The sequence below is a fragment of the Schistocerca cancellata genome, chromosome 6 (assembly GCF_023864275.1).
Source record: "Schistocerca cancellata isolate TAMUIC-IGC-003103 chromosome 6, iqSchCanc2.1, whole genome shotgun sequence".
Lineage (NCBI taxonomy): Eukaryota > Metazoa > Arthropoda > Insecta > Orthoptera > Acrididae > Schistocerca > Schistocerca cancellata.
The window spans coordinates 707,800,667-707,872,755 of NC_064631.1; positions in this window are offsets into that span (position 1 = coordinate 707,800,667).

The following is a 72,089-nucleotide window of genomic DNA, read 5'->3' on the forward strand; positions in this document are numbered from 1 at the left end:
AACTTGAAATTAACGGTCCAATTTGAATTCCCACTGTATCCTGACAATTACTAGTTGATTTACTCCCTTTGTTCAACGCACTATAGCCTGATTAAAATTACTTGGTATTTGAAATTTCACACGATGGAGCTTTCTTCCTCCAAGAGCAATCAACGTCACGTCCAAACTGTTCGCTGTTGACAAGCTGCCGGCCAGAGTGGCCGTGCGGTTCTAGGCGCTACAGTCTGGAACCGCGCGACCGCTACGGTCGCAGGTTCGAATCCTGCCTCGGGCATGGATGTGCGTGATGTCCTTAGGTTAGTTAGGTTTAAGTAGTTCTAAGTTCTAGGGGACTGATGACCATAGATGTTAAGTCCCATAGTGCTCAGAGCCATTTGAACCATTTTAGTTAAGTGCCATAGTGCTCAGAGCCATTTTGTTGACAAGCTGTCGCTTATGGACTGTTCCACTATTTGGCTACTGTTGTGTAAGGAGCATGCATATTTCGTAACAGTCGTGTGTGTGTGTGTGTTTTCGTGAAATCTGAAGAAAAATGTTCAAATGTATGTAAAGTCTTCCTTTGGTCGTCCTCCTTCCTCATTCATTTCAACTGGAAACTTCCCTTGTTGTAAAGGCGATGGAGAAACTGCAGCCTTCTTCAATGATCCTGACTTCAGCCACCGATCCACGTTAGAAGTAATAAACTGGTCAAAAATCGACTTATGAAACAGGTAGTGCACTGACAAGGCAAGTTTAACATTTAATGGTGCCTGGGGCCGCATACGTGCCAGCGAGTGCTGTGATTGGTCGACAAAGCTCGCTCAGCGCATCTAGCGCCGTGAGCCGGCGCACAAACGACCCCGTATTGTTGCTAAACAGTCGAGCAGAGAAGCCGCATTCCCCGGCACTAAACTGTGTATGCGTTCTGACTTAGGGACCGCAAACGCTGCTTGGGGATACGACCTGAAGTAATAGTACACACGAAAAAAACAATAGTGATGAATTTGATTTTCACATTTTTATTCAATAATGTTACTCATTATTTTACACGATTTGGTGGAAGGCGGCCACGGACCCCCTAGAAAGAGCCGGCGGACCCCTAAGGGGTCTGCGGAGCACAGGTTGGGAAGCCCTGAACTGGACAATGCTAACGACAGTGACTGTAAAATTACAGGGGCGAATCACGCGTCGGCACACACAGCCAATGCATAAGCGATCGCTGGCCAAATACACGTCTTCCAGCAAGACAACCGACCGACAATCAACCAAAGTCGTACCCACTCCAATCATGTGTGTCGGCAACCGTCGGGCGAGTCACGGCGGTCCGGACCTCACTGCTGCCGCGCCCCGACAGAACTTGTGCGGCGTGCCAACTCAAACACTGCCAGGTGTAGGCGACCCGGTGGTCCTGGTCGCCTTCGGTGGACTGGAAGTCGACTGATGACCTCTCCAGTTGACAGGATGCTAGGAAATGACAGTGGACGCGTCAGAAAAGCCGAAGAAACATTATTATTATTTATTATTATTTATTTTATGGCCTTCATTGGACGACTGTAGTCAAAAATACAAAGTTCTAAACAGGTTGTTACAAATGGATACAATTTGGTTCGAAAATAACTTAATATATTTAGGTAATATAATTATTAGAGGCTATTCTTATATAAAAGGTGTTTTGCTCTTCTGTCTGCCCAATATTTCTTCATTCTTTCAGATATTTTCTTTCTTTCTTCATCTGAGACAACTCTTCCTGTTCTCCTTTTATTGATTTTCATGTGTAGTCTGGTTTGCGGGTCTTGCAGTATTCTGGTTTTCTCTGTCTTGTTTTTTAGGTCATCTACTGTAATTTGAAGTTCTTTTATATCGTCCTTAATTTCTGTGATCCATTTAATGTCGCTCTTGCTATTCCACAATTTTTGTATTATTTTTTTACTAATTCTGTTTTCTGGAGATCTCATCAGATGTCCAAAGAATGAGATGCGTTTCTTCCTGATTGTGCTCATGACTGGTTCTATTTTCTTATATACTGTTTCATTTGATGCTATTCTCCAATGTCCATTTATTTTATACTGTTTATTTATACATGTCCTAATTATTCTTCTTTCTATTTTTAGTATTCTGTCAATTTCTGCTGTATTAGTTGTTTTGAAGATAGTTTCAGCTGCATACGTTATTTCTGGTTGTGTAACTGTTTTATAGTGTTTTACTTTTGCATCTATAGATAGGCTTTTTTTGTTGTATGTAGTTTTGGTAATGTAATTTGTATAGTTCAGTTTTTTTATTCTATTTTGCCATGATGGCTTCTCATTTAGATTGTATGTTATTATTTCGCCTAAATACTTAAATTTATCAACAATTTTGATTTCCTGTTCTCCTATTGTAATTTTGTTTGCAAGTGGTGGATCAGTTAGCATAATCTCCGTTTTTTCTAATGATATTCTAAGGCCTACTTTCTCTGCTATTTCTTGTATTGATTTCACTTGTTGCCTGGCTTCTTGAACGGTGTTGGCTAGGAGAGCAAGATCATCAGCGAATCCCAAGCAGTTTAAGCTAATATCATCTTTTGCACTTCCAATTCATATCCTCTTTGGATTGTCCTTGTACCATTCTCTCATTATGTATTCCAGTGCACAGTTGAAAAGTAATGGTACAGGCAGTCACCTTGTCTTAAGCCTGTTTTTATGAGGAATGGTTCCGAAATTTCTCCTCTAAACTTCACTTTTGATTTGGTGTTGGTTAGAGTGAGTTGTATTATTTTAATTAATTTTGGATGGAGTCCTAGATTTCTTAAAATTTTTAATACTGAAGGTCTGTGGAGACAGTCATATGCCTTCTTAAAATCTACAAATGTTATTGCCAGAGGTTTGTTCCGTTTCTTCTAGTATGCCATAATCAATTTTAAACTAATTATCTGCTCTGCACAGCTTCTCCATGGTCTGAAACCTCCCTGATATTCCCCTAACTCCTGTTCTAATTGCTCCTTGATTCTTTCATATAGGATCTTGGATAGAATTTTATATGTGCAATCTAGGAGAGAGATTCCTCTGTAGTTATCTGGGTTGCTCTTATCTCCCTTTTTGTGTAGTGGGTGGATGATAGCTGTGGTCCAATGTTCGGGAAATAGTTCTGTTACCCAAATTTTTGTTAGAGCCATGTGTAAGGAGGTCTTGACTGTGTCACTTGCATATTTCCACATTTCAACAAAAACCTGATCTTCTCCACATGCCTTATAATTTTTTTGTTCTTTAAGAATTTCTTCTACTTCTTGGAAAGTTGGATGGTCTAGTTTGTTAGGTTTCGTTTTTATTGGGGTATTTATGTTGATTTGTAAGGGTTCTTTGGGTTCCTCGCAATTCAGAAGTTTGTAAAATGCTTTTGCCATGATTTCTGCATTTTCCTTGTTACTGTGTGTCATTCTTCCATCTTCATCTTTCAGTATTAGTGTAGGGGCCTCATATTGTTGTAGTTGTTTCCCAAAGATTTTGTAGTAGTTCCTGGAGTTGGTTTTATGATAATTACCTTCTATAGACTTTATAATATCTTTATGAAATCCTCTCTTGATTCTTCTAATATTTTGAGTGAATTTTTTTCTTTCATTTTTTAGGTTGATGGCATTTTCTTCAGTTTTATGTGTTTGAAACTTTAACCATGCTTGGTGTCTATCTTCATGGAGTTTGTCACATTCTGATGTCCACCATGCATGTTTCCTACGTGGGTTCAAGGGAGCTAGATTCTCTGCTTCTTTTTTAAGATTAGGGACTAGTTGTTCTAGATGATCTGTTAATTTGATGGTTTGTGTTATTTGTTGGTACTTGTTATTTTTAATGAGCTATTGTGGGTTAAACCTCCTTTTTATTTTATTAGTTTTTCCGGTCCTCTTCTTTAACGGTGTGAATTTGATTTTAATTTTAACCATATAATGGTTGTGGATCTCCTTATGAAAATTTTTGTCCATACAGACATGGTCTAGCTGCCACTCGCCCTTCCTCCAGTCTGGATGTTTCCATGTTTTAAGTTTACTTGGCTTCCTCTTAAAGTATGTTGATTTAGATATAAGGTTGTGTTCTCTGCAGAGTTCTACAAGTCTTTGACCGTTTTTGTATGTAATTTTATGTGGACTCCATTTTCCTTTTTTCCATATCTTTATATTTCCTTTCTTTTCCCAACTGAGCATTGAAATCTCCCAATAAGATTTTTACATTCTTTTTATTTACTCTGTTCACAGTTTGTTCTAGAAGGTCCCAAAATTTGTCTACCTCTTCCTTTGTTTTTGTTAGACAATTTTTTTCATTTGTTGGGGCATGAGCATTTATTATTGTATAGGTTTTATTCATTGTTTTAAAGCTTAGAGTCGCAATTCTTGGTGATACTGCTTGGAAATCCGTTACTGAATCTATTATTTTTATGTTTACTAAAAACCCTGTTCCAAACTGGGGACATTGTTTCATTGCCCTCGGTCCTGGTTTCCCATTATAAATTCTGTATACTTGTGATTCGAACGGGTCCTCTGTGGTGTTTCTCATTTCTTGGATCCATGTTATTGAAATTTTTTGTTTATTTAGTTCATCTGTGAGCTCCTTGAGTTTTACGGTCTGAAGTAGTGAGTTTATGTTGTGTGTTGCTATATAATTTATTTGCTCATGTTTAATCTTCTTTTTGTGTTTTAGTGTGCATTTGGATGGTTGCAAACGCTCCGATTCGTTGCTATCTTCTAGTTGACTACCCACCGAATCCGATGTAGCCTTTTCCTGCCTTTTTGAGCAGGACGGTGGAAATTTTTTCCTAAAAGACCTTTCCATTTTTGACTGTCGAAGGTTGTCAACCTTAGATGGAGCAAGCTCCGATTTACAACTCCGGTTGTTAACCGCAGAGGGTGTGTTTGGTCCGCGAGAGCTATTTTATTTCACTCAAGTCCGCCAGTAAACCGGTGAGGACTTCCCTATCCGCTACCTGGGACGCGCCACGTAGGAGTATCACCTCTCCTCCTACTATGACAGCATAGTAGGTTCGTGGGAAGAAACATTATTAATTCATGACACCTTTATTCCTGCCGAGTACAATGTGGCCCGCGTAACACAGGCTGGCTGAGCTTGGTGATATCAACGACCTTCCCCGAGTCCTCGCAGACTCGGAGCGACGACACCAGCTCCGGGCTGCACAGTCTTGCTAGTGCAGCGCCGCGTGCTGTGACGTAGCGGTGGAATGTTCTCACTTCGTACTTCGGCCGCACGTGGCTGGTGGCGCCCAGCTGAGCTGCCGGCTCAGCAGTGGACAGCAGGCCGCTTGCGCGTTGGAGGCTCCGGGTTGTAGACTGGGCACTGTCGGCACGTGGGGCGTTCTCGTAGTGCGGGGTGTACTCTATCCCACCCCGTCTTCTTCCCTGCTCCTCCTGGTGGCTCGTCCGCGGTGGACGGGCGGAACAGCCTGCAGTCCCCCAGCGTCGTCGGCTCGCCCGGTTGTGACGGCGGATGCACAGGGCCTAGGCCTCACACGATCTCGACGACGGCTCACTAATGTGGTCAGCATTGGCGGCGAGCGAGTCTGCTGCGATGTCTGCTAATCCTGGGCTGATGATTGACAGCGGCAGCAGAGAGGACCGGAGCTGGTACTGTCCCCTCACGTCTGCTGCTGGATGGGCCGCCCTTACTACAACATCTCCTTAATACAGATTAACTTGTCGATCACCGAGCTGAGCGCTACGCAGCGACCCAGTACACATCTAACTGCAAGTGCCTTGTTGCTATCAAAGCTGGCGTATTTAAAGGAAGCACGAGCGATGTCCTGACGTCATGCTCGTTTGTAATGAACGCATTCGTTCCACTTATACTGCTGATTTATCTGTCGTACTCACCCCTTAGGTGTTCTTGCGACATAGTTACGTGTTGTTCCTGCAGACTTACGCGAAGTTGTGAAATGCAGTACAGCTGACACTATACCTCTGTCTTACACTGTACGAATGTCTCCGTCTAACACAAACCCGAGTGCTAAGCGATTCTCTCTCGCCTGTTGTGTGTAACCAGGCCACTGCCCCTGCGTGACGACACATTCCGATACGTGTGCAATCCCCTTACATCTTGGCTAACCTACTGCCTCTGGGTCTCGGCATAGGCAACGAAACTTTCACAATGTTCCACGTTTCGAACTCTTTACTATTCCGCGACACTACACAGGCCCGAACTAACTGCTGGCACGTTCCAACTGAACTCGACACACGACGACCGGGATGTAATAGCAGCCCGGCAAAGATAATACGGCGGGATTAATATCGATAAGCGCTGCTGCTACTGCTGACAGGCAGCCAAAACAGCAACTCAGTGATACAAGTAATTGAAACTAACATAACGACGTGGCAGTACGGGAAAAAACAGGATGTTAAATAAGAGATGGCACGAACACAAGCCACGCACAGCTCACACTGATTTTCATTTACCCGTTTGGCCATCCCGCTTTAGATTTTTTGCGGTTTCCCTAAATCGTTTAAGGCAAATGCTGGGATGTTTACTTCGAAAAGAGCGTGGCTAATATCCTTCCATATCCTTGCTCGGTTCGAACCTGTGCTCCATCTCTTACGACCTGGTTGTTGATGGGTTACTGGACTTCAAAATGGCTCTGAGCACTACGGGACTTAAACTCTGAGGTCATCAGTCCCCTAGAACTTAGAACTACTTAAACCTAACTAACCTAAGGACATCACACACATCCATGCCCGAGGCAGGATTCGAACCTGCGACCGTAGCGGTCGCGCGGTTCCAGACTGTAGCGCCTAGAACAGCTCGGCCACCCCGACCGGCCACTGGACTTCAACTCTGTCCGTGTGGCAATGGTATCTGGACAGTAACATTCTAGAAATGGACTCGTATGCCTAAAAACGTGAGCTGAACCCAACGGATTACCTTGGGGATTAGGTAGAACGTCGACTTCCCTCTAGACTCCAGCGTCCATTTTTACATTAACTGGTTTCTGCTGTTGAGGAAGAATGGGCTACGGTTCCTCCACAGAAATTCAGTCACCTAATTGAAAGTGTCATCAGCAGAGTTGAAGGCATATACAGGCGAAGGATCACACACACACACACACACACACACACACACACACACTGTATTGATCTCCGCTTGTGGATGTTCAAATGGCTCTGAGCACTATGGGACTTAACATATGAGGTCATCAGTCCCCTAGAACTTAGAACTACTTAAACCTAACTAACCTAAGGACATCACACACATCCGTGCCCGAGGCTGCATTCGAACCTGCGACCGTAGCGGTCGAGCGGTACCAGTCTGAAGCGCCCAGAAGCGCTCGGCCATAGAGCTTGTGGATGTCCAGGTATTTTTAATCACACAGCGAATATTACAAATTGTTCCCCTAACACGCATTACATACCTGATTAGTTTCTTAGAGTCTTAGATGCGGGATGATCTCTTAACTCACTGTCTTTATGTTAAAACAAATAACAGTTTTACTGTAGCGCAGTTAAATATCTAGTATTGTAGGAATTCTCTTAATAAATATGACTTCAGTCAGAGCATTCAACATATTCGTCCATTTCATACTAGTTCGAGCACAAGAATCTGCAAGATACCAGTGATATCGCAAAAGCACAGTTCGCCTATAAAGGGGAGGTTTACTATCTTTGTCCCGAAAGAAGCATGTTTTGTGAGAGTTTTTTCTCGGGTAGTGTTATAGATATCAATGTCAAATTTGGTCAAAATGTTTATTTATATTTCCTCTTCAAACTGGAATTTTCTCGAACGAAATGTCGAAGCGCAAATGCGGAAGTGCCGTCGGAAGGAAACAAAATTTCGATGTAGACCTCCACGCGCGGTATGTCACAGGTCAACCGGCTCGTCTGAAATCAAAATTGAGTTGACGTTAGCGAAGTCTATAAAATTCTTTAGGAATTGTACCTCGCTTAAGTTATTTGGACCATAGGAGACAAAATGGCGGCCATTTGAAAAAAAATGTTTTTTTTTCATCGATTTTTCGACTTCGTCGGCCAAGTAAAAATATTGATAGTTGATGGATCGGAATGAAAGTGGTATAACTCCTAGACAATTTCCTTCGTCGGAAACAAAGAATAATGCGAATCGGTTCTGCAGATTTGAAGTTACCATACCGCGCGATAAAAAAAAGTCATTTCGAGGAAAACGCGTTTGAAGTTTTGACTACATATAAATGCAGCATTATGCAACTTACGTTTGATCTGCTACTCCGGGTCCATAAACTAGTCCTTCCTCTTCCTCGTAGAGGGCGTTCTGCTCGATCTGGGCCATCCTGCGCTGCTCCAGAGCCGCTCTCGTACGGCCGGTGACAAGCGGTTTTCGGCCGCTTGAATCCGGTGGTCGTCCGAATGCTTGGCGAACTGCGTCGAATAGAGTCCCAGGATGACGTCCATCGTTGTCATGGTCTTCAGAATTGCTGAATACCCTTCGCTGAAGCTGCTCACTGCCAGGAAACTCGCAATCTTCGCAGTCTTCGCAGCAGAATGCAACTTGCAAACACACGCGTTCAAACTTTCATTTGAATTTTGTATTTTTCCTCTCAAGCACCGGTACAATAACTCGTCCTCCGAAAGAAAAAAAAACTGGTGCGTGAAAAAGGCCGATTTCAGGCAGATGGATTTTTTTGTTCAACCTCGAATATCAAACATTTCCGTTCCGTATTCGGAAAAACCGTTTCAGGGGTGGATTCTAAACACTTTCATGGATCCAAAAATGCATTTTAAAAAAATCAATTTTTTGAACCAAAAGATAGTAAACCTCTCCTTAATCTCTGTGGAGCGACTCTGCGTCTTTATTCAACTGGGTCAAGCTGTCACTCGCGTTGACGTAATTTAAAAGCGTTACAGCCTGGCATACAATTTTCACTTGTCATGTGTAATTAACGCAGCGTTCATCCTACTAAAAGTGACAGAACTGAAACGTAGTTAAAAATATTGGCCAGTTTGAAGCGTAAAGTAAAAACCCTCTGTCAATTTGTACATAGTTACCTGAGAACGAAAATGTAGTCAGAGAGCCGCGTGGAATTAGCCGAGCAGTCTAATTAAAAAAAAAAAAAAAAAAAAAAAAGCGGTCTAGGCGCTGCAGTCATGCACTGTGCGGCTGGTCCCGGCGGAGGTTCGAGTCCTCCCTCGGGCATGGGTGTGTGTGTTTGTCCTTAGGATAATTTAGGTTAAGTAGTGTGTAAGCTTAGGGACTGATGACCTTAGCAGTTAAGTCCCATAAGATTTCACACACATTTTTTGTTGTTGTCAGAGAGGCAGTAAATAGTTATTTACACTCAGGTAAACGTCTTGCATTTGCGGTACTTAGATCCTAGAGCGCCCTCAGTTTTCCACAAGCAAGTTGTTCCGAACTGTGGTGCTTCGCACCACGAACTTATTAATTTGATGCGCACTTTGAAAGGGAGGAATTCCGCAGAAAACTACGGTACTCCCCCGGTGTCCTGCGGGGAAAGAAGCAGATTCGGTCCCCACGGCGGCTCTTCTGAATTCCTCGCGCAGCGAAAGGAGCAGCCGCGAGCGTGGAAGGGAGGAAGTTACCAGCAGTTGATGAGTCCCGCCAGGGAACGGACCGGCTAGCGCCGGCGTATTAATGCGCAACCATATTTCCAGCAGCGGCTCCTGAAGGAACTTCGAAGTAATTACGGCATTTGCATAGTCTTAAAGCTGAGCTTTATGCAAAGCTGAACCGGCTGAATATTTTGAGTGAGATATTTAATGCAGTTTCAAAAGCACATAATCTCCAAGTATTTCTCAAAGAGAAAACAGCTTCATTATATATATATATATATATATATATATATATATGTATATATATAAATTTTATTTGCTTCCACATTGATTTATCAGTTTTCTAGTTCTTCAGGATTAATTTTAGTTTGACACTCTTTATGATCCTTTGTAACTTGACAGGTAGCATTTCAGAAAAGAAATTAGAATGGAAAAAATCCGGATAAGTGCGAATAGGGCTCGCGTACCAAGAATTCCGTACGAACTTAATTATGTACACAGGTAGTTCATCCATCCCGATAATCGAGAATCTTGACGATTTCTGCCTGTTATCGACATCGATACAGGCAAGATACACGTCTACCCATTTGTGAGACAAGTGGGTCTTAGAAGAACGACAGACAAATAGTCGTAAAACAAATGACAAGAAAAAAAATTCTTTCGCGTAAACTAACGGTTTTCGGATTTTTTTCCTTTTCTTGTACTATGAAACAGTGCTTCTTGCCAAATATTATGACTCAAGGTCAATGGGAAGTATCCTATAAGATTTGATGAATGAAAGTGCAAATATACAGATATGTGACATAAATGGCCGTATCTTCTGATTGCATTGACTTAGAAACTTATATTTATTACACCGCCAAGGGAATGTAGACCTTAGCATGTGACATAAATTTAAACTTGATACGACAAACTGGTTGTGAAAAAAGGAGGTCTTAAAAGAAGGGTAGGAAAACAGTTAATATTTCTTTCGTGTGGTAATAGTTACAGATTAACAATTTTCGGATTTTTTCCTTTAGTTGTACTGTGAAACCTTGCTTCTTGCCAAATTTCAGAACTCTAGGTCGACAGGAAGAACGATATAAATTTCAGTTAGTGAGTCTGCGAATATCAAAATATGTGATGTAAATGGGCACCTCTTTCGATTGGACTAACTTAGAAGCTTCAATTTTTGCACTCCCACTGGACAGTAGACCTCAGTATGTGACAAAAATTTCAACTTGATACGTCTTCAACCTCATGGGGAAAAGGGTTTTTAATACTCGGAGGACAGACAGACAGATAGACAACAAAGTGATCATGTAAGGGTTCCGTATTTACCAATTGAAGTACGGATCCCCAAAAATAGCTTAATACACTGTTGGCTATTGAAAGTGTGGCTCCAGGAAGGACGACGAGTAATGAAAATTTACCTGTTCTGAGTCTACAATATAGCAGGAAGACTAAAGGATTAATTATGTAGGTATTTTGGGGGTGTACGGGACGTCAAGTTCATTGCATAGATGTGTCATTCTAGCAGAAATAGAGACTTTCACTGGTATCGAGTCGAAATGAGCTCAGATGACAGACTTGCCAAAGTTGATCAGTTTGATAAGTCGTAGTGGTTGGCGGATGGTGGCGTACAACCCATGATCAGATGTTTTCAATGGACATGCGCTGCCCAGGGCAGCAGGCAATCAAACTCTGCATATAATGTGATGTCATGCTTATGTGGGCGAGTTATTCGGCCACCTAGAATTGATAGGAAAATTTGTTTTGTACGAGTGTACGCTAAACCAGCGGGTCTAGGGCTGGGAACATGGCGCGATTGGGCTAAAAGATGCTTCTATAAAGCGGACATAATTGTTTAAACAATATTTAACGATATTTTGTTGTCAGGTAACATGAGAGGACTTGCCCAAGAATACTAGCTTATTTTTGTGCGAAACTATTATAGTCATTGTAAATGGACTGAGTGTAACAGAATGTTTATAACATTTCTTTACTTCAATATTGTTGTAACAGATTAGTGTCGAAAGTGGTAGAGTCAAAACCAAGTCTGTATAAAAAAGACTGATGTATTTTTTAGTGGGAATGGCCTTTAGGCAATGGAGCAGAAATCACTGACGGAACACTAGTAGAGTCAAGTGGAGAAGGACACTTTTTTCGAGTGTTGTGCTCGAGGGAGCGATTTAGGACACTTTACTTTGAGATCTCGAAGATGATACTTTTACATAAGTTCTGAAAGAAGGCAGCACTGTCTGTGAAAACGTGGGTTATTTGATCAGGTTGGTCATTGATTGTGGGTGGTGAGCAGCCGCTACAGTACTTCTGAAGTGACTCTAACTCTGGTAAATTCTGAACGTGCTCCTTTTGGATTTTGGCAGTGAGAATAGAGTATGAATTACTACTTGTTATCGCATATGTGTTAATTTGTAAATCATCATGTTGAACTCTGAACTATTTTGAACTGGAGAATATTTCATGTCTGTGATAATGAAATAGACTTAGTTTCTGTGTCACTTGGATGACTGTTTAGTTTGGGGAGCTTCCTACCATTCTCGTAATACTCTCAATGCAACTTGAATTTCATAAGATTATTTATATCTGCATTACAGCTGGTTATTGTAGGACCACTTTCTGTTTAATTGAAATAGGGGTTTATGAATAAACATTATTCATCAGAATTTTCTGGCGTCATCTACATCAATTACAGATGTTAGGATAGAACTTTTATTAATTATTCATTTATCTTTTAATTAATTTTCTGTGTGTTTTATTAATTTGCAGTTCTAACCAATGCAGGTACTATATGACCGGAGGATCACAGGTACACGTTATTATTTACAGCGATTTACGTCTACGTCTTCATCTACATCCATTCTCCGCAAGCCACCTGACGGTGTGTGACGGAGGGTACCTTGAGTACCTCTATCGGTTTTCCCTTCTATTCCAGTCTCGTATTGTTCTTGGAAAGAAGGATTGTCGGTATGCCTCTGTGTGGGCTCTAATCTCTCTTATTTTATCCTCATGGTCTCTTTGCGGGATATACGTAGGAGGGAGCAATATAATGCTTGAGTCCTCGGTCAAGGTATCTTCTCGAAACTTCAACAAAAGTCCGTACCGAGCTACTGAGCGTCTCTCTTGCAGAGTCTTCCACTGGAGTTTATCATCTCCGAAACGCTTTCGCGGGTACTAAATGATCCTGTAACGAAGCGCGCTGCTCTCCGTTGGATCTTCTCTATCTCTTCTATCAACCCTGTCTGGTACGGATCCCACACCGGAGAACAGTATTCGAGCAGTGGGCGAACACGTGTACTGTAACCTACTTCCTTTTTTTTTCCGGGCTGCATTTTCTTAGGATTCTTCCAATGAATCTCAGTCTGGCATCTGCTTTACCGACGATCAACATTATATGATCATTCCATTTTAAATCACTCCTAATGCGTACCCCAAGATAATTTATGGTATTAACTGCTTCCAGTTGCTGACCTGCTATATTGTAGCTAAATGACAGAGGATCTTTCTTTCTATGTATTCGCAGCACATTACACTTGTCTACATTGAGATTCGATTGCCATTCACTGCACCATGCGTCGATTCGTTGCAGATCCTCCTGCATTTCAGTACAAGTTGCCATTGTTACAACATCTCGGTATACTACAGAATCATCCGCAAAAAACCTCAGTGAACTTCCGATGTTATTCACAAGGTCATTTATATATATTGTGAATAGTAACGGTCCTACGACACTCCCCTACGGCACATCTGAAATCACTTTTACTTTGGAAGATTTCTCTCCATTGAGAATGATATGCTGCGTTCTTTTATCTAGGAACTCTTCAATCCAGTCACACAATTGGTCTGATAGTCCCTATTCTCTTACTATGTTCATTAAATGACTGTGGGGAACTGTATCAATCGCCTTGCGGAAGTCAAGAAACACGGCATCTACCTGGGAACCCGTGTCTATGGCCCTCTGTCGTGGACGAATAGCGTGAGCTGGGTTTCACGCGATCGTATTTATCGAAACCCATGCTGATTCCTATAGAGTAGTCATTATACTCGAACATAATACGTGTTCCAAAATTCTACAACTGATCGACGTTAGACATATAGGTCTATAGTTCTGCACATCTCTTCGACGTCCCTTCTTGAAAACGGGGATGACCTGTGCCCTTTTCCAATCTTTTGGAACGCTACGCTCTTCTAGAGACGTACGGTACACCGCTGCAAGAAGGGGGGCAAGTTCCTTCGCGTACTCTGTGTAAAATCGAACTGGTATCCCGTCAGGTCCAGAGGCCTTTCTTTTTCAGAGCGATTTTAATTGTTTTTCTATCCATCTGTCATCTGTTTCGATACCTACCATTTTGTCATTTGTGCGACAATTTAGGGAAGGAACTACAGTGCAGTCTTCCTCTATGAAACAGCTTTGAAAAAAGACATTTAGTATTTCGGACTTTAGTCTGTCATCCTCTGTTTCAGTACTATTTTGGTCACAGAGTGTCTGCACATTTTGTTTTGACACACCTACCGCTTTGACATAAGAACAAAATTTCTTAGGATTTTCTGCCAAGTCAGTACATAGAACTTTACTTTCGATTTCGTTGAACGCCTCTGGCATAGCCCTCCTCACACTACATTTCGCTTCGCGTAATTTTTGTTCGTCTGCAAGGTTTTGGCTATGTTTATGTTTGCTGTGAAGTTCCCTTTGCTTCCGCAGCAGTTTTCTAACTCGGTTGCTGGGCGTGAAAGCAGGCATGTGCAGCTGGATCCTGCGACAATATCGAGCTATTCTTTTTTAACAGATCTGTGCACAGCCCAATTACCTAAAGTGAGATTAACGACAGGTAAAGTCTTAGTCGGCTTGCTCATATGGGATGCTGGTTAGAGAGCAACTACCCACCAGCAGAATATACACCAGGTAACATTGCAAGGGGATGACCACGATAGCACAGGCAACATGCAGTGGTGCATTGTCTTATTGGAAATATTTGTCGGAGGCATCGATGTTAGGGCACAGCCAGCGACTTCGCACATCAGAAAGGTAGTGCCTGCTGTTCAAATTACCGGCTATGCGAAGCAGACCTGTCAGTGTTGTGTACCATGTAACATCGGCCTGTTGCTGGATCAATGTGACGATGACGAATGCAAACTGGCAAGGTGTATTCTTCTCAGGGCCTACAGACAAGGTTTAGAGCGTCAGTTGTCGTAGGAACATAGCTCTAGGACGCACAATTCCAAATTCTGGTGCCCCACAGAATGGAGGACCACCCCAAATGATCACTCAGATAAGGAAAACCTCTAATTTAAATGATTAGTAATGGGCTGGCCCAATTAAGCATGAAAGAAATGGGTACTACCCCACTCACATAGACATATTAATGGGAGGAAGGATTTTCTACCCATAAATGGAAACAAATGGACACTACTACAAATATATTTATTGACTTCGTAACGTTGTTGCTTTAATTTGAGGTGTAAGCGGAACTGATCGACAATAAAAACGGATTAAAAGCTGTGAGCTGTCTGGGGACGTTAACCTTGCATTACTGAGCAACTGTTTCACGAGGTATCCAGTCTAGCTTACCAAATTCCCAACCAGACTAACATTAATTATAATCTTGTAATAGTCATACGACAACCGGTGATATATATATAAAAGAGAATTTAAATAAAAAGAAATAAATCAGTTTATATTTGGAAATTTATTTTAACATTGATCATTGAAATTTCAGCATATTAAACTTGATTCCTAACTAAACTGGTGCCTTATTTAGGATTGTGAAAATGTGAGATTGTAATCTTACGGAACACATCAAATATGGAGCCAAGATTGGGAGACTGCATACAACACTGCATTCCTAAAACAACACACGAAGAACGTTGAAACATATGCAAGAGAAAACTAACCACTACCAACCGATTCAATTTTCACCCAAAGACGTTACGTTCGTAGCACAATCCTGTCCGTCATGTAATTACCACACACTGGTATACTAAATTCATATTAACTCTTTGTGAAATCTTCCCGAAAAGAATAGCTGAGTGCCACTTTGATGATTACACCACATGCTTCACGTGGTCAACTTGGTTTACACAAAGAGTGTAACTCCACAATAATTTTGAAAATTAAAATAAATTAGATCGAAAAGCAATTTACAAAAGAAAAACCTCGAACTGGTTACTATCGTCTTACTATTAACCTGGTGGGTCAAACAATTGTATAAGCACGTGGTACTGGTTTCACAAAGTACACCCCACGTGGGTTGAACATAAAGAAAAGCTGCTATATTGAAAAATATTGTAAAGACGAGACGTTATAATCTCACGCACATTCGCATTTAAGATTGATGAACTTAGTTAGAGTTACTGATCAGCACGTGGTTCCACTTTACTCACAAAGTAGTGACAAAGCAACTACCGGAATATATTCTGAACTTCACACGAGCATTACACTGCGCTGCAATTTAAGATAACATTAGATATTTTAGAGCTAAACCTGAAATAAAGGTGATTAAATTTTCAGTTACGCTGAACTTAAGAAATCCATTGTCCTACGGACGTAGCATACACGAGCTTAGCCAGAGATCTTACCACTTCAGACGCTCGCCACGGACAGACTTAATTGGTCCCTTCCTGAGGGTGGCTCCCCACTACAAACGGAAGGGGCCAGAGGGGCAGCTTCCTATACCAACATGACAAGGGTCGGACAGGACCATACTAAGGATAGAAACCTCTTTGCTTTTAGAAAGCGTAGCTACCTGTTCCGACGTTGGTCCTACTGTTCTCTAGCAGACGGGCTTGTCTGCTACCCTCAAGCATGCAACTAGAAATACATTTGCTCATTCATCCTCTCACACAGAAGGGAAGGGGGATGACAGTATCTTATCATATACAGTATATAAAAGAAAGCGGATGTAGGTTCCGTATGAGACTGTGTGACATGAATTACATATAAACTGTGTTTTAAAGTGTAGTAGTGTGACAGATCGTTCTTGTTTGTGTGTAAAAGTAACACGTTCCACTACTCAGTCTCCTCCCAGATAGTCAGAAACGCCACACTAAATTTAGAAGAGGAATTATGCCGTAAATGACAACAGATTTAAGAAATTAACATGAAAGGAATCCATCAGAGACCTTTCAACTTTGAAGATGAAACTTACCTACTGACGCCTTACAAAGAACCATTAACAGTGGGACAAGGTAATGCAGCTGAAAGTATAACCTTACCGCAGTTGGGTGCTGAGGATGAAACACAAATTATGTTCGTAATTCGTGGGCATGGCCAGTCACTACGAAAGCTGTTAGTTAAAAATAGTAAATACGTGGATAGATAGCAGCCAACACCATAGGATTCCCAAGAATGCACTTTGACAGCAACAAGCCGGATGTGTGAGTTTAAGATCAATTACTCGGCTCGTGAACGGAGCGAATCAATTTCGCGTCTGAGGAAAGTTGACGGGTGCGACGGTGGTTTATCTTACGGGAGTAGGCGGCTTGATAATATGACTTGCGTCCTCTCTGAGTGCTTGGTGCTTAAGTACTGACATCGTTCCATCGGCGGTCAGGCTCATCATTCATCTCCCCTGTCCTGAACTGGTTCACTCTACAAAAGCCTAAAGATAAGTCTTTACTATTCAACTGCCTGAAAAGAGGTGTGTACGTGAAGAGCCATCTAAACCTTGGCTGTCTTGCTGCCAGAACGGGAAATCGCCACCTATGAGCGTAGAGATTGCTAGTTTCCGACGAATGAGAAATACATATCAGCGTTAAATAATCTCCTGCTCCTTTGTCCCTCATTATTGTAAGTAGGCTGTTTATGTTTTCTTTATGTAAGTAGGCTGTTTAGATTTTTATATTGTAACGCCGCCGCCACGATGTAAGTAGGCTGTTTATGTTTTCTTTATGTAAGTAGGCTGTTTAGATTTTTATATTGGTAACGTCGCCGCCACGTAGCGGTCTCTGTATGAAAATGAAATCACTGGCTGTGCTGTGTGCAGTCTGTGGCTAGTTTGCATTGTTGTCTGCCATTGTAGAGGGGCAGCTGAATGTTAACAGCGCGTAGCGTTGTGCAGTTGGAGGTGAGCCGCCAGCAGTGGTGGATGTCGGGAGAGAGATGGCGGAGTTTTGATAATTTGTAATACTGGATGTCAATTATGAATATTAAGGTAAATACATTGTTTGTTCTCTATTAATATCTTTCATTTGCTAACTATCCCTATCAGTAGTTAGTGCCTTTAGTAGTTTGAATCTTTTATTTAGCTGGCAGTAGTGGCGCTCGCTGTATTGCAGTAGTTCGAGTAATGAAGATTTTTGTGAGGTAAGTGATTTCTGAAAGGTATAGTTTAATGTTACTCAGGGCCATTCTTTTGCAGGGATTTTTGATAGTCAGATTGCGTTGCGCTAAAATTATTGTGTGTCAGGTTAAGCACAGTCGTGTACAATTGTTCTAAGGGGACGTTTCATTATATTTCAGCCAATCGTCCATAAGCAGCCAGCCGGAGTCAAGAGACTTTTCCCACTGCATTACACGATTCTGAAACTGCACGTAGGCACATCACGCAATAATAGAATCAGAAGGCTGCATTCTAAAAGTAACCGACCATTACTCGCGACTTCGTAATGAACATTAACACGCCTTGAGGGAATCCGCATCTGCCTGGACATCTCTTATCTGGCTAAAAGGCCTCTGCGAGGAAGTCCACGTTCCTTTAGAGGAGTACGTGATCCGTAACTCCCCTGGGTAGCGAGCCGTGGGAAAGAGGACAGGCCCTTACCTGCGGCCTCTTTATAATAGTTTTGTAGTAGTAGATTCGCCTTAAAAGGACCCATTATCTCGCGCATCTGAGTTGTTGGCTTTTTCGCCGGCCGCGGTGGTCTAGCGGTTCTGGCGCTGCAGTCCGGAACCGCGGGACTGCTACGGTCGCAGGTTCGAATCCTGCCTCGGGCATGGGTGTGTGTGATGTCCTTAGGTTAGTTAGGTTTAAGTAGTTCTAAGTTCTAGGGGACTTATGACCTAAGATGTTGAGTCCCATAGTGCTCAGAGCCATTTGAACCATTTGTTGGCTTTCATTTCCTCGAAAACTCCACAAACTGCATAAGAAAGGCACAAAAACAAACTGTCAAGTGAACACATTCACTGGCAATGCTAATTCCGATTTTCAATTACAGACAAGTGTAGCTGAATGACTATTTGATCAAGGGAATTTTCATATCATCCTCTGAAATACACTCCTGGAAATTGAAATATGAACACCGTGAATTCATTGTCCCAGGAAGGGGAAACTTTATTGACACATTCCTGGGGTCAGATACATCACATGATCACACTGACAGAACCACAGGCACATAGACACAGGCAACAGAGCATGCACAATGTCGGCACTAGTACAGTGTATATCCACCTTTCGCAGCAATGCAGGCTGCTATTCTCCCATGGAGACGATCGTAGAAATGCTGGATGTAGTCCTGTGGAACGGCTTGCCATGCCATTCCCACCTGGCGCCTCAGTTGGACCAGCGTTCGTGATGGGCGTGCAGACCGCGTGAGACGACGCTTCATCCAGTCCCAAACATGCTCAATGGGGGACAGATGCGGAGATCTTGCTGGCCAGGGTAGTTGACTTACACCTTCTAGAGCACGTTGGGTGGCACGGGATACATGTGGACGTGCATTGTCCTGTTGGAACAGCAAGTTCCCTTGCCGGTCTAGGAATGGTAGAACGATGGGTTCGATGACGGTTTGGATGTACCGTGCACTATTCAGTGTCCCCTCGACGATCACCAGTGGTGTACGGCCAGTGTAGGAGATCGCTCCCCACACCATGATGCCGGGTGTTGGCCCTGTGTGCCTCGGTCGTATGCAGTCCTGATTGTGGCGCACACCTGCACGGCGCCAAACACGCATACGACCATCATTGGCACCAAGGCAGAAGCGACTCTCATCGCTGAAGACGACACGTCTCCATTCGTCCCTCCATTCACGCCTGTCGCGACACCACTGGAGGCGGGCTGCACGATGTTGGGACGTGAGCGGAAGACGGCCCAACGGTGTGCGGGACCGTAGCCCAGCTTCATGGAGACGGTTGCGAATGGTCCTCGCCGATACCCCAGGAGCAACAGTGTCCCTAATTTGCTGGGAAGTGGCGGTGCGGTCCCCTACGGCACTGCGTAGGATCCTACGGTCTTGGCGTGCATCCGTGCGTCGCTGCGGTCCGGTCCCAGGTCGACGGGCACGTGCACCTTCCGCCGACCACTGGCGACAACATCGATGTACTGTGGAGACCTCACGCCCCACGTGTTGAGCAATTCGGCGGTACGTCCACCCGGCCTCCCGCATGCCCACTATACGCCCTCGCTCAAAGTCCGTCAACTGCACATACGGTTCACGTCCACGCTGTCGCGGCATGCTACCAGTGTTAAAGACTGCGATGGAGCTCCGTATGCCACGGCAAACTGGCTGACACTGACGGCGGCGGTGCACAAATGCTGCGCAGCTAGCGCCATTCGACGGCCAACACCGCGGTTCCTGGTGTGTCCGCTGTGCCGTGCGTGTGATCATTGCTTGTACAGCCCTCTCGCAGTGTCCGGAGCAAGTGTGGTGGGTCTGACACACCGGTGTCAATGTGTTCTTTTTTCCATTTCCAGGAGTGTATGTTAGTGGCAGTTTCAGAGGAAAGCGGCCGTGTTACAGCGTGATTATGTGCGCAGAACAGGGACTTATCTGATATAAAGATGTGGTACGACCCGCGTGTCCAGTGTAGTTTTAAGGTGCAGCCCCGTCGGCGCACCCCTTTCTGCTGCCGTGTCAAGGGAAGCTGCAAAAATGGCCGGCTTGCTCACTCCGGACGTCGCTGCGCCGTCTGTGTGTAAACGTGTCTTGCTGCACGCAAGCCCGCTCCCTGACTCGAGGTATGTGCTACAGCTGCACGAACCTGAACGACCGAGTTCCGATCTTACGGTGTAATGTTGATGCATTAATTTGTTCTGAAAGCGGTGCTGATATTCAAGACGATAAAAACGGGTTAAAAGCTGTGAGCTATCTGGGGAAGTTAACCTTGCATTACTGAGCAACTGTTTCACCAGGTATCCAGTCTAGCTTACCAAATTCCCAATCAGACTAACATTAATTATAATCTTTTAGTAGTCATACGACAACCGGTGATATATATATATAAAAGAGAATTTAAATAAAAAGAAATAAATCAGTTTATATTTGGAAATTTGTTTTAACATTGATCATTGAAAATTCAGCATATTAAACTTGAAACTTAACTAAGCTGGTGCCTTATTTAGGATTGTGAAAATGTGAGTTTGTAATCTTACGGAACACATCAAATATGGAGCCAAGATTGGGAGACTGCATACAACACTGCATTCATAAAATAACACACGAAGAACGTTGAAACATATGCAAGAGAAAACTAACCACTACCAACCGATTCAATTTTCACCCAGAGACGTTACGTTCGTAGCACAATCCTGTCCGTCATGTAATTACCACACACTGGTATACTAAATTCATATTAACTCTTTGTGATATCTTCCCGAAAAGAATAGCTGAGGGCTACTTTGATGATTAACCCACATGCTTCACGTGGTCAACTTGGTTTACACAAAGAGTGTAACTCCACAGAAATTTTGATAATTAAAATAAATTAGATCGAAACGCAAATTACAAAAGAAAAACCTCGAACTGGTTACTTTCGTCTTACTATTAACCTGATGGGTCAAACAATTGTATAAGCACGTGGTACTGGTCTCACAAAGTACACCCCACGTGGGTCGAACATAAAGAAAAGTTGCTATATTGAAAAATATTGTAAAGACGAGACGTTATAATCTCACGCAGATTCGCATTTAAGTGCGATGATATTAGTTAGAGTTACGGGTCATCAACACGTGGTTCCACTTTACTCACAAAGTAGTGACAAAGCAACTACTGGAAGATATTCTGAACTTCACACTCGAATTACACTGCGTTGCAATTTAAGATAACATTAGATATTTTAGAGCTAAACCTGAAATAAAGGTGATTAAATTTTCAGTTAGGCTGAACTTAAGAAATCCATTGTCCTACGGACTTAGCAGACACGCGCTTAGCCGGAGATCTTACCACTTCAGGCGCTCGCCGCGGACAGACTGCCGTGGGCCCCTACCGAGGGTGCTTCACAGATACAAACGGAAGTGACCAGAGGGGCAGCTTCCTATACCAACATGACAAGGGACGGACAGGACCGTACTAAGAATAGAAACCTCTCTGCTTTTGGAAAGCGTAGCTACCTGGTCCGACGTTGGTGCTACTGTTCTCTGGCAGACTGGCTTGTCTGCTACCATCAAGCACGCAACTAGGAATACATTTGCTCATTCATCCTCTCACACAGAAGGGAAGGGGGATGACAGTATCCTATCATATACAGTATATAAAAGAAAGCGGATGTAGGTTCCGTATGAGACTGTGTGACATGAATTACATATAAACTGTGTTTCAAAATGTAGTAGTGTGACAGATCGTTCTTGTTTATGTGTAAAAGTAACACGTTCCACTGCTCAGTCTCCTCCCAGATAGTCAGAAACGCCACAGTAAATTTAGAAGAGGAATTTATGCCGTAAATGACAACAGTCGGGCTCCTCAGTCATCTCGCCTGTCCTAACCTGGTTTACTGTACAGAAGCCTGTCTACTCGGCCATCATTCGCGCGGGATCAGATGGTTCAAATGGATCTGAACACAATGGGACTTAACTTCTGAGGTCATCAGTCACCTAGAACTGAGAACTACTTAAACCTAACTAACCTAAGGACATCACAGACATCCATGCCCGAGGCAGGATTCGAACGTGCGACCGTAGCGGTCGCGCGGTTCCAGACTGAAGCGCCTAGAACCGCTCGGCCCACCGAGCGAGGTGGCGCAGTGGTTAGCACACTGGACTCGCATTCGGGAGGACGACTGTTCAATCCCGTCTCCGGCCATCCTGATTTAGGTTTTCCGTGATTTCCCTAAATCGCTTCAGGCAAATGCCGGGATGGTTCCTTTGAAAGGGCACGGCCGATTTCCTTTCCCATCATTCCCTCACCCGAGCTTGCGCTCCGTCTCTAATGACCTCGTTGTCGACGGGGCGTTAAACACTAATCTCCTCCTCCTGCTCCTCCGCTGGGCCACAACGGCCGGCCCCAGCACTTGTTCGTAGATGGTTCAAATGGCTCTGAGCACTATGGGACTTAACATCTATGGTCATCAGTCCCCTAGAACTTAGAACTACTTAAACCTAACTAACCTAAGGCAGCACTCAACACCCAGCCATCACGAGGTAGAGAAAATCCCTGACCCCGCCGGGAATCGAACCCGGGAACCCGGGCGTGGGAAGCGAGAACGCTACCGCACGACCACGAGATGCGGGCTTGTTCGTAGACTTTCTACTTACTACTTACCAATACTTATGTCGTATTGGATGTAAACGGGGTTTGTAAGTTAAGTAAGACCACCTTACAACGTGTTGGTCTTGGTGGAGGGAATATGCTACGATAATAGTAAACGAGGTACTTTGCGGTGTTGAATGAAACAAATCGGACAGTTACTAAATGAAGGAACATGTAGCAGCCCCGCATCAGTTAAAAAATTGAGATGTGTTTGATTTACACTTCTATCGCAGAGGCTTCTCCATTGTCTGCGCACGCCTCACATTAGCGCTGCAAATCTCCCATAGACTTTGAAAAAAAAATCTTGGAAATTACAAACACTCTGGTTTTAAACGCAGTCCGTCTTTGGTCGTATTTTGAAAAGCACGTATCAGTTTTCGCACCCCGCATTTCAAAGCAGAATCGTAATTGGCCCCAAATTTTTATAACCGGCGCTCGGATCGACGTCGGTCGTCGGCAGCCCTTTTACTGACGCGGGGGCGCCACTCGCTTTTTTTAGAATCCGGCAGCGAACGTGTCGGCTGCGGCAGGGGTAGGTGCACGGAGGGGGGGAAAGAGGAAAAGAGAAATTGCCTTATCGTGTAAGGCACTTCGCGTTTTGAAAACGGCGCCGCCAGCACGCGCCGTACATCACTCAAAGGAGATTGCGGCCGCTCGTGCCGCTGACAAGCCCTTTCGCTTTTCCCTCGGCGGCGGTGCTGGCAGAGCGCTGGCTCCCGCGATTGATGCCCCGTCTGCCGGGGGGCGGCACAGAGGACCCGGTGTCGCTGCCTCCCCTCAGCCCCCCTCCCTCTGCCCTCACCGCCCCCCCCCCTCTGCCTCCCTTAACCGCCCCCGCCGGCACTTCAGTGGCTGCCGGAACAATGTGTCGCAGGCCGCGCTTGTGTGTGCGCCGGAATTTTAATTAACTAATTAATGAGATCCATATTAATTGAACACAGTAAATAAGGTTTACAAAAGGTGCGCGGCCGGCAGCCCGGTCTCTCTCTCTTCCTCTGTGCTGCGCCGCGCCGCACGCCCTCAGCGCTAATCCGCCTCGGCGCTACAGCAGGGGGGCGGAGATAAGTCGGAGCGTAGATTACGGGTAATCTTCGCGCTGCGGCGGTAGCCGTGCCGGTCCCGCGCGGCCATTGTTCCCGATTTTCTCGCCACTTTACTCCGGCCCGACCTGGCCGTGATTACCGCCTTTTTCGCGACGGCTTTGTTCTCTTCGCCGTCGGCGGCGGAGGCGGCGGAGGCGGTGGCGGCGGCGGCGGCTCTGTCATGTATATAAGGCTTTTGTTGCCGCGATGGAGTGCTCGGTAAACACGACGTTGTTTGGACAGTGTGTAAGATACTGGGAATACCTTACTTCATCTTCTAGAGCTGCTACTTCTTACTGGCAAATAATAAACTGAGTAGCCGACAAGCAATTTTTGTATAATTTGGTGCCATTTAACATTCAAGTTACCTAATTATACACAGTAATTTCAAATGAATTACCTATCCAGCTGTAGAAATCGCTATGTCAATAGTAACTCGTCTACAAAACTTTAATTATTTTGAAGCATATTTGTTAGGTATTATTACTATTATTATTATCATTATTATTGAAACTTCCTGGCAGATCAAAACTGTGTGCCGGACGCAGTGCATGAACCTAATTATACACAGTAATTTCAAATGAATTACCTATCCAGCTGTAGAAATCGCTATGTCAATAGTAACTCGTCTACAAAACTTTAATTATTTTGAAGCATATTTGTTAGGTATTATTATTATTATTATTATTATTATTACTGAAACTTCCTGGCAGATTAAAACTGTGTGCCGGACCGAGACTCGAACTCGGGACCTTTGCCTTTCGGGGGTAAGTGCTCTACCAACTTTTTTTATTGAACAAACGGAGAGTACATATATATATACACACAAAGCAACAGTTCTTCAAGGTACCAGTTAAACATATACAAATGAGTGTTAGGTAAACAAATTGTTAGAATAACATTAAATGCAACAAAATACAACACATCCTGTTTACTTTTTTTTTTAATAATTTGTATTGAACAAACTAAAAGTACATATATATTCACTATGCAAGAGTTCCTCAAGGTACCATTTAAACATATACAAATGACTGTTAGTTAAACAAAAAAAAAAATTCAAAAGAAAAACATTAAATACAACAAAATATAACATATTCTGTCTTCTTCCTTTTTGTTTTGTTTTGTTTTGTTTTGTTTGGTCAATGCATGAGAACGTGGATAAGGGTGTTGCATCATGTGACAGGTAGGCATGGTACACCCCAACTTTGAGGGGGGTCAAGGAAGACGCTGCGGAGGTAACCGGCAAAAGTTTGTCGGTAAGATGGTTTTCGGGTGAGGGTGTTATGTGCGATCACAACTTTGTACCAGAAGTCAAGGACTGTATGCGGACCACTCTGAAAGAGGTATTCTAAAGCCTGTCCTCGAAACCAGATGAGGGCATGGTGCTTAGCAAGAGCGTAGTGAAATGTCTGGGGCAACAACAGGAAATCCGGGGTTACCGTCGTTGGCGGGGCACGGAGGTAAAAGCCCACGATTCGTTGGATGAGGAGCCATACGTTTTGTTTCAGGGGGCACGTAAGACGGTGCTCGTAGGTGTCTTCGAGCTGACAGTCAGGGCAGAGTGGGGAGGTGGCCAGTCCTATGCGATAAAGTCGACTATTAGTCGGGAATTTTCCATAGACTAAAATATACCAGAGTGCAGACACAGACGACGGTAAAAAGGGTGCATGCACACACCCCCAAACCGTGCGCCAATGAATGTTAGGATGCTGTAGCACCATGGGGTCGCAAGGGTTGGACAGCATAAACAAACGATAATAATCTTTTGTACGGGGAGGACGGGTGACTGGAACATCGGACCGAACGTAGCTGAGTTCTATGAAACAATTGGCGACGTGGTACAATAATGGAGAAATAGGTGCCACATTGATCGGTGGATCGAGAGAAGCTGGTCGGAGGATATCTAAGAGACTGCGTGTTAAGGACGGGACCGGCCCCTGCCAGTGTCGCAACAGAGTGTGGACAAAGAGTGCAGAAGATCGTGCTCGCACGTTGACGAGTCCGAGGCCACCTTTTGCAGGAGGCAGTGTTAGAGTGTTGTAGCGGACTTTGAAAAGTGCCCCTGCTGACACGAAATATCCAAAGGCTGATTGGATACGGCGGCCAAGGAGTAACGGCATTGGGAGGATCTGGGCAACGTGTACCAGTTTAGGGGCGACATACATGTTGACATAGGACACACGTTGAAGTTGGTTTAAGTTACGGTGCACTTGACCGCGGACATGGTGCCGAATCGACTGCAAAAGCCGCCGGTAAGCCAGGGCCACTGTGCGGTGTGTGTAGCTCGTAAATTCGATACCCAAGTAACGAAGGGTGGCACTGACTGGGAGTGGGGTCGGCACCATAGCCGGGAGGCCGCGCCCAATGTGCATCATAGTCAATTTACGGACATTAAGAATGCTACCAGAAAGACGTCCATACTAGTGGATCCATTGGATGGCGTCATTGAGTTCCGTGGAGGAGCAGGTGAGAAAGAGGAGACCGTCCGCATAAGCCCTACAGTGAAAGGTGTAGTCACGCAAAGTGAGGCCCTGCAGTCTAGAGGTAAGTCCAGTGATGAGGGGCTCAAGTGCAATGGCATATAGTAAAGTAGACATAGGGCATCCTTGACGCACAGAACCAACTGAGCTACGCAAGCACGACTCACGCCCGGTACTCACAGCTTTACTTCTGCCAGTACCTCGTCTCCTACTTTTCAAACTTTACAGAAGCTTTCTTGCGAACCTTACAGAACTAGCACTCCTGGTTAGAGCACTTGCCCGCGAAATGCAAAGCCCCGAGTTCGAGTCTCGGTCGGGCACACAGTTTTAATCTGCCAGGAAGTTTCATATCAGCGCACACTCCGCTGCAAAGTGAAAATCTCATTCTGGAAACATCCCCCAGGCTGTGGCTAAGCCATGTCTCCGCAGTATCCTTTCTTTCAGGAGTGCTAGTTCTGCAAGTTTCGCAGGAGAGCTTCTTTAAAGTATGGAAGGTAGGAGGCGAGGTACTGGCAGAAGTAAAGCTGTGAGGACTGGGTTTGAGTCGTGCTTTGGTAGTTCAGTTGGTAGAGCACTTTCCCGCAAAAGGCGAAGGTCCCGAGTTCGAGTCTCGGTGCGGCACACAGTTTTTATCTGCCAGGAAGTTTCATATCAGCGCACACTCCGCTGCAGAGTGGAAATCTCATTCTGATTATTATTATTTATTATTATTATTATTATTTATTTATTTTTAGTTATTCAAATAAACGTTTTGGAGAGTACGATAAATCATCTTTCATTTTCCTTCTTTGTACCTAATTTTCGTTGCTCACAGTCTTCCTTCATTCTTTGGGAGTGTCGTTCGTTTCCTTCCTGCATCCACTTTCTTCCTTATGCAGACCTCTTCGTTTCCTGAAATTATGCCTTTTGTGCTGCTTCTCTAAAATGTATTCTGTTATCTATTACGTCCAATCTAATTCCTGTGTTTTTCATATCTTTGCCAATTTCGGTAAACAATGTGGGTTTGGTTTCGTAGCTGTTTAGTAAATTGAAGATCTGCTCTGTTAGTCTGTTATTATCCATTCGATATAGATGGCCATAAAACTGTAGTCTTCTTTTCCTCATTACATCAGTTAGGTTTTCCATTTTCGAATAGAGATCTCCGTTTGATCTTAATTTGTATTCAACATTAGTATTGCTTTTACGTCTCAGTATGTTCCATAAAACCCTTATTTTAACTTTTTCAATTTTTGAAGATCCCTAAATCTTGTTAGATCCCTAAATCTTGTTAGCGTTTCTGGTGTATAAAGTAATTCAGGCCTTACCACTACTTGGTTTTGTGTTACAGGACAAAGCTTTTTTTGTTATATATGCTTATTATCATGTGGAATGCCCTTTCCATTTTACGTACTCTATTTTCCATGATTATCGTTTCTTATGTGTTCTTGTTAATCATTCTCCTAGCTATTTCATACAGTTTGTTTTAGATATTGTATTGTTATGAATTTTAAGATTTGGAGGGGCTTCACTGATACTTTCCATGAAATGCGTTTTTTCAGATGATATTTATAGTCTTACTTTGTCTGTTTTTTTCTGTAGCTCTGTTATTCGTTCTTTGGCAGTGAGTCAGTAATTAATGCCGTATTATTCGCAAAAGCTACATAAACTGTGGTGATTTTATTTGGGTTCTTCCTAGTTCAATACCCTTAGTACTCATGGATTTTCCCCATTCTCTCACGCCCTTCCCAAATGCGCAGTTAAAAAGTAGAGGTGATAAACAGTCTCCCTGTCTTATTCCTGATTTTATTTCAAAATGTTTTAATCATTTCCTCATAAATTTTACATTTGATGCTATGTTTGTTAAAGTTCCTTCAATTATTTCCGTTGTTTTAATGTCGAATCCGAATTCCTTTGAAATGTTGATCAGTGCCTTTCTATTAATTGAGTCATATGCTTTTTTAAATCTACAGAATTTATTTCTTATTTCAGATTTCTGATTTTTTCATTTCTATTATGCTTTTCAGATTTAGTATTTGCTCTGCACAAGATTTTCTCTTCCTAGATCTTGCTTGATACTCACCTAATTGTGGGTCTAGTATTCTTTCAGCTCTCTTTAAAAGTGTTATGGACAAGAACTCATATGTCTCTGGTAAGTCAGGATCAGTTTTCTTTCCTTTTTTATGTAGCGGATGTATTAATGCCGATGTCCTAAATTTCACCAATGATTTCTGTCAGACATAGAAAAATGTTGTCACTACAGTGTTTCCACAATTTAGCAACTACATTGTCCTCTCATGATGTTTTGTCATTTTTAAGTTGTTTTATGATTTCTTTGATCACCTCTGTTGTTGGTGGCGTTGAGTCTGGTTGTATTTGGTTTACATTAGCAAAATGAAATTTTCCGTTCGGTGGATCCCAGTTGTGTAATTTATTCTTTAAAGTAGTCCGCGAGCATTCTGCAATTCTCTGTGTTCTTTTATGCAATGTTTTGTGTTTTTTGGATCTATAAACAGTTTACTTGGTGGTGCATACTTCTTTAGACTATTTTTAAATACTTTATGAAAGTTCCTTGCGTTGTTCTGCTTAAAGTGTGTCTCAGTCTATTTTAGTTCATCTTTTTAAGATCTTTTCATGCGTGTCCCTTGCTTCTGTAAACAAGTTTCCTGTTCTTGTCATTTTTATTTGCGTTCCAGATATTCGAAGCTCGTTGTCTCATTATAATTGACTTATCATAATCATCGTTCCACCTTGCATCTTTCCATTTCTTTTTAAGAAGGATAGTTTCTTCTACAGTCTCAACAACGTCTTTTTGAAGTTGTTTCCAACATTTAGATATCCTTTTTTCCAACTGCATTTTGTAATCAGTTTTCCTAGATAACTTCATTATGTCAAACTTTCTGGTTTGGTATTGGTTGTTTTTTCTAAATATTGGTCTAACCTAGAATTTACTGTTAAATAGGTAGTTAAGTACATCCATTGCACAATGTCTGCTTATAGGAAGGTGATCGAGTTATTTTTTTACCACAAATCGGATTTGGCGATACCCGTGTAGTTTGTTTTCTAGGAAGTTTTCTTTTAAAGAACGTAGATTTTAGTACTACATTATGCTGCCTGTATAGGCTTAAGAGTCTTTCTTCGTTTGCGTTGGTTCTTTTTATATGCAGGGCATTTTCCTACAATTTATTTGTGCTGACTTTCTTTGCAAGTTCTGCATTAAAATCTCTAAGATGTAATACTGTGTTTTTTGATGGAGTGTGATCTAGGGCGTTTGAAACAATTGGCCAAAAAATTTTTGTGTACTCTTTTTGTGTTCTGTTTTTTGCATTTGATGGTGCATGTACATTTAAAATAGCGTAAACTTTGCTTGATGATTCAAGTTTTAGCGTGGAAAGTCTTTCATTAATTGATTTAAATTGTATTATTGAGTTTAATATGATTCTGTTTACAATGAAACCTGTTCCAAATTCGGGTACCTTTTTCATAACTTTTTTTTCCTGGTTTTCCCTTAAATATTCTGAGTCCTTCTGTATCGAAAGGATGTCCACCAGTAAATTTTATTTCTTGCAGTGCTATTATCAATAATTTTTTTGCTTTAGAAAGTTTATTAAAGTTTGAAGTTTTGCTGTTTTTAAAAGTGAATTTACATTAAAAGTGTCTAGGTAATTTTTGTTTAAGTGTTTGTTGTTTAAAGCAGGGTTCAGAATGCTCCGACTCATTCTTAGCACGAAGTAGTAGGTCCCCAGAATCCGAAAGTCTACTTTTCATTTCCTTGGAAATGGGAGAGTTTGTGCTCGTGGGGTAAAATCTCTTACAAAGTGGATCTCCATTGTTGATTGCATCTGTGGTTAGGGAAACAAGTCCCTTAAGATACTGATCAGAGTCGTTAGCTCTGAGTAACATGGTTCCAGCCACCCCTATTATTATTATTATGATTATTGCATTAGTATGCTTGCGGCCCACTCGTTCGACCAGTACTTCAATGTTGCATCTCAGTAATGGATCCATAGCAGACGGGACTGACAGAGCAAACAGAGAAGATCCAAAGAAGAGCAGCACGTTTCGTTACATGTTCATATAGCGAACGCGAAAGCGTCGCGCAGATACTCAGGCAACTCCAGCGCCAGACTCTGCAAGAGAGGCGTCCTGCATCATGTTATTATCGTCCACTGTCAAAGTGCGAAAGCAAACATTCCTAGAAGAGTCAACTACTATATTGTTTCCACCTACCTGTGTCTCGCAAAAAGAACGTGAGCATAAAATTACAGAGATTCGGACCCACACGGATGTCTACCAGCAATTGCTCTTTCCGCGAACCATATGCGAGTGCAACAGGGAAAGGGGAAGTGACACCGTTGCACGAAGTATCCTCCGCCAGACACTGCAAGGTGGCTTCGGAGTATGGATGTGGACGTAGATGCAGTTAGCAAGACTAGAAACAACTTTACCCGTGTCCATATTTTTTCATTTGTCCGCAGTTCTCTATGACCACACAACCGCCGAAGTACCATTCAAAAGACTATACCTGACATTACGATAATGAAACTAAGGCCATCATTCTGTGAGTTCTCGTAATCTGTCTCTCCAGATAAAAGCATAAACAGTGGGAGAGGCTTCTAAATTAGTCTGAAAACCGGTTTTTGTACGTTCCGTGATCTGTGACCACTTTTACAATTAGAATTCAACCTCTCAGCGAAAAATATGGCAAGTTAGGGTTTTTTCCCATTTCTGTACACTATTTTATAGTTAACTATGTTCACCCTATCTGCCCCTCCATTCAAAACAAGTGTGCGCGCGCACGCACACAGAAACACACGCACACACACGCACACGCACACACACACACACACACACACACACACACACACACACACACACACCATACTACTTCACCTTGAGAAATCCTTCTGTGACGTAAAAGTTGTCAAGCACAGGTGATTCTAAATTTGTCGTTAACTGACATTGTCAGCAGGAGAAAGATTTGAAAGAATGTACTCTTCTTATTACAGAAGTTTCATTTCCCAGACCATAATATATATAGACAGAAAACTGGTTAAAGTGCCGAAACTAGTTGTCCACATAAGTATTTATTGCGGTCTGGGCAAATGAAACATCTGTAGTAAGTAGATTACATTTTTCTCATTTACGTTTGTGTCTGATGTTAATCTTATTATTCACAAAATTCCTTTCATAGCTCGCTGGGCGTTCAAAGATTTGCACAGCTGAATATTTCACTGTTCTCTGTGCCATGTGCCACACACTAAGGGTGAGTGACCGACGGTGTAAATGATTTCTCCTTCTACTGTTTTTAAATATTACTGCTGTTTCCGAACTGCTGTTGATCGTTGACAACAACTTCATAAGGGAGTGAATTTACTGTGACCGTATTGGCAGTATACGCAGCTTTTTAAACAGTTGTCTGCAAGAGGTTCTAGGGTGGACACCACATACTGTCCTCATTACACGCTACTAGGGCAACAAACAGTTTTGTTCCTCAGTGACGAATTACTCCAGAATTTGATTCCATAAGACATAAGCGAACGAAAAGAGGAAAGTAGGTCAACTTACTGGCATTCTCATCTCCTAACTCTGATATTATACGTAATGCAAAAGTTGCAGAGTTTAGACGTTTGGTAAGATTTCCAACACGTGACTTTCACTTCAAGTTCTTATCAACACATTCACCACTTGGCACTTACGTGTTTACCTGTTACATACATTTTCTTAATTGCAGGTTTTTCACTGTCAGATTTTTTACTTACTGTTTCTTTTTAAGTCATATTACTTAGCATCAAAAAATCTTTTCAGTTATTTCTTCATGTTACTCTGAAATCAGACTTTTGTAATACAATTCTTTACTTTTCTCAGAATTTGTTGTAGCTCACTTACCATTTGTAAATAAGCGAAGCAACACACCTCGACTAATAGTAATCTCTCTCTGTGCGTCCTCAGGCAGAGACGATGTAAAAACATAACCAAACATGGCGAATCAACATCGCTTGCTCTCAGATATGTGCATACAAGAAACATAAATGAATGCGTAAGACAGAAACTGGAAGCTGATGGCTACTCTCTGTTTATTTGTCGGCTGTTTGTTTTGCATATCATTAGACCCGCACATCATTCAGTGTTAGTACTTACAGAATGCAAATTGCAATTTATGAGTAGCAAAAATTAGTTGATCACATAACTTCGAGCGTTCTTTTGTAACCAAATGATTTGCTTTTGATGTAAGTGAATTTTACATGCATTAACACAAAAGATTTACATAATTCTTGTTGTTAATGTGTACTCAACAGAACGTTCCTCGTTGTGATCAAAGTCAAGACTTTGTTATTATTACTGATAAATGCGAAGTATTGAAACGCTGTTTGATATATTTTTGTTTTGTGGGTTTTCTTGATTTTACCTTTTTTTAGGAAATTGTGTTTCCTAGCTCAGTATGATAAATCTCTTTTTTAATTTTTAGTACACCATCTTTCTGTTTCACGTTACAGATCAGAAATTTTCAAATAAAAACTGAATTAAACATTGGAAATTGCAATTTTGCGATAAATGCTGTTTGTTTTTAATAAAAGATTGGAGGATAACTGTGTCGAATAAAAATGTTCCATAGGTTATGCAGCTCTTTATATATCCTCATTCGGTTTGTAAATGGTTCACCATTTCCCGTTTCTAAGGGAATTCAATAAGACACTGATCACATCGTAAACAAAGCGATCGATTTGAGGTAACGCCCAACAGATATGCATCACGCGTGACATACAGGTAATACAGTTACAGCCTTACTGATGACGTATACTAAGGAATCTACCGCAATCTGTGGTAACCTGTGGTAGCCTATGGTAGTTTCACAAGTACTATTGCAAGTTGTTGTCAGTGATTTCTCCAACATCAGTGCAAAGCATGCATAAATACAGTACAATAGATCTATTCGATACTATGATTTTCCTGTTTTGTAGGGAGCACATTGTGCTCATGTGGGAGCGATCTAGATGCTTGTAAAACAATAAACTGGTAGCAAAGATCTCAGGAATTCTTTTTATCCCATGATTACTGTTTTCGGCGAAACTAAAGCCGCCATCATCGGTCTTAGGACACATACAGGTTACAACATCAAGGCAAACAAGCGTGATATTAATAGTTGCCTATAACACGCAGGCCTTACAAAATTGTCGTAAGTATCACATAGGCGTCCAAGAGAGATGACATTATAAATGTTCAGCATGTCCATCACGTACAAGCGCAAGCTAGGTACTACCGCAACTCCGGCTCTGTTCTTACAATACAGGCCGCTTCGCGAGATTGCGCTATGTATGTTCGTATCTTATTACGTATAGGACCAGACAGATGTACACTTTTGTAACTCTGCAGTTCTCATGAAAATTTGCATTTGCTTTTCGGTATGTCGTATATGTGACCAGGCAGATGTGCAGTTGTGTAGGTCTCCAGCTTTCATAAGTTTTGTATACAGGGTGATTCAAAAGGAATACCACAACTTTAGGAATTTAAAACTCTGCAACGACAAAAGGCAGAGCTGAGCACTATCTGTCGGCGAATTAAGGGAGCTATAAAGTTTCATTTAGTTGTACATTTGTTCGCTTGAGGCGCTGTTGACTAGGCGTCAGCGTCAGTTGATGCTAAGATGGCGACCGCTCAACAGAAAGCTTTTTGTGTTATCGAGTACGGCAGAAGTGAATCGACGACAGTTGTTCAGCGTGCATTTCGAACGAAGTATGGTGTTAAACCTCCTGATAGGTGGTGTATTAAACGTTGGTATAAACAGTTTACAGAGAATGGGTGTTTGTGCAAAGGGAAAAGTTCTGGACGGCCGAGAACGAATGATGAAAATGTAGCACGCATCCAGCAAGCATTTGTTCGCAGCCCAGGAAAACCGACTCGCAGAGCTAGCAGAGAGCTGCAAATTCCACAATCAAATGTATGGAGAGTCCTACGAAAAAGGTTAGTTATGAAACCTTATCGTCTGAAATTGGTTCAAGCACTGTCTACGATTTCTGTGATTTTATCCTTGCTCAAATGGAAACAGATGAATCTTTCGTTTCAAAGATTGTGTTTAGTGATGAAGCAACTTTCCACACAAACGGGAAAGTCAACCGTCACAATGTCTGTATATGGGTCACTAAGAATCCGCGGGGAACAACTCAGTATGAACGTGACTCGCCTAAGGTGAACGTTTTCTGTGCCATTTCAGCCAATAAAGTTTTTGGTCCCTTTTTCTTCGAAGGTGCTACTGTAACTGGACTACAGTATCTGGAGATGTTAGAGAATTGGCTGTTCCCTCAGCTCGAACAAGAAGCACAACAATTCATATTTCAGCAGGATGGAGCGCCACCACATTGCCACTTATCTGTCCGTAACTACCTGAACGTCAACTACCCGAGGCGATGTATCGGCCGCCAGGCAGCCCGTGACAGAGCACTTCATCACTGGCCTCCAAGAAGCCCTGATCTTACCCCTGCGATTTTTTCTTATGGGGGTATGTTAAGGATATGGTCTTTCGGCCACCTCTCCCAGCCACCGTTGATGATTTGAAACGAGAAATAATAGCAGCTATCCAAACTGTTACGCCTGATATGCTACAGAGAGTGTGGAACGAGTTGGAGTATCGGGTTGATATTGCTCGAGTGTCTGGAGGGGGCCATATTGAACATCTCTGAACTTGTTTTTGAGTAAAAAAAACCTTTTTAAATACTCTTTGTAATGATGTATAACAGAAGGTTATATTATGTTTGTTTCATTAAATACACATTTTTAAAGTTGTGGTATTCTTTTTGAACCACCCTGTGTGTTTACGTGGTACAGTAATCTCTAGAATTATGTACAAGCCATAATGACGTAGTGTTACCACAAACGCAGAGCCTGTTATGACGCGAGCTGTGACATTCATTGGCGCCTCTTCTGCTAGCGCCACCTCGCGACGCGGCTTGTAGTATAAGAACAGAGCCGGAGTTGCGGTAGAACGTAGCTTGCGCTGGTACGTGATGGAGACTTAACATATATAATGTCATCTCTCTTGGACGCCTATGTGATAACGACAATTTTGTAAGGCCTGCGCGTTATAGGCAACTATTAATATCACCATTATTTACCTTGATGTTGTAACCTGTATTTGTCCTAAGGTCCGATTATGGCGGCTTTAGTTTCGCCGAAACCGGTAATCACGGAATAAAAAGAATTCCTGCGATCTTGGCTACCAGTTTATTGTTTTATGATTTTCCTGTTTCCATCTCCTGTCTTCAATCTGTTTTCACAAGTACATGGTCACTTACCCTCTTGTCACTACTTGGTTTATCAGTATTATAGACGTCGGGAGTGAATGCCCTCTACGCGGGTGGTGGATCTGGGCAGCTAACGTTCAGGAAAACCTTTGGCTCTCCACACTGTGCGTGGTTACAGCTGCATCGGGGTAGATGCCGGGTGGCCGTCCGATGACCACTCATAAAAACAGCGATTCCATATGCTTGTTTATTCCGTGCCAGTACGCAACAGTCGAAGTGGTTCTAGAGGCGGTCGGCTCCCCCGAGGCGTAAGCGAGTCTCGGTCGGTGAAACGTGTGGCGTTGAGTCAGGTCCCGAGGTAGTGGCGTATGCGGCTGCCGGAGACAGCGACAGAACCGACTGGTGCTGGTACACAACTTAGTGCGGGCTGCACCGGAGTATGCAGAACCAAGTTGTGGGCGCCAGAATGAACAGCAGCGGTTCCCAGTCGTGAAGCGTGTCCCCAGGAAGGCAGCAAATAGCAGCGACGTTTGCTCACACACGGCGGCATACACGAGCGGAGTTTGTCCGCCCAGGTGGTGACAGGTGGGCGGCTGAGTGGCCCAGGCGCGGCCTGCAGACACCCCAAGTAGGAGGAGGCTAGCCAGCAGGTGGCCCGCCGGCTGGACGGCAGAAAGTCAGCTGGATAGCGGACCCGCAGCTGTTGATGACAGCGAGTATCAGCGAAAACTTGATGACCCATTTCCTAGTGACGTCTGGTGTAGTCTTCCCGTCCTAGCCGGCTGCAGACTGATACTGCATGTCTAAAATTCACTGTATATACAGGGTGGCCCAGTTATCTTGACCACTCTAAATAACTGTTTGTCCAGATGCAAATTACAAAATGTTTCAAGCAAATGTTCTTTAGCCGTCAGGGCCACATCAATCAGCATGATTGCCTCCGTTGTAGCTTTGTTTTTTGCATAGATATGAACAGCGGTATGACTTTTTAAAATGGCACCCTGTATTTTTTATTCGGTAATTCATTTCCTCTCCTAAAGACCTATTCATAAATGTATCACGGTGTACCATTCACTGAAACACAACGTTATTAAAGACATAACACAACATTGATGTTGACGCTCCCAGTGCTTAGTGCAGCTACTCGGGGTAATGGAACACATCCACGTGCTGACGTTGACAGAGGACAAATGTAAACGTAAGTAGAATGCACACCCGCCATTCCGTCAACCATCGTCAGTTACAGAGTGTGCGGGTGGAATGTACACCAACGAAGAGAAAGTAGAAATGCTACTCATCTGTGGGGGTGTGATATAGCAGAATAGTAATTGCAATACTGTTTTCTTATTACGGGTACATTTAATACAGTAGTTTAGTCCTTTTAGATACTGTTGTGTTGAATAGGCATATAGTAAAGGCTGTCCTTCCTACAAACTGCATCGACATAACGTTTCTTTTATTGTTGTTGTTGTTGAAGGTGGGCGAAATGCTTCGCAGGCAGCGGAACTGTACATTGAGCGATATCCTGTCAAGAACCCACCTCCCCCACGGATGTTTTCTCGTCTTGTTTCGACGCTTCAGAAAACTAGAAGTTTCGTCCCACGACAACGCAATCGTCGTAGCACTCGCACAGACGAAGCTGACGAAGTTGGTGTTCTCGCTTCCGTTGCTATGAATCCACGACAGCTTGAACACGAGATTGGCATTCCTAAAACCAGTGTACGTCGTATTCTTACACGTCACCGGTTCCATGCTTAACATGTACACCTACATCAAGAACTGCATGGGGATGATTTCCAGAATCATGTACAGTGTCGTGTCCCACTGACGTGTCCTGAGAGGGAGTGGAAGGACTGCGTTGGTGCGCGTCAGAGAACTTACCTGGCATGAGGTCTCGGTGGTGTGGGCCGCCAACTCCTCACTGCTCCGTAGTAGAGAAGGCTGCAAGGTGAGCCAGAGTACGGAACTCGGATAGGATCTTAGGGAAGCTTTCATGTATGAACACTCGATGTATAGAACGATTATACTGGAAGTACCCCTGGCACTTGTGATTTAAATAAGATTCTATATACAGTCTCCAATGATTGTCTATCTGGCTATGCAGTTGCCATTCCTAACTTTCCAAACCTAAGTCCTAATACAGCAGAGGCGAGCGCACCAGACTAAGTGTCAGCTGTGTCGATTCAGCCTAAGTCCCTACTTGTTGCTGTGCTCACTACTCTCCTGCAACTCTTGCAGCATCCCGACGCAGACTGGCGTGGACCGGCGTCCTAAGTACCTCACTCCATCACTGTCCTTCGATCTAGCGGCTATCCGCTTTTATAGGGGGTAGTGCACCCGGCACCACTTGTTCTAGAAGGTTCTAGCAGGTTCTAGCACCCCCGAACTTTGAGCCCTGAGTAGGCTAGTCACGCGGCAGCATGTGATGCCTACGTGATGAACTAGCCATTCTTCACTGATTGCTGTGTCCAAGGGTTGCCACTAACTGTGCTTGAGCCTCGTGATACTGCATACTCCGCTCTTGTTAGTCGAGTACACATTACACATTACACACGAGATAGTCTGGTCACGTCCGCCTCGCTTGATCTGTAGCAATAATTTTCCAGCCTACAGCCTACATGATTTTAATTCTATCTTCTACTATTCGCGACAACAGTTCTGCCAGTGGACACAGCAGCAAATCCTCGCCAACCCGAACTTCTTCTCCAATGTTCTATTTACCGATGAATGTACCTTCTCAAACAGAGGACAGGTAAATACGAGGAATATACACTCCTGGAAATTGAAATAAGAACACCGTGAATTCATTGTCCCAGGAACGGGAAACTTTATTGACACATTCCTGGGGTCAACTACTGAAACGTCCCCTTTGAACAATTTTACATGTGAAACGTCCACTTAGAACAATTATACAAGCCTGTGCTTAACCTGACACACAATATTATTTAGCGCAACGCAATCTGACTTTCAATAACCCCTACAAAACAATGGCCCTGACTAACTTTAACCTATACCTTTTACAAATCACTTACCTCACAAAAATCTTCGCTACTCAAGCTACTGCAAAACAGCGAGCGCCACTACTGCCAGCTAAATAAAAGATTCAAACCACTGAAGGTACTAACTACTGATAGGGATAGTTAGCAAATGAAAGATATTAATAGAGAACAAACAATGTATTTACCTTAATATTCATAATTGACATTCAGTCTTACAGATTATTAAAACTCCGCCATCTCTCTCCTCACGTCCACCACTGCTGGCGGCTCACCTCCAACTGCCCAGCGCTATGCGCTGTTCGCATCCAGCTATAGCAGTTCATGACAACAATGGCAGACAACAATTCAAACTAGCCACATACTGCACACAGCACAGCCAGTGATTTTCATATAGAGAGTGCTACGTAACGTTGCCAATAAAAAACATAAACAGCAAACTTACATAAAGAAAACATAAACAGCCTACTTACATAGCCCCCATGCTCCCCACAAAAAATTTTACAAATGTTTTTGGCCAGTGGCCAATAATGATTTGATAAAATTTTTCATAATTACAATAACAAAGATATCAAATGCACACACTTATTGATACAATGTTGGTCAACAGCTAAAATTTTTTTCACAGTCAATAAAGACAGTCCAGATTGTTCATCATAATAGTAATTACAGTTTTTGTTTTTCACAAAGTCTCATTAGTAAAAGAAATTGCACATAGAAGTAGTGGATTTCCATGCAGTCTTGAAGAAGTAGTGTTGTCCTTCCAACGGAAAGACAGTGCTGACTCTTGAAATGCTGACAGGTAATGGGCCACAATGGAGCAAACCCACAGCAGAGTCATTCCAAGTTCTGACGAATATTGGTAGGTAGGTCATCACTGAGCAGACCCACTGCAGTCCTGGTAGAGAGTATGGTATTGATGGGCCACCAGAGATGCAGACCCACAGTAGTCCTTGTAGAAAGTGTGGACAGGCCCACTGTAGTCCTGGTAGAGATTGTGGTATTGGTGGGCCACCAGAGGTGTAGACCCACTGTAGTCCTTGTAGAGATGGCCAGCAGCCATCTGTTGCGACTGTGCAGGTGCACAATCACCATTGAAGAGTCTTGCGGATAATAGAGCAAGTCCATAACCACCACTTGTGCATTCACAAAGTTTTTGGGAATTGTCCTTAGAACCAGCAATGCTGTTATCCAGTCCCTTGCTGAATTATTAACACACGTGCCTTAATATTCATAATTGACATTCAGTCTTACAGATTATCAAAACTCCGCCATCTCTCTCCCCACGTCCACCACTGCTGGCGGCTCACCTCCAACTGCCCAGCGCTATCTGCTGTTCACATCCAGCTATAGCAGTTCATGACAACAATGGCAGGCAACAATGCAAACTAGCCACATACTGCACACAGCACAGCCAGTGATTTTCATACAGAGAGCGCTACGTAACGTTGCCAATAAGAAAACATAAACAGCAAACTTACATAAAGAAAACATAAACAGCCTACTTACATAGCCCCCATGCTCCCCACAAAAAATTTTACAAATCATTATTGGCCACTGGCCAAAAACATTTGTAAAATTTTTTGTGGGGAGCATGGGGGCTATGTAAGTAGGCTGTTTATGTTTTCTTTATGTAAGTTTGCTGTTTATGTTTTCTTATTGGCAACGTTACGTAGCGCTCTCTGTATGAAAATCACTGGCTGTGCTGTGTGCAGTATGTGGCTAGTTTGCATTGTTGCCTGCCATTGTTGTCATGAACTGCTATAGCTGGATGTGAACAGCAGATAGCGCTGGGCAGTTGGAGGTGAGCCGCCAGCAGTGGTGGACGTGGGGAGAGAGATGGCGGAGTTTTGATAATCTGTAAGACTGAATGTCAATTATGAATATTAAGGTAAATACATTGTTTGTTCTCTATTAATATCTTTCATTTGCTAACTATCCCTATCAGTAGTTAGTACCTTCAGTGGTTTGAATCTTTTATTTAGCTGGCAGTAGTGGCGCTCGCTGTTTTGCAGTAGCTTGAGTAGCGAAGATTTTTGTGAGGTAAGTGATTTGTAAAAGGTATAGGTTAAAGTTAGTCAGGGCCATTGTTTTGTAGGGGTTATTGAAAGTCAGATTGCGTTGCGCTAAATAATATTGTGTGTCAGGTTAAGCACAGGCTTGTATAATTGTTCTAAGTGGACGTTTCACATGTAAAATTGTTCAAAGGGGACGTTTCAATACATCACATGATCACACTGACAGAACCACCGGCACATAGACACAGGCAACAGAGCATGCACAATGTCGGCACTAGTACAGTGTATATCCACCTTTCGCAGCAATGCAGGCTGCTATTCTCCTATGGAGACGATCGTAGAGATGCTGGATGTAGTCCTGTGGAACGGCTTGCCATGCCATTTCCACCTGGCGCCTCAGTTGGACCAGCGTTCGTGCTGGACGTGCAGACCGCGTGAGACGACGCTTCATCCAGTCCCAAACATGCTCAATGGGGGACAGATCCGGAGATCTTGCTGGCCAGGGTAGTTGACTTACACCTTCTAGAGCACGTTGGGTGGCACGGGATACATGCGGACGTGCATTGTCCTGTTGGAACAGCAAGTTCCCTTGCCGGTCTAGGAATGGTAGAACGATGTGTTCGATGACGGTTTGGATGTACCGTGCAGTATTCAGTGTCCCCTCGACGATCACCAGTGGTGTACGGCCAGTGTAGGAGATCGCTCCCCACACCATGATGCCGGGTGTTGGCCCTGTGTGCCTCGGTCGTATGCAGTCCTGATTGTGGCGCTCACCTGCACGGCGCCAAACACGCATACGACCATCATTTGCACCAAGGCAGAAGCGACTCTCATCGCTGAAGACGACACGTCTCCATTCGTCCCTCCATTCACGCCTGTCGCGACACCACTGGAGGCGGGCTGCACGATGTTGGGGCGTGAGCGGAAGACGGCCTAACGGTGTGCGGGTCCGTAGCCCAGCTTCATGGAGACGGTTGCGAATGGTCCTCGCCGATACCCGAGGAGCAACAGTGTCCCTAATTTGCTGGGAAGTGGCGGTGCGGTCCCCTACGGCACTGCGTAGGATCCTACGGTCTTGGCGTGCATCCGTGCGTCGCTGCGGTCCGGTCCCAGGTCGACGGGCACGTGCACCTTCCGCCGACTACTGGCGACAACATCGATGTACTGTGGAGACGTCACGCCCCACGTGTTGAGCAATTCGGCGGTACGTCCACCCGGCCTCCCGCATGCCCACTATACGCCCTCGCTCAAAGTCCGTCAACTGCACATACGGTTCACGTCCACGCTGTCGCGGCATGCTACCAGTGTTAAAGACTGCGATGGAGCTCCGTATGCCACGGCAAACTGGCTGACACTGACGGCGGCGGTGCACAAATGCTGCGCAGCTAGCGCCATTCGACGGCCAACACCGCGGTTCCTGGTGTGTCCGCTGTGCCGTGCGTGTGATCATTGCTTGTACAGCCCTCTCGCAGTGTCCGGAGCAAGTATGGTGGGTCTGACACACCGGTGTCAATGTGTTCTTTTTTCCATTTCCAGGAGTGTAGATTATTGGTCCAGCGACAACCCACGATGGCTTAGACAGGTGGAACATCAGCGTCAATGGTGAGTAGACGTCTGATGTGAGATGCTTGGCACTACAATTATTGGCCCTTATTTCATCAATGGTACTCTAAACGGCGCAGCGTATGCCAACTTCCTGAGACGAATTCATCCTCCTCTTCTGGATGAATTGCCGCTAAGAGCCAGAAAGCTTACGTGGCATCAACGCGATGGCTGTGCAGCACATAATACCTTGCGTGCACGTCGTGTTCTGAACCGAAGGTATCCTGCCAGATGAATTGGTCGAGGAGAAACAGTTACTTGGCCTGCTAGGTCTCCTGATTTAAATCCGCTGGACTTTTTTTCTTTGCCTTAAAGACGTTGTGTATTGCGATATTCCAACAACTCCAGAGGACATGGAGGAACGTATCGTGTTTGCTTGTAATTCTCTTCAGCAGGCAACACTGGAAGCAGTAAGTAATTCTTTCATTCAACGAGTGCACCAGTGTATCGGTGTCCAGGGTCACCACTTTGAGCACCTTCGAATGTTCTACTCCTGGGCAGTGGTACAGGAGGGTCAGAGTCAATTTTGTGTTATGGTTTTACTTGGTTTTCATTTGTTTTCTAACATCTCCAACAAGTGGACGAGTTTGTGATCCCCGCTTCAAAGTCATTGTTGTGTTATTTAATTAATAACGTTGTGTTTCAGCGAATGGTACACTGTCATACATTTTTGAATAGGTCTTTAGGAGAGGAAATGAATTACCCAATAAAAAATACAGGGTGCCATTTTAAAAAGTAATACCGCTGTTAATGTCTTTGTAAAAAAACAAAGCTACAACGAAGGCAATCATGCTGGATGATGACCCCCTGACGGCTAAAGAACATTTGCTTGAAACATTTTGGAATTTGCATCTGGACAAACAGTTATTTAGGTTGGTCAAGATAAATCGGACATTTTGTATACTGAGGTGAGAAAATCCACGGGATAGGGATACGCAGATATACAGACGGCGGTAGCATCGCGTACACAAGGTTGAAAGGTCTCTGTTGGATTCCTTTCATGTTAATTTTTTAATTCTGTTGTCATTTACGGCATAAATTCCTCTTCTAAATTTACTGTGGCGTTTCTGACTATCTGGGAGGAGACTGAGTAGTGGAAAGTGTTACTTTTACACATAAACAAGAACGATCTATCACACTACTACACTTTAAAACACAGTTTATATGTAATTCATATCACACAGTCTCATACGGAATCTACATCCGTTTTCTTTTATATACTGTATATGATAAGATACTGTCAACCCCCTTCCCTTCTGTGTGAGAGGATGAATGAGCAAATGTATTTCTAGTTGCATGCCTCAGGGTAGCAGACAAGCCTGTCTGCTAGAGAACAGTAGGACCAACGTCGGAACAGGTAGCTATGCTTTCTAAAAGCAAAGAGGTTTCTATCCTTAGTATGGTCCTGTCTGTCCCTTGTCATGTTGGTATAGGAAGCTGCCCCTCTGGCCACTTCCGTTTGCAGTGGGGAGCCACCCTCAAGGAAGGGACCAAGTCAGTCTGTCCGTGGCGAGCGTCTGAAGTGGTAAGATCTCAAGCTAAGCGCGTGTCTGCTAAGTCCGTAGGACAATGGATTTCTTAAGTTCAGCTTAAATGAAAACTTAATCACCGTTATTTCAGGATTAGCTCTAAAATATCTAAAGTTATCTTAAATTGCAGCGCAGTGTAATTCTCGTGTGAAGTTCAGAATATATTCCGGTAGTTGCTTTGTCACTACTTTACGAGTAAAGTGGAACCACGTGTTGATCAGTAACTCTAACTAAGATCATCAATCTTAAATGCGAATGTGCGTGAGATTATAACGTCTCGTCTTGACAATAATTTTCAATATAGCAACTTTTCTTTATGTTCAACCCACGTGGGGTGTACTTTGTGAAACCAGTACCACGTGCTTATACAATTGTTTGACCCATCAGGTTAATAGCAAGACGATAGTAACCAGTTCGAGGTTTTTCTTTTGTAAATTGCTTTTCGATCTAATTTATTTTAATTATCAAAATTACTGTGGAGTTACACTCTTTGTGTAAACCAAGTTGACCACGTGAAGCATGTGGTGTAATCATTAAAGTAGCCCTCAGCTATCCTTTTCGGGAAGATTTCACAGAGAGTTAGTATGAATTTAGTATACCAGTGTGTGGTAATTACATGACGGACAGGATTGTGCTACGAACGTAATTTCTTCGGGTGAAAATTGAGTCGGTTGGTAGTGGTTAATTTTCTCTTGCATATGTTTCAACGTTCTTTGTGTGTTGTTTTATGAATGCAGTGTTGTATGCAGTCTCCCAATCTTGGCTCCATATTTGATGTGTTCCGTAAGATTACAAACTCACAATTTCACAATCCTAAATAAGGCACCAGCTTAGTTACGACTCAAGTTTAATATGCTGAAATATGTATAACGTTGTTGCTTTATTATGGTGTAAGCGGAACTGCTAGCCAATAAAAGCCGGGTTAAAAGCTGTGAGCTGTCTGGGGAAGTTAACCTTGCATTACTGCGCAACTGTTTCACCAGGTGTCCAGTCTAGCTCACCAAATTCCCAACCAGACTAACATTAATTATAATCTTTTAATAGTCATACGACAACCGGTGATATATATATATATATATATATATATATATATATATATATATATATATATATATATAAGAGAATTTAAATAAAAATAAATAAATCAGTTTATATTTGGAAATTTATTTTAACATTGATCATTGAAATTTCAGCATATTAAACTTGAGTCGTAACTAAGCTGGTGCCTTATTTAGGATTGTGAAAATGTGAGTTTGTAATCTTACGGAACACATCAAATATGGAGCCAAGATTGGGAGACTGCATACAACACTGCATTCATAAAACAACACACAAAGAACGTTGAAACATATGCAAGAGAAAATTAACCACTACCAACCGACTCAATTTTCACCCGAAGAAATTACGTTCGTAGCACAATCCTGTCCGTCATGTAATTACCACACACTGGTATACTAAATTCATACTAACTCTCTGTGAAATCTTCCCGAAAAGGATAGCTGAGGGCTATTTTGATGATTACACCACATGCTTCACGTGGTCAACTTGGTTTACACAAAGAGTGTAACTCCACAGTAATTTTGATAATTAAAATAAATTAGATCGAAAAGCAATTTACAAAAGAAAAACCTCGAACTGGTTACTATCGTCTTGCTATTAACCTGATGGGTCAAACAATTGTATAAGCACGTGGTACTGGTTTCACAAAGTACACCCCACGTGGGTTGAACATAAAGAAAAGTTGCTATATTGAAAATTATTGTCAAGACGAGACGTTATAATCTCACGCACATTCGCATTTAAGATTGATGATCTTAGTTAGAGTTACTGATCAACACATGGTTCCACTTTACTCGTAAAGTAGTGACAAAGCAACTACCGGAATATATTCTGAACTTCACACGAGAATTACACTGCGCTGCAATTTAAGATAACATTAGATATTTTAGAGCTAATCCTGAAATAAAGGTGATTAAGTTTTCATTTAAGCTGAACTTAAGAAATCCATTGTCCTACGGACTTAGCAGACACGCGCTTAGCTTGAGATCTTACCACTTCAGACGCTCGCCACGGACAGACTGACCTAGTCTCTTCCTTGAGGGTGGCTCCCCACTACAAACGGAAGTGGCCAGAGGGGCAGCTTCCTATACCAACATGACAAGGGACAGACAGGACCATACTAAGGATAGAAACCTCTTTGCTTTTAGAAAGCGTAGCTACCTGTTCCGACGTTGGTTCTACTGTTCTCTAGCAGACAGGCTTGTCTGCTACCCTGAGGCATGCAACTAGAAATACATTTGCTCATTCATCCTCTCACACAGAAGGGAAGGGGGTTGACAGTATCTTATCATATACAGTATATAAAAGAAAGTGGATGTAGGTTCCGTATGAGACTGTGTGACATGAATTACATATAAACTGTGCTTTAAAGTGTAGTAGTGTGAGAGATCGTTCTTGTTTATATGTAAAAGTAATACGTTCCAGTACTCAGTCTCCTCCCAGATAGTCAGAAACGCCACAGTAAATTTAGAAGATGAATTTATGCCGTAAATGACAAGAGATTTAAGAAATTAACATGAAAGGAATCCAACAGAGACCTTTCAAGGTATAAAGAGCAGTGCATCGGCGGAGCTGTGATTTGTACTCAGTGATTCATGTGAAAAGGTTTCCGATGTGATTATGGCCGCACGACGGGAATTAACAGACTTTGAACGCGGAATAATAGTCGGAATTAGGCTCATGCGACATTGAATTTCGGAAATCCTTCGGGATTTCGGTATTCCGAGATCCACAGTTTCAAGACTGTGTCGAGAATACCAAATTTCAGGCATTACCTCTCACAACGGACAAAGTAGTGACTGACGGCCTTCACTACAGAGCTAGAACAGACGTATTTGCGTAGAGTTGTCAGGGCTAACAAATAAGCAACACTGCATGAAATAAACATAGGAATCAATATGTGGGACATACGACGAACATATCCCTTAGGACAGTGGGGCAAAATCTGGCTTTAATGGGCTGTGCCAGCACACGACCGACGCTAATGACCTTTTGCTGATAGCACGTCACAACTGCAGCACATTTCCGGGGTCGTGACGATATCGGTTGGAGTCTAGACGACTGAAGTCAGTGGCCTGAAGTCAGTGGCCCTGTTTCAGTTGGTAAGAGCTTATGGTACGGATCGAATGTGGCGCAGACTGCACCAAGGCATAGACCCAAGTTGCCAACAAGACACCGTGCAAGCTGGTGGTGGCTCTGTAATGGTGTGGCCTGTGTTTACATGGAATGGATTCGGTCCTCTGGCCCAATTGATCCGATCATTAACTGAAAATGGTTATGTTCGGCTGGTTGGAGAGCATTTGCAGCCATTCACGGACTTTGTGTTCGCAAACAACGATAGAACTGCCACAGGCACAATTAGTTGTGATTGGTTAAAAAAAAATTGACAATTTGAGCGAATGATTTGACCACTCAGATCGCCTGACATGAATGCCATCGAACATTTAGTGCCGGCCGGAGTGGCCGAGCCGTTCTAGGCGCTACAGTCTGGAACCGCGTGACCACTAGGGTCGAAGGTTCGAATCCTGCCTCGGGCATGGATGTGTGTGATGTCCTTAGGTTAGTTAGGTTTATGTAGTTCTAAGTTCGAGGGTAATGATGACCAAAGAAGTTGAGTCCCATAGTGCTCAGAGCCATTTGAACATTTACTGGACGTAATTGAGAGGACAATTCGTACTTCGTACAACTTGCTGAGTACCTCCCTCATCGAGATGCTGCTCTGCGCCAGGCAACAAGAGGTCTGACACGAAATTAGGTGGCACCCCATGACTTTTGTCACCTCAATGTATACGAGTCTGGTCTGTCACAGTTTTTCGACATGGTAGCACTTCTCTCCACTAATTCATAACAGAAGTGAGGCGCAAGGTGTGACAGTCGGGCAGCCATGGCATCACTGCCGCAACCTTTCTGCTGTGTCAGCGATTTCACAGTCCTGTCTGTGCCACGATGGCGTAACAACCTCGCCTTTCAGGAGCCACGGGCAGCGAATTCGGTCGTGTCAGCACAATAGACGTACAGCTTCTTAGGTACGGATGATTTAGACAAGATATCAGTGTGGTGCGAAAAGTGGCAATTGAAACCTGAATAAAGAAAACTGTGAAGTTATTCACATGAGTACTAAAAGATATCCGCCAAATTTCGATTAAACGACATGTCACACAAATCTGAAGGCTGTAAATTCAACTAAATACACTCCTGGAAATGGAAAAACGAACACATTGACACCGGTGTGTCAGACCCACCATACTTGTTCCGGACACTGCGAGAGGGCTGTACAAGCAATGATCACACGCACGGCACAGCGGACACACCAGGAACCGCGGTGTTGGCCGTCGAATGGCGCTAGCTGCGCAGCATTTGTGCACCGCCGCCGTCAGTGTCAGCCAGTTTGCCGTGGCATACGGAGCTCCATCGCAGTCTTTAACACTGGTAGCATGCCGCGACAGCGTGGACGTGAACCGTATGTGCAGTTGACGGACTTTGAGCGAGGGCGTATAGTGGGCATGCGGGAGGCCGGGTGGACGTACCGCCGAATTGCTCAACACGTGGGGCGTGACGTCTCCACAGTACATCGATGTTGTCGCCAGTGGTCGGCGGAAGGTGCACGTGCCCGTCGACCTGGGACCGGACCGCAGCGACGCACGGATGCACGCCAAGACCGTAGGATCCTACGCAGTGCCGTAGGGGACCGCACCGCCACTTCCCAGCAAATTAGGGACACTGTTGCTCCTGGGGTATCGGCGAGGACCATTCGCAACCGTCTCCATGAAGCTGGGCTACGGTCCCGCACACCGTTAGGCCGTCTTCCGCTCACGCCCCAACATCGTGCAGCCCGCCACCAGTGGTGTCGCGACAGGCGTGAATGGAGGGACGAATGGAGACGTGTCGTCTTCAGCGATGAGAGTCGCTTCTGCCTTGGTGCCAATGATGGTCGTATGCGTGTTTGGCGCCGTGCAGGTGAGCGCCACAATCAGGACTGCATACGACCGAGGCACACAGGGCCAACACCCGGCATCATGGTGTGGGGAGCGATCTCCTACACTGGCCGTACACCACTGGTGATCGTCGAGGGGACACTGAATAGTGCACGGTACATCCAAACCGTCATCCAACCCGTCGTTCTACCATTCCTAGACCGGCAAGGGAACTTGCTGTTCCAACAGGACAATGCACGTCCGCATGTATCCCGTGCCACCCAACGTGCTCTAGAAGGTGTAAGTCAACTACCCTGGCCAGCAAGATCTCCGGATCTGTCCCCCATTGAGCATGTTTGGGACTGGATGAAGCGTCGTCTCACGCGGTCTGCACGTCCAGCACGAACGCTGGTCCAACTGAGGCGCCAGGTGGAAATGGCATGGCAAGCCGTTCCACAGGACTACATCCAGCATCTCTACGATCGTCTCCATGGGAGAATAGCAGCCTGCATTGCTGCGAAAGGTGGATATACACTGTACTAGTGCCGACATTGTGCATGCTCCGTTGCCTGTGTCTATGTGCCTGTGGTTCTGTCAGTGTGATCATGTGATGTATCTGACCCCAGGAATGTGTCAATAAAGTTTCCCCTTCCTGGGACAATGAATTCACAGTGTTCTTATTTCAATTTCCAGGAGTGTACTTAGCGATTACAATTACAAATAACCTACGTTGGTACGATCACATAGATAAAATGGTGGGTAGAGCAAACCAAAGTCTGCAATTCATTGGCAGAACACTTAGAAGGTGCAACAGATCTACTAAAGAGACTGCTTACGCTACATTTGTCCGCCCTATTCTGGAGTATTGCTGAACGGTGTGGGATCCGTATCACATGGGACTGATATTGAAAAAGTTCAAAAATGGGCAGCTCGTTTTGTATTATCGCGAAATAGGGGAGACGGTGCCACAGACAAGATACGTGAATTGGAGTGGCAATCATTAAAACAAAGCCGTTTTTCGTTGCGACGGGATCATCTCATGAAATTTCAATCAACAGTTTTCTCCTCCGATTCCGAAAACATTCTGTTGGCGTTCACCTACATAGGGAACATTCTGTTGGCATTCACCTACATAGGGAGAAATGATGATAAGGATAAAATAAGAGAAATCAGGGCTCGCACAGAAAAATTTAAGTGCTCGTTTTTGCCGCGCGCCGTTCGAGAGTGGAACGGTAGAGAGACAGCTTGAAGGTGGTTCACTGAACCGCCTGCCAGACACTTAATTGTGAATAGCAGAGTACTCACGTAGATGTAGACGTAGATGTAGGCACCTAACCGTCCTGTTACTACAGTTTCTTGGGTAGCCCTTGCTATGTCTCCTGCTGAGTTGGTCACACGATTCTTTCTCTACACCAGCTAGCGTCATGGTGTAACACAGCTCCCCTCTTCGGAAGGTCCAATCCTCCGGATTGCAGACTGTCTATATCTCTGGAAAAGGTCTTTACAGCACATCTGATAGTTTGCTATGTACGTGTAATGCATTTAGATTTTCCTTATACTAAGCGAGTGTGAACCTAATAATGATTGGCTACTTACATAATTGATCATTATTTACTAAGCTGGCCTCGTCGACTAGCAACTAGTCCAAAGGGAGCTCGAGTGAGTGGGCAGTTTTTCACGTCAAACAGATACAAGCTGCGCAAAGTGAAGTCAAGACCACTGTGGCACTCTTCACCACGGCTGCGCTGACCACTATGCTGTTGCTTCACATATTGGAGCATCTGGGATCTGCCCCGAAAAAATGCTTCCTTTTTGAGTTGCTACTCACTGAGACAGGGTTGTAGCCTCTACCCGATGTTATTCAATCTGTATATTGAGCAAGCAGTAAAGGAAACAAAAGAAAAATTAGGAGTAGGTATTAAAATCCATGGAGAAGAAATAAAAACTTTGAGGTTCGCCGATGACATTGTAATTCTGTCAGAGACAGCAAAGGAGTTGGAAGAGCAGTTGAACGGAATGGACACTGTCTTGAAAGGAGGATATAAGATGAACATCAAGAAAAGCAAAAGGAGGATAATGGAATGTAGTCGAATTAAGTCGGGTGATGCTGAGGGAATTAGATTAAGAAATGAGACACTTAAAGTAGTAAAGGAGTTTTGCTATTTGGGGAGCAAAATAGCTGATGATGGTCGAAGTAGAGAGGATATAAAATGTAGACTGGCAATGGCAAGGAAAGCGTTTCTGAAGAAGAAAAATTTGTTAACATCCGGTATAGATTTAAGTGTCAGGAAGTCGTTTCTGAAAGTATTTGTATGGAGTGTAGCCATGTATGGAAGTGAAACATGACGATAAATAGTTTGGACAAGAAGAGAATAGAAGCTTTCGAAATGTGGTGCTACAGAAGAATGCTGAAGATTAGATGGGTAGATCACATAACTAATGAGGAGGTATTGAATAGAATTGGGGAGAACAGGAGTTTGTGGCACAACTTGAGAAGAAGAAGGAACCGGTTGGTAGGACATGTTCTGAGGCATCAAGGGATCACAAATATAGGTATTGGAGGGCAACGTGGGGGGTAAAAGTCGTAGAGGGAGACCAAGAGATGAATACACTAAGCAGATTCAGAAGGATGTAGGTTGCAGTAAGTACTGGGAGATGTTGAAGCTTGCACAGGATAGAGTAGCATGGAGAGCTGCATCAAACCAGTCTCAGGACTGAAGACTACACGCAACCGTCACGTAACAAATATAAAGATCAAATTAATGTAATGATATTGGAAAACTCTTTCCTCTTAATAAATTTCCTTGAAAATCGTCCTACTCAAACGATTATTCATCACTGGCATCTCCTTTTGTTTAACTGGTGGTTTATTGACTGGCTGTTTTGGTACATCCTTCGGTACCTCGTCTTTGCAACAGAAGTTTACCTCACGAAATCTGTCTCTAAAACTATACTAACACCAAATTCGCATGTGGCGCTACTAGTAACAACTACAGTACACATATTTATTTCTTACTTTAATGCTAATACAGGCTGAGTGCTCTGTGCAACGTTACGTTTCGTTGATCCTGTCAGTACTAGATCATGCGAATCGCGTCCTAATGACTTTACACGTATTTTAGTTGGTTCGTCCTTCATGAGGGATGAAGCTGAGGCGATGCGTTATTGGCTACAGTTCCCCCAGTTTGGGCAATTCCCTACCGAGTTACACTGTGAACACCTGAAGCTCAGTTTGTACGTAGTTTTCCTCCTACCCTCAGTACACATGTCATTGCAAATATAATCAGTTTTATAAGCCTGCCAATCTTCGAGCACCCATCCATGAAGAGACTGAGACTTACTAGTCTTCTTAGTCGTATTAGAAACAATTTTTCTTCTCTTCCGCTCCCCGAGGGAGTGCCACAGTAATAGGTGGCAACGTATCTGCGTCCCTAAGAAATAAGTGTTTCTGTACCGCTTCTTCATCTCCAACAGACTGCCAACAGAAAGGAAACCATTTTTGAAAAAGAAAAATTTGTTTAAACTCTAAACACACTACTGGCCATTAAAACTGCTACACCACGAAGATGACGTGCTACAGACATGAAATTTAACCGACAGGAAGAAGATGCGGTGATATGCAAGTCATTAGCTTTTCACAGCATTCACACAAGGTTGGCGCCGGTGGCGACACCTACAACGTGCTGACATGAGGAAAGTTTCCAACCGATTTCTCATACAGAAGCAGCAGTTGACCGGTCGTTGCCTGGTGAAACGTTGTTGTGATGCCTCGTGTAAGGAGGAGGAATGCGTACCATCACGTTTCCCCATTTGATAAAGGTCGGATTGTAGCCTATCGCGATTTCGGTTTATCGTATCGCGACATTACTGCTCGCATTGGTCTAGATCCAATGACTGTTAGCAGAATATGGAATCGGTGGGTTCAGGAGGGTAAAACGGAACGCCATGCAGGAACCCAACGGCCTCGTGTCACTAGCAGTCGAGATGACAGACATCTTATCCGCATGGCTGTAAAGGATCGTGCAGCCACGTCTCGACCCCTAAGTCAACAGATGGGGACGTTTGCAAGACAACAACCATCTGCACGAACAGTTCGACGACGTTTGCAGCAGCATGGACTATCAGCTCGGAGACCATGGCTGCGGTTACCCTTGACGCTGCATCACAGACAGGAGCGCCTGTGACGGTGTACTCAACGACGAACCTGGGTGCACGAATGGCAAAACGTCATTTTTTCGGATGAATCCAGGTTCTGTTTACAGCATCATGATGGTCGCATCCGTGTTTGGCGACATCGCGGTGAAAGCACATTGGAATCGTGTATTCGTCATTGCCATATTGGCGTATCACCCGGCGTGATGGTATGGGGTGCCATTGGTTACACGTCTCGGTCACCTCTTGTTCGCATTGACGGCTCTTTGAACAGTGGACGTTACATTTCAGATGTGTTACGACCCGTGGCTCTGACCTTCATTCGATCCCTGTGAAACCCTACATTTCAGCACGATAATGCACGTCCGCATGTTGCAGGTCCTGTACGGGCCTTTCTGGATACAGAAAATCTTCGACTGCCGTCTTGGCCAGCACATTCTCCAGATCTCTCACGAATTGAAAACGTTTGGTCAATGGTGGCTGAGCAACTGGCTCGTCACAATATGCCAGTCACTATTCTTGATGAATTGTGGTATCGTGTTGAAGCTGCATGGGCAGCTGTACCTGTACACGCCATCCAAGCTCAGTTTGACTCAATGCCCAGGCGTATCAAGGCCGTTATTACGGCCAGAGGTGGGTGTTCTGGGTACTGATTTCTCAGGATCTATGCACCCAAATTGCGTGAAAATGTAATAATATATCAGTTCTAGTATAATATATTCGTCCAATGAATACCCGTTTATCATCTGCGTTTCTTCTTGGTGTAGCAATTTCAATGACCAGTAGTGTATTTTAAATGTTAGGGAGTCTTTTCTGAAGGCATTTGTCTGGAGTGTAAGCGGTGCCACAGAAGAATTCTGAAGATTGGATAGGTAGAGCGCGAAACTAACGAAGAGGTATTGAATCGAACTGTGGAGAAAATAAATTTGTGGCACAAATTGACTACAACTTGACATTTATTCCTTTTGAATAGAAGGAAAAATATGGAAATAATACTGAAGGAACTAGAGTTTAAAATGAAGACTCGAGCCTCTTAATGTTATTAGTACAAGTTGTTGAAATCTGATAAATTGTTACAGACTGCAAATATAAATCTTCTACTACTGTATTTGTCTTTCATGTATGTTACATAGATACAGCATGCAATTTAAATCTTGCTATAGGAGTGGTGAAAGATTATTGTTTTTCGCAACTCCATTCACTACTTCCGATACTCTGATACTTGTGGTACGGGTACGAATATTTTGTGTCAATACCCATACCGTACATATCAAAAGAAGTATCAATGCTTATTCGTTTTAGTAATATCAGAATGTCTCTAGTAGCACGTGTGCTGCTAATAGTGATGTGTACAGCTAGAGACGTAAGATAGTGCCAAAGAGAGCTATGGGTCCGAAATGGCCATCTGTTGTGGTCCATGGCATTTGAACTTGCGGTCCTGGGGAAACCAGCGAGTGGGAGATATGTGTCTAGGCTTTCCGCGTGGGGCTCTCTGCTACGAGCCGGCATCAGACAAGACCCCCGGGTGGTTAGCACGTCGGGCTGTGCAATTACCGCTGCCCGGCTGTGGGAGGGCTTGAGGAGTGTGGGTGGGGGGCAGTGGGGGGGGGGGAGTGGGGGGGGGGAGATGCGTCTGCGTCTGTGTCTGAGGCTGCGGCTGGTCTAATTGCCGACCCGCCCACCAGAGCGCGCGTCTATCTGGCAAGCAAAAATAAACACGGCCGGCCCGGACTCGTAAACCAGGCGCTTAGCCAGCGCGCACCCTAGACTACAGGGCTCCTCTCAGCGGTGTTTGAGCTCAGGAAACGAAAACGAAGAGGCTAACGTCACATTCCTAGTTTTTTTTCGTGATTTCCATAAATATCATTAGTTCAATACAGAGCTAATTCCTTCATGACGACCGCCGCCTACATACTTCTTGGTCTTGTCGAAACGAGATAGTGACCCCTCTGTTACGAACACTCACTGTCGACAAGACGACAGACTCTTTAACTGTGCACAATGTTTTCATCATCCTTTCAACACTTTCTACAAACGGCAACAGTTCCTCTCCAGCATGCTTCAACTCCTTCCCACATACACCGGATACGTTTGAAGAATAATCATCTCTGCGATTTTCAGAAGGGATGAAAGGAAAACTTAAACCACCTGCTGTTATTTTGCAAGTTTTCCAAGCACAGCAATACCGTTTACCGTCCTATTATTTTGTAAGTTATCCAAGGTGTTTATAGTTGATAGTGAAAACTGACACGTGTCAAAATACGCGATAAGAAAAGCAAATACGTTCCTGTACACATGGGTCGGAAGCCGTTTGAGAGGTAACTGCTATGTTAATGATCCACTTCCCACTTCAGTGTGAGGTATTGTCCTAGGTAGCACGAAAGGTATTTGTTAATTTAGTAAAGGCCTATGATTCTATGCCAAGGAGGTTACTATGAACAGCACTGGAAAAAGTTGAAGCGGATAGTGCATTAATAGAGTTGGTAAGAAGAATGTATCACCAATCTAAGGCATTTGTGAAGGTTGGTTGTGAGATATTGGAAAGTTTTAAAACACATTAAGGATTAAGATAAGAATGTTCTCTCTTATTAACCTTATTTAAGTTGTATTTAGAGGTTGTTCTTGGTTACTAAACAGACAGTGCAAAAGTTTGGGTGTGACAGTATAGCATCAACGTTTACATCCATTACTATTTGCCAAGTACTTACGACGTTAGATTAGGATGATTCCATATATAAAATGAAAAAGTTAATGGATATTTATAAACAATGGGGACTAACAGTCAATATGGACGAAACAGAATATCTTGTTGTTGGTTGTGAGCAAGATGAGGATTTGGGTTTTGAGTTTGGTCATGCAGGAAATATCACTAATCGATAAGACTGCACAGTGTGGCTTCGACATATCCCACAGGAGAAGTTAAGCGAGAGTGGCTATTAAATCCTTAAACGGTATGTTTTGGAGTCTGCCCATATCTAGACGAACAAAGGATGTAGTGCTACTTGCTATGATTGAAAGCATTCTGACACACACTACACGAGAGATAAGCAAGAGACATATAAACTGCAGCCAACAGTGCGCTTACCCTATGTGAAAAATGTTGCTGACTGTACAGGCAAACACCTTCGCCGGCTTGGGGTGCATCCTGTCTTCTATAGTGGTCGCAGGATCCAGGATGTGCTAGGCTCCACTAAGGACAAGCTGGATGCATTACACACTGCAGGCGTGTACACGGTGGAATGCGAATGTGGAGAGGCATACATCGGCGAGACTGGTAGGCCAATAGCAACGCGCATTCGGGAACACGAACGCTATATTCGTCTACGGCAACACAACAAATCTGCAGTGGCAGAACATCAGCAAGACGGCGGAAAAGAAATAAAATTCAGCGAAGCCTGTGTGTTGGCCAAGCGCCCGGTTATGACGAAATGCAAAATCAGAGAGGCCATCGAAATACTTAAATACCCTAACAACGTGAATGGAATAACATAATGGAATGTAGTGGAATTAAATCAGGTGATTCCGAGGGAATTATATTAGGAAATGAGACAAAGTAGTAAAAGAGTTTTGCTATTTGGGGAGAAACGTAACTAATGATGGTCGAAGTAGAGAGGATATAAAATTTAGACTGGCAATGGCAAGGAAAGCGTTTCTGAAGAAGAGAAATTTGTTAACATCGAGTATAGATTTAAATGTCAGGAAGTCGTTTTTGAAAGTATTTGTATGGAGTGTAGCCATGGATGGAATTGAAGCGTGGACGATAAATACACTCACCGTGAATTCATTGTCCCAGGAAGGGGAAACTTTATTGACACATTCCTGGGGTCAGATACATCACATGATCACACTGACAGAACCACAGGCACATAGACACAGGCAACAGAGCATGCACAATGTCGGCACTAGTACAGTGTATATCCACCTTTCGCAGCAATGCAGGCTGCTATTCTGCCATGGAGACGATCGTAGAGATGCTGGATGTAGTCCTGTGGAACGGCTTGCCATGCCATTTCTACCTGGCGCCTCAGTTGAACCAGCGTTCGTGCTGGACGTGCAGACCGCGTGAGACGACGCTTCATCCAGTCCCAAACATGCTCAATGGGCGACAGATCCGGAGATCTTGCTGGCCAGGGTAGTTGACTTACACCTTCTAGAGCACGTTGGGTGGCACGGGATACTTGCTGACGTGCATTGTCCTGTTGGAACAGCAAGTTCCCTTGCCGGTCTAGGAATGGTAGAACGATGGGTTCGATGACGGTTTGGATGTACCGTGCACTATTCAGTGTCCCCTCGACGATCACCAGTGGTGTACGGCCAGTGTAGGAGATCGCTCCCCACACCATGATGCCGGGTGTTGGCCCTGTGTGCCTCGGTCGTATGCAGTCCTGATTGTGGCGCTCACCTGCACGGCGCCAAACACGCATACGACCATCATTGGCACCAAGGCAGAAGCGACTCTCATCGCTGAAGACGACACGTCTCCATTCGTCCCTCCATTCACGCCTGTCGCGACACCACTGGAGGCGGGCTGCACGATGTTGGGGCGTGAGCGGAAGACGGCCTAACGGTGTGCGGGACCGTAGCCCAGCTTCATGGAGACGGTTGCGAATGGTCCTCGCCGATACCCGAGGAGCAACAGTGTCCCTAATTTGCTGGGAAGTGGCGGTGCGGTCCCCTACGGCACTGCGTAGGATCCTACGGTCTTGGCGTGCATCCGTGCGTCGCTGCGGTCCGGTCCCAGGTCGACGGGCACGTGCACTTTCCGCAACATCGATGTACTGTGGAGACCTCACGCCCCACGTGTTGAGCAATTCGGCGGTACGTCCACCCGGCCTCCCGCATGCGCACTATACGCCCTCGCTCAAAGTCCGTCAACTGCACATACGGTTCACGTCCACGCTGTCGCGGCATGCTACCAGTGTTAAAGACTGCGATGGAGCTCCGTATGCCACGGCAAACTGGCTGACACTGACGGCGGCGGTGCACAAATGCTGCGCAGCTAGCGCCATTCGACGGCCAACACCGCGGTTCCTGGTGTGTCCGCTGTGCCGTGCGTGTGATCATTGCTTGTACAGCCCTCTCGCAGTGTCCGGAGCAAGTATGGTGGGTCTGACACACCGGTGTCAATGTGTTCTTTTTTCCATTTCCAGGAGTGTAGTTTAGACAAGAAGAGAATAGAAGCTTTGGAAATGTGGTGCTACAGAATAATGCTGAAGGTTAGATGGGTAGATCGCTAACTAATGAGTAGGTACTGAATAGAACTGGATAGAAGAGGAATTTGTGGCACAACTAGACTAGAAGGGATCGGTTGGTGGGACACGTTATGAGGTATTAACGGATTACCAATTTGGTGTTGGAGGGAAGCGTGGAGGGTAAAAATCTTAGAGGAAGACCAAGAGACGAATACACTAAGCAGATTCAGAAGGATGTAGGCTGCAGTAATAATTCGGAGGTGAAGAGGCTTGCACAGGATAGAGTAGCATGGAAAGCTGCATCAAACCAGTCTGTGGACTGAAGACAACAACAACAATGCAGTTCCCTTCGGAATGTTCCCTCGTGTGGCTGTTGAGACGGAACCACGTTCAGCGGCAGCAGGAACTTCTGTCGGTTTTGAATCTGGTTGTCATTCACCAGTCGTGGCGCTCCTTTATGTTCGCTGTCGGTTAGGGTCTTTTTACGGCCACGGTTCATACTCCGTCTCACACGGCTGAGAGTGGTACATCATTCCTTGTATAGACGTGTTGAACAGTCCGCACTGGTACACCAACAAACCTGGCAACCTCATTCATGGTGTGGCCATACTATCGTGCAAACACGATAGCTCCTTTCCGGCACTGTGTCGCTTCTCCACGTCCACCCATCTTGCTGGACTGATTCTTCACAACCGTCTGACAAACGCATGCCGTTACGTACCTCAGTGGTCGTGTGGAGCAAAGGAAGCATTATCGTTCTATGCCTGAAGGAAAGAGTTCCGCTTATAGGCTCGGAAAACCTCTCAGTTATTACCACAAATGTCTGCATGCTGAAGCTCTGACGGAGGCCAAATAGCATCGGCGAACACAAGCTCATTTTCAATTAGGAGAAAATTTTTATGGTCACTCTCCACTAAAAGAGCAAATTTACCATTACTATACCATCTACGGTACTCGAAAACGACCAGTTTGCTCTTTTAATGGCGAGTGACACTTAAAGTTTCCTTGTAATTGGAAATGAGATTATATTTAGTTATGTACTCCGCCTCAACATACGGCACACGAAATTCTGACCAGAGCTTTATCACGCACATGTTTTTTGTAATAGGTGGGAGTATTCCCAGCCCGTAAGCACAACTCTGTTCTATAAGCAAAAAACAATAATGCGTTCGTTAGTACACTGTGGGTCAATTCGCAGTGACTAAAAGTACTGTGGGTGTGAATTACAATTGAGCGTTTTTCTGCCGTGACCTCTTTTTTAAGATTATGACGTCAGATGCCGACAGGACTCCTGATTGGTCAGCACAGATAGCATTCTAAGAATCGTTCAACGAAAATGGCTCCAAAGCTATCTACTGAAAACGTACCAAGCTCCCAAAGGGGGGGGGGGGATCGTAACATTTTCTTCGGTTCTGCATTTTCCTCATTTTTGCATTTTTTTAAACTGGATCACACGAAAATGTAAAATAATGGGGTTTCACTTTTTTCATGTTTCAGCCTCTGTCTGCACCGTCTGTTGAGTACGGACAATGTCAACAAGCACAATTTCAAATGCCAGCAGTTGGAAATGGGAAGAGTTGCTTCCGGTACAGATGGGACACCAGCTCCACCTACACCTTTGATTTTTCTCTTGGCTTGTTGCTCCATTTTATCTTGACTTTTCTTCAAAATATTTAACTCTGGTTGGGGGTATCAAGTTGTGTATCTGCAAGAGAGGACAAGTGAACTGTTCTGTGGTCTTCACCCCGTGCCTCTATGAAATGCAGGCTGATGTCAGGTTGGAAAGGAAGTGTTAATCAACCAGGTGTGCTCCTTATTTAGTATATTCACACAAGAGGTGCTTCAAGATAGGATTACAAAGGGCATGGATCAGGTAGAGGGAGAGGGACACTTGCACTAAGTTGGGTAACCTTCTCCACATGGCCTGCATTACTGCAAAATTTTGAGAGAATCGAGGTTAAACCAAGAAGTGACAAGGACGTAGCCAAAATTTTGTCTAAGGGGGAGAGGAGGGTGTCCATTTTGTTAAAGAGGATTCTAAAAAGGCTCTTTTTTTATTTCATGCTGAAAGCACACATTTATTTATTTATGTTGCGTACATGATTTGCTTTCAGGAGATCTTCATACAAAGAGTATTTGGCCTATAAAATTAAGCAAGAAAAATGGACAATGTCCAATTAAAATATGATAACTTTACTTTATTGACAAAAAAATTAAAATTCGAAAATAATGTTGCCTCGCTGGTAACAAAACACAGCTCAGTCTTCTAATGTAAGCTCCCAGTAAGCGAAAAGCCTAGCAGTTAACGGTGCTTGTTTGGGAGACGTTGTCCCGGTCAAGAAGTTACCTTAACAGCAAATCGTGTTACGTGTAACGGGAGTGTAACTAACGACCCGAACGCGCGTACCAAACTTCCCATAGCTATTAGAATTAGAAAATGTGTCTACTATTCATCTGCATTTTGTTTTATGATTCGAATTATAGTAAGGTAGTATTTCATATAATTATCGTAGGTGGCATTTCATGAGCTTTGTGTTTCGAGCGTACTCAAGGATAAGGACCAACCTGAGCCTTGGGGGCGCCGACCGTCGCCTAGCACCATCTCGACTGATGCTCCCTGACATGGAATAAATAAATACAGGGTGATTTTTTTTCCACCGTGTACAAACCTTACGGACTGATCGACGAGACGATACGGAACAAAAAAGGTCTAATGAACTTATGTCCGCAAATGCATGGTTACCATGCTACCACGCAGCCCCAGTTACGGTATGCATGGTTTCCTCATAGAGGGTTGGTAACTCATACGTCATGCCCTAGCGCCCACTCCTGTCATAGTAATTGGCAATGTTGTGTCCGATTCACTTCTCTTGCTCGCTCACCTTGTAGTGGGTATGATACAGTGTTGTACACAATGATTCCGTATTCGAATGGAGAGCTCGCCTACATGGTGTTTACTTACGGGAAGGCAAATGGCAATGGGCGGCGGACAGAAAGGTTGCCCGCATCTCGTGGTCGTGCGGTAGCGTTCTCACTTCCCACGCCCGGGTTCCCGGGTTCGATTCCCGGCGGGGTCAGGGATTTTCTCTGCCTCTTGATGGCTGGGTGTTGTGTGCTGTCCTTAGCTTAGTTAGGTTTAAGTAGTTCTAAGTTCTAGGGGACTGATGACCTCAGCAGTTAAGTTCCATAGTGCTCAGAGCCATTTGAACCATTTGGACAGAAAGGTTGTATCAGGAGACCTGACCACACCGACAGCAACCACAGCATTCAGTGTTTGCGACAGTGTTTCGCCGTTTGTCAGAGATAGGGTCGTTTCAGGAAGCAGGAAATCATGAAGGACGTACCGGAAATGTTCGGAGACCAGACTTGGAGAAAAGTGTGGTTAACACTGTGGAAGGCGAGCGCCGTGTCAGTACCAGGCAGTTGGCTCGCCAGTACAGGGTAAGCCAGACGACCGTGTGGAACATTCTTCATGACAACTGTTACTGCCCTTATCACTCACAGCGTGCGAAGGGCTTACTAGTGGCAGAATTTCCACATCGGGGGCAGTTTTGTCACTGGTTTCCTCACTATGCAACGAAGATTCCGGGATTTGTGTCATCCATCCTATTCGCAGATGAGGCCACCTTTACGCGCAGTGGTACCTTCAACTTTCATAACACTCATGTGTGGGATAGTATGCAGAACCCCCATAGTATGGTAACAGCTAATCATCAGCATTGGTGCAGCCGGAATGTGTCGGCCGGGGTAATTGACGACCGTATTTTGGGACCAGTCTTCCTTCCACGTCTCCTAACAGGCCAGTACTATGGGCGTTTCTTCCGGGTGACTTTGCCTCACCTGCTGCAAGAAGTGCCACTGATGATTCGAAGGGTGATGTGGCTGCTACGTGATGGAGCTCCAGCCCACTTCGCCACGGATACATCTCAATCGTGTCTTGCCTCGTCGGATGGATTGGACGAGGTGGCCCAGTTGCATGGCCTGGTAGTTCACCGGATCTCAACCCGTACGATTTCTAGTTGTGGGGCCAGCCCAAAAGTACCGTGAATGCAGAGTCCATTCCAGATGTGGAGACACTGGAGCAGCGTATTCGTGCTGCTTTTGACGCTTTTCGGATGCAGCCTGGCATGTGAACGTGAGAGATAGAACATGCTACGACGAGTATACGCATGCGTTGATGGACACTGTGTAAGTAGGCTGTTTAGGTTCTTATATTGGTAACGCCGCCGCCACGTAGCGCTCTCTGTATGAAAATCACTGGCTGTGCTGTGTGCAGTCTGTGGCTAGTTAGCATTGTTGTCTGCCATTGTAGTGTTGGGCAGCTGGATGTGAACAGCGCGTAGCGTTGCGCAGTTGCAGGTGAGCCGCCAGCAATGGTGGATGTGGGGAGAGAAATGGCGGAGTTTTGAAATTTGTAAAAATGGATATCATGAACTGCTATATACATTATGACTTTTGAACACTATTGAGGTAAATACATTGTTTGTTCTCTATTAAAATCTTTCATTTGCTAACTATGCCTATCAGTAGTTAGTGCCTTCCGTAGTTTGAATCTTTTATTTAGCTGGCAGTAGTGGCGCTCGCTGTATTGCGGTAGCTTGAGTAACGAAGTAACGTTGTGAGGTAAGTGCTTTGTGAAAGGTATAGGTTAATGTTAGTCAGGGCCATTCTTTTGCAGAGATTTTTGAAAGTCAGATTGCGTTGCGCTAAAAATATTGTGTGTCAGTTTAAGCACAGTCGTATATAATTTTTCAAAGGGGACGTTTCAACTGAAACCATTTTCAACACATACTGTAAATGTGGAAAATTTGTAAATTTGTAGTAAGATCTTATGGGACCAAACTGCTGAGGTCGACGGTCCCTAAGTTTACACACTGCTTAATCTAAATTAAATTAACTTGCGCTACGGACAAGCTAGCCCGGATGGCCGAGCGGTTCGGGGCGCTACAGTCTGGAACCGCGCGACCGCTGCGGTCGCAGGTTCGAATCCTGCCTCGGACACGGATGTGTGTGATGTTCTTAGGTTAGTTAGGTTTAATTAGTTCTAAGTTCTAGGGGACCGATGACCTTAGAAGTTAAGTCCCATAGTGCTGAGAGCCATTTGAACCATTTTTGCTACGGACAACACACACACACACACACACACACACACACACACACACACACACCTGTGCCCGAGGGAGGACTCGAACCTCCGACGGGAGGAGCCACGCGAACTGTTACAGGACGCCTCAGACCGTGCGGCTACCCCGCGCTGCCCATGTAACTGTGGCTGCATGGTACAGTGCGTTTAATATTGCACTCTGTCTAACAATGTATGATCGAATAGAGCATGGAAACCATGCATTTCGGACATACACTATGTGATCAAAAGTATCCGGACACCTGGCTGAAAATGACTTACAGGTTCGTGCCGCCCTCCGTCGGTAATGCTGGAATTCAATATGGTGTAGGCCCACCCTTAGCTTTGATGACAGCATCCACTCTCGCAGGCATACGTCCAATCAGGTGCTGGAGGGCTTCTTGGGGAATGGTAGCCCATTCTTCGCGGAGTTCTGCACTGAGGGGAGATATGGATATCAGTCGGCGAGGCCTGGCACGAAGTCGACATTCCAAAATATCCCAAAGGTGTTCTATAGGATTCACGCCAGGACTCCGTGCAAGTCAGTCCATACAGGGATCTTATTATCGTGTAACGACTCTGCCGTCCGCCCCCGGTAGCTGAGTGGTCAGCGCGACAGAATGTCAGTCCTAGGGCCCCGGTTCGATTCCCGGCTGGGTGGGAGATTTTCTCCGCTCAGGGACTGGGTGTTGTGTTGTCCTAATCATCATCATTTCATCCCCATTGACGCGCAAGTCGCCTAAGTGGCGTCAAATAGAAAGACCTGCACCCGGTGAACGGTCTACCCGACGGGAGGCCCTAGTCACACGACATTTATTTATTACCACTCTGCCACAGGCCGTGCATTATGAACTAGTGATCGATCGTGTTGAAAGATGCAGTCGCCATCCCCGAATTGCTCTTCAGCAGCGGGAAGAAAGAAGGGGCTTGAAACATCAGTGCCGGGCGGTGTGGCCTTGTGGTTCTAGGCGCTTCAGTCAGGAACCGGTCGCAGGTTCGAATCCTGCCTCGGGCATGGATGTGTGTGATGTTCTTAGATTAGTTGAGTTTAAGTAGTTCTAAGTTGTAGGGGACTGATGATCTCATATGCTAAGTCCCATAGTGCTCAGAGCCATTTGAACCCTTTGAACCAAACATCAGTGTAGATCTGTCGTGTGATGGTGCCACGCAAAAAAACAAGGCTGCAAGCCCCCTACATGAAAAACACGACCACACCATACCACCACCGCCTCCGAATTTTACTGTTGGCACTACATACGCTGGCAGATGACGCTCACCAGGCATTCGTCATACCCACATCCTGCCATCGGATCGCCACATTGTGTACCGCGATTCGTCAATCCACACAACGTTTTTCCACTGTTCAGTCTCCAATGTTTACGCTCCTTACACCAAGCGAGACGTCATTTGGCATTTACCGGCGTTATGTGTGGCTTATGAGCAGCTGCTCGACCATGAAATCCAAGTTTTCTCACTTCCCGCTGTCATAGTACTTGCAGTAGATCCTGATGCAGTTTGGAATTCCTGTGCGACGGTCTGCGTAGATGTCTGCCTATTACACATTACGATCCTCTTCAACTGTCTGCGGTCTCTGTAAGTCAACGGATGAGGTCGGCATGTACGCTTTTGTCCTGTTCTTGTCCCTTCATGATTCCACTTTAGTATCACATCGGAAACAGTGGACATAGGGATCTTTAGGAGTGTGGAAATCTCGCGTACAGACGTATGGCACAAGTGATCCGAAACACCTGACCACGTTCGAAGTCCGTGATTTCTGCGGAGCACCCCATTCTGCTCTCTCGCGATGTTTAATGACTACTGAGGTCGCTGATATGGAGAACCTAGGAGTCGGTGGCAGCACAATGCACCTAATATGAAAAACGTATGTTTTTGTGGGTGTCCGGATACTTTTGATCACATAGTGTAAGTTCATTATACCTTTTTTGTTCCATATGCTCTCATCGATAAATCCCTAGAGTTTTAAAAGGCGAAAAAAAAATCCACCCTGCATATGGAATCACTGTTTGTATGACTGGTCTTCGGACATCCGGCTGGTACCTATCCCAAACGCAGCTCCCGCCACGCTTAGGGTGGACAGCCAAAGGCCTTCCTCACCACTAACAGTCCGCCCCATCACCCGCTGTAGAGTTCATTCATTTCCGATCCCGTAATACTGATAAACAAAGTAGTGTCAAGAACGCAAGTAACAATGTTTTTACGAAAGCAGATTGAAGACACGAGATGGAAACAGAAAAAGCATGGTATTAAATAGATCATTATAGACAAAGCGAAAGCTCGAATAATACAATGCTCGGAAAACGTCCTCCTCGGAGTAACTATACTGGAATTGTCTGTAAGTGATCGGTGGAAAGCTGAGAAAACCTAAATTTACGTGGTCAGATGGGGTTTTGAATCCTGATCCAACTGAATACAAGTCCCGTGTCTTTATACACTCCTGGAAATTGAAATAAGAACACCGTGAATTCATTGTCCCAGGAAGGGGAAACTTTATTGACACATTCCTTGGGTCAGATACATCACATGATCACACTGACAGAACCACAGGCACATAGACACAGGCAACAGAGCATGCACAATGTCGGCACTAGTACAGTGTATATCCACCTTTCGCAGCAATGCAGGCTGCTATTCTCCCATGGAGACGATCGTAGAGATGCTGGATGTAGTCCTGTGGAACGGCTTGCCATGCCATTTCCACCTGGCGCCTCAGTTGGACCAGCGTTCGTGCTGGACGTGCAGACCGCGTGAGACGACGCTTCATCCAGTCCCAAACATGCTCAATGGGGGACAGATCCGGAGATCTTGCTGGCCAGGGTAGTTGACTTACACCTTCTAGAGCACGTTGGGTGGCACGGGATACATGCGGACGTGCATTGTCCTGTTGGAACAGCAAGTTCCCTTGCCGGTCTAGGAATGGTAGAACGATGGGTTCGATGACGGTTTGGATGTACCGTGCACTATTCAGTGTCCCCTCGACGATCACCAGTGGTGTACGGCCAGTGTAGGAGATCGCTCCCCACACCATGATGCCGGGTGTTGGCCCTGTGTGCCTCGGTCGTATGCAGTCCTGATTGTGGCGCTCACCTGCACGGCGCCAAACACGCATACGACCATCATTGGCACCAAGGCAGAAGCGACTCTCATCGCTGAAGACGACACGTCTCCATTCGTCCCTCCATTCACGCCTGTCGCGACACCACTGGAGGCGGGCTGCACGATGTTGGGGCGTGAGCGGAAGACGGCCTAACGGTGTGCGGGACCGTAGCCCAGCTTCATGGAGACGGTTGCGAATGGTCCTCGTCGATACCCCAGGAGCAACAGTGTCCCTAATTTGCTGGGAAGTGGCGGTGCGGTCCCCTACGGCACTGCGTAGGATCCTACGGTCTTGGCGTGCATCCGTGCGTCGCTGCGGTCCGGTCCCAGGTCGACGGGCACGTGCACCTTCCGCCGACCACTGGCGACAACATCGATGTACTGTGGAGACCTCACGCCCCACGTGTTGAGCAATTCGGCGGTACGTCCACCCGGCCTCCCGCATGCCCACTATACGCCCTCGCTCAAAGTCCGTCAACTGCACATACGGTTCACGTCCACGCTGTCGCGGCATGCTACCAGTGTTAAAGACTGCGATGGAGCTCCGTATGCCACGGCAAACTGGCTGACACTGACGGCGGCGGTGCACAAATGCTGCGCAGCTAGCGCCATTCGACGGCCAACACCGCGGTTCCTGGTGTGTCCGCTGTGCCGTGCGTGTGATCATTGCTTGTACAGCCCTCTCGCAGTGTCCGGAGCAAGTATGGTGGGTCTGACACACCGGTGTCAATGTGTTCTTTTTTCCATTTCCAGGAGTGTAACTGTACCATCTTAGTCGCTGTCTAAAACTGAAAGTGTAAACAGAGCATCATATATGTCGCTCCATATTACATCAAATAATTTGTTCCTTGTTGAACTTCTAGCGAAAACGGTTAATTATTTGTAACGGTCTCTAACAGTCACTGCTAGTGCAGCTGTTCTTCCAAGCAACATTGCCTACGGGCAAATCTGTTGCGTCTTTACTTGCAGTTACTCGTACTTTAGTTACTTGGACTATGCATAGCTTAGTTTAAAAAGAAGCTTGATACAGTCATAGGGCTGAAGCACGCACGTCCACTTTCATGCCTCGCAGCTGATTCGCTGCAAATAACAACCTCTAGCTGTGACCCTGCAGTCAAATAGTCTATGCACTGGCTAGAATTGCGAGTTACTAAAATACACAGAAATGCAAAATAAATATTAAATGATTAATTTAATAACAAGTTTTCTGTTATAACGTCTGTACTGATGTTGGCGACAGAGAGTTATGTTGATTAATATTTATTCAAGAAAGGGCATCTCAAATAAATTGGAAGTGGTCCGACGATATTCAGTTAAAATACAAACAGAAAATACCCTTATAAAATGCAGTGTAGTCGCGTTGAGAGCGTTACGAGAATGGTAGCAAAATCCTCAGACTAAATACTCATCAGATACGCCGAAACTAAATCCATTTCGTAATCACATTACACCTAATGGTCACCAACTCAAAATAGTCCAAAGTTCAATATGATGACTTAAAAATTAGCACACACACATGATGATGAGAAGAAACTCATATTCTGTCTATCCTCAGTTCCGTAATAAAATCGGAAAAAGTTACTGAAGTCCTACTCTGGATCACATTCAGATCTCTCGAAATACAGTATAAAGTTCCTCAAAAGTTAGAGTATTGCAGCGACTGTTCACCGCCCAGAGTCCGTCACTGACTTGCCCAAATATCGCACCGAACCTCCGGCAGGTCTGTCTTCTACCAGATCTCCATGTAAAGTGACCGCAAAAGTTAAAGTGTCATTGCAGCCATCCACTTTCCAGAACCCGTCACCCACTCAGTCAAATATCACGCGGTACCACATGCAGGTCTGTCTTCTTCCAGAATGAACATCCAAATATCCAGAATCGCTTCCTTGAGCTCTTCGCTCTAAAAGTACCAGTCTCCAATTGACTCCCGTAGTGTTCCATTACTGTATACTTTTCCATTGGCTGAAGCCTGTCTCCTACCACAAATACATCGTTCTTGAATTCTACAGACGTGATTTAACTTGACATGACCACTTCCTGGACTAAACTAATACTTTGCAACAAAATTTAGATAAAGAAATGTTATAAATATTCGGTTACACTCAGATCATTAACAATAATTGGAAATAAAGATTTGCTCATAAATAAATAAGCTAGTATTCTTGCGCAAGTGCTCTCGCATTAAGTGACAACGAATTGCCATCAAATATTGCTTAAACAAATGTTTATGCCCTCTTGACAGAAGCGTATTTTGGTTACCTGTTCAATTGTGGTGTCCGCTAACACACGCGATTAACAACTTTTAAATTAGCACGGCTTTTTAATAGCACTTGTGAACAGTATTTGAATAAAGTTAATGACAATACAGTAAACTGTTCATTAAATTACTAAACTGCTGTGTCAGGATATGAGGTAGACATACTGCATTTATATGCTGTGTAATTGCGGAGAACATGATGTTCTGAAAAACATTTGCGTAAAAATAAGATATAAAAGATGTAATATGTCAACAAATAGAATAGATACGGATGAATGATTTTATGGAATGATACTAATCATGAAATGCTGTCACCTGGGATATTGTTTGTAGAAATCGTATGTAGCATTTGAAGTTGTTAATTCAGACGTTTATTATGAAAATGCTTAGTCACTGTGAAATATTAACTCCCGTAATTTTAAAAATATTGAAAATATTTTTGTGTCATTGGATGTGCCCAATTTTTTTGAGATCGGAAAGGTATTTAGATTCGCTTTAATACTTGACTGTGAATTATTATACGTAGCTTCTCAAAGAGCTGTAAGAAGCCATCTTTCAGCTTGTCTGACACTCTGCTATTTGTGGTGCATCCCCTGCACATAGGCTATGCGAGCAACAGCTGTCCAAATTACCAGCTCTCTGCTTTACCCATTTCTGGCGATGCTGCTCGTCTTTGTACCTGAACTCACCTGTATCGGTCAGTTTGCCATATCTGCCGTGGCCCGCTAGCGTTCAGCCGTACAACAATTTCTCCTCCCTTCATACCACGTCTAGGTGGTCAAATCGATCGCCTACATAAGCGTAACGTTACATGCTTGTTAGACCAACCAAAATACGCATAAAAAAATAATCGCTTTTGACAGCTATAATTGTTCACCTAACTGTTTGCAGAGGCAGAGAAAACACACGCACAAACACACACACACACACACACACACACACACACACACACACACAAAACAATGATATAGATAGATGGGGAGGGTGGAAGGAAGGGATAAATAGAGAGAGAGAGAGAGAGAGAGAGAGAGTGTGTGTTAATTGTACTGTACTTATCGCTACCATCTCAGCGTTGTTAACACACTGAGTAGAGAGCTGTACTAATTTTGCAAGTAGTATCTGGACTGAAATAATATTAATTCTCTTTTTCAGGTGAGTGCTGATGGGCGCAGTAATGTGCGGTGTCTCTCCAGTGACAAAGAATTAGGAAGTACTGTAGTGTGAGTTTCCGCAGCACTGCTACTATATTTTATCTTACCAAGGAACTATTTCCTTTGTCTCTAGCTTCATGTTTATCATTGTTTTAACAAGTATTTTATATGCAGAATGTAAGCAACCATCTTATCCACAGTCTTGCTTATTGACATAGTCACCTTACACTGTTATTACCTTAATAACAGTTTATGTATCAAATTACCAGTAAATTTTTAGATTCAGTTTGTCGAATTATTTCACAGGTGTTTAGCATAACTGCCTTCCAACACCTGCCAAGAGAGTGAAGTATATGGTTTAATGTTGTAAGTCATGCAAGTTTATGATAATTGTCGTCGGTGTCAAATAGGTGTCATATTATTTGTACATCATTACTTCACATTTGCTCGTCCTTCCATTTCTCAATGTATATGATGTATCTGCAGCATTGCTGATGGTTAGCCCGTATGATCTATTACTATTAGAGAGTAAGAATGAATCTTCCTCAGACTGCAGTGAAATGATGTTCAATTGTTAATTCTGTTCTCACCGATTTCTAGGCCACTAGCTTCACCTTCAGATGTACTTGAAATTTTCAAATTCATTTGTGGTATTTATCTTTAGGACCACACTTGCTGTTGTCAGTTGTCTTGCTCTAACATGCGCTGTCAAGCCATGGACCCACAGCACCACTCATGAATAACACCCTCAGTGGCTGGACACCAGTGAAACACATCAATTTAATACGCGAGTAGCAGGGACATCTGAGGATAAGCCTAGTAGCCTCGACGTCAGTCATGCGTGGTACGATAAAAAATTAAGATAATTCATATGCAATCTGAGAAAAATTAATTCTTACTCTCATCATACGACTGTGTTCCTGCAGACCCGCCAATGATGCAGTGTTAAATTAATGTTATTAACATTAGTTAGTACTGTTGCCGTTGTTGTTATTGTCGTGATCTTCACTCAGAAGACTTGTTTTATGCAGCTTCCCACGCTGCTCTACCCTGTGCAAGCCTCTTCGTTCCAAATAACTGCTGCAGCCTACACCCTTCTGAATCTGCTTACTGTATTCATCTCGTGGTTTGCCTCTACGATCCCTCCCCCCCCCACCCCCCTCCACACACGCGCACACACACACACACGCCCACACACACACACACACACACACACACACACACACACACTTCCATCCAGTACTAAGTTGGTGATCCCATGATGTCTCAGAATGTGTCCCATCAACCGATCCTTTCTTCTTGTCGGCTTGTACCACATATTTCTTTTCTCCCTAATTCTATTCAGTACCTCATCATTAGTTATATGGTCTACCATCACCGAGCGAGGTGGCGCAGTGGTTAGCACACTGGACTCGCATTCGGGAGGACGACGGTTCAATCCCGTCTCCAGCCATCCTGATTTAGGTTTTCCGTGATTTCCCTAAATCGTTTCAGGCAAATGCCGGGATGGTTCCTTTGAAAGGGCACGGCCGATTTCCTCCCCAATCCTTCCCTAACCCGAGCTTGCGCTCCGTCTCTAATGACCTCGTTGTCGACGGGACGTTAAACACTAATCACCACCATGGTCTACCATCTAATTTTCAGCATTCTTCTGTAGCACCACATTTCAAAAGATTATATTCTCTTCCAGTCTAAACTATTTATCGTCAGTGTTTCACTTCCTCACAAGGCTATGCTCCATAAAAATACTGTCAGAAAGGATCTCCTAACATTTAAATCTACACTCCTGGAAATGGAAAAAAGAACACATTGACACCGGTGTGTCAGACCCACCATACTTGCTCCGGAAACTGCGAGAGGGCTGTACAAGCAATGATCACACGCACGGCACAGCGGACACACCAGGAACCGCGGTGTTGGCCGTCGAATGGCGCTAGCTGTGTAGCATTTGTGCACCGCCGCCGTCAGTGTCAGCCAGTTTGCCGTGGCATACGGAGCTCCATCGCAGTCTTTAACACTGGTAGCATGCCGCGACAGCGTGGACGTGAACCGTATGTGCAGTTGACGGACTTTGAGCGAGGGCGTATAGTGGGCATGCGGGAGGCCGGGTGGACGTACCGCCGAATTGCTCAACACGTGGGGCGTGAGGTCTCCACAGTACATCGATGTTGTCGCCAGTGGTCGGCGGAAGGTGCACGTGCCCGTCGACCTGGGATCGGACCGCAGCGACGCACGGATGCACGCCAAGACCGTAGGATCCTACGCGGTGCCGTAGGGGACCGCACCGCCACTTCCCAGCAAATTAGGGACACTGTTGCTCCTGG